Source organism: Pistacia vera, unplaced genomic scaffold, assembly GCF_008641045.1.
Source record: "Pistacia vera cultivar Batoury unplaced genomic scaffold, PisVer_v2 Contig271, whole genome shotgun sequence".
NCBI classification, from domain to species: domain Eukaryota; kingdom Viridiplantae; phylum Streptophyta; class Magnoliopsida; order Sapindales; family Anacardiaceae; genus Pistacia; species Pistacia vera.
Window position 1 is genome coordinate 179704 of NW_022196081.1, and position 55246 is coordinate 234949.

The window sequence follows — 55246 nt, forward strand, 5'->3', positions numbered from 1 at the left end:
AAATCTCCTTGTCGTAAGCCATGTGATTGGTACAACCACTATCAATAACCCAACACTCACTTGAACTATTGCTGGCATAATAAGTAGCTACGAACAACTGATCCTCCTCTTACGGCTCCTGCTGGTTTGCAACTTGAGCTTCATTTTCTTGCTGCTTCTCTTGTTGCACAGCTTTGCCTTTGCAAAACCTCTCTATCTGACCCTTCTGTTTGCATCTCCTGCAAATTAAATCAGGTATCCTCCAACATCTGATTTCTAGATGATTAGTTTTTCCACAATGGCAACATGGAGGCAATCTGCCAAAGCTAGTGTTACTGCTACTAGCACCAGCTTCTTTATTTTTCCTCCATTGTTTCTTCTTCTTCTTCTCTTTATTGCTATCACAAATCCGTAATGTAGCCTTTAATGCACCTTCAACAGACCCCTCATTTCTCATTTACAATCTTCGTTCATGTGCTTGCTGTAACGCCCCACTTGAGGTACGTACTTAAGATTTGTTGTTTTGCTTAAATATTTATTGATTCAGCTTTAATTGAGTTTGTATGTTGAGTTGGTTGAGTGTTTGCCTCGAAATTGGGTGAGATTTGAGGAATTTTAGAATTTCAGTCTTCGCCGGGGCGAAGGGTAGTCTTCGCCGCGTCGACGTTGGCTTTGAGTAAGGAGTGTAGGCTCTGTCTTTCTTCGTTGGGGCGACGGAAGTTTCTTCGCCGCGACGACGAGCCGAGTAAAATGTGTATTGAGATTTCTAGATATTTTTTCATAAGGGTTAAATGACCATTCTACCCCTAATTAGCAGGAAAAGTGGGGAGTAAAATGTAAGAAAATTTCATGGAGAATGGGTTAGTATGGGGGTGTGAGTGTAATGAATCAAAGGATATAGATGAAATTTTCAAATAAGATCAAGGGCAAAGTTGGGAAGTGTTGATTTTCTCATGAGCTAAAAAGGGCTAAGTGTAATAAACACTCNCTTAAACAAATCAAGGATCAATGCAGAATAAATTTATACACACAACACAGAAAACAACAGTTAAAATATACGTAAAATCTCTTAGTTCCAGACCAGATCATAGATATGTCCCACCTTCTCCTTAAAAATATTGGAGAAGTGAATAAATTAAGAAGCTGACAGCTTAACTTCTCCTTAAAAAAAAAAATATGGAGAAGACAAACAATAGTCTTGAGCTTATTAATCTAAACACATCTTATGCCACATGAGATTAATAATAAAAAGAAAAATTAAAGTTTTTGCTTTATGCATCATATTGTTATACAACCAGTCAATAACAAAGTAGATGTCTTCTACTCGAATTGATGTTGTATACTCTTATTGACTGATTGAATTATAACATGATACCGAAACTTTCACATAATGCTGCACCATTGGGCAACACCAACATTGAAATCCTCCTTTTGAGGTGGTGCCTGGGGAAAATACATAGCTGTCAATGGCTCATAGAAGGAGATCATTTGAGATGGATATGGCTGATCATAGTGCGAATGAGGCCAGTGATTCAAGTACTCCCTTCTTCCATCTGGACGATAATATTTTCCATAGCCAGTGTTGTAATAAGTATTGTATCCATCGAAGGGCATTCTAGAGTTGCTGGCATTGTGATTTAATGAATTAATCCAGCAAACTTTTGCATATGTCTGTGACTTTGCTAGCATCTTCAAAAGCTTTCCAGCATCAATTTTACCTGATATGTATGCTATCCCTTGTTCTGCGTCTATACTGTAAGACACTCCTATTAACACAGAAAAATATATACAAATACTCAAATTCTTCGAGGAAGATCGATAAAAGACAATTTTTTATAAGAATACAAATGTCTGCATCAGAGACACCCAGACAAAAAAAAAAAAAAAAAGAAACATAAAGCTTTCTTCGAATGTAAAATTTGAATTACGAACCATCAACACTCTTCAATACATTGATAAGGGTCTTATGCCATCCTGATGTTTGAGTATCAAGTTTCAGAGCACAGGTCTGCAAAAACACCACCCCACAAAATGAATTACGAAAAGATTAATCAGAGCAGAAACTCAAGTTTGTAATAGCAACAGACCAAAACGTTAGACTTGAATACAACCATATATGCAGGGGAATTCATTGAACTGAAATTTCTGAGAACTCTTTCTTCCTTGGGAGAAAAGATAGAAACGATCCCTTGATATGCAAAAGATATAGGATTAGTATTAAAGAGCTCGGTAATTATAGAGTAACTCAATTTAGATTGAAATAGATACGCAATTGGCATTAAAAAAAAAATGTCAAATTAATTAGAGCAGAAAGTCTATCACAATCAGGATTGTATTAGCTATATAAGGTGAATTTTTTTAGACATATTCTTCGAGAAATCAGCAAAGATTATGGNAAAGATAGAAACGATCTCTTGATATGCAAAAGATATTGGATTAGTATTAGAAAGCTCGGTAATTATAGAGTAACTCAATTTAGATTGAAATAGATACGCAATTGGCATTTAAAAAAAATGTCAAATTAATTAGAGCAGAAAGTCTATCACAATCAGGATTGTACTAGCTATATAAGGTGAATTTTTTTAGACATATTCTTCGAGAAATCAGCAAAGATTATGGATATTTCTGCATGGAAAGACATTAAAGAGTTCTATAAAAAAAAAAAAAAAAAAAAATCAGCAAAGATTTCCACAAGATGATATTTCAATTCATAATTTTTTTTTTTTGTAATTCAAGTTCATACAGACTTTCTTGTAAAGAATTATATAAAGGTGATTTGTAGGCAATATAATAGTGAAGAGGACAGTATTATAATAAGATTTGAGATAAACAGAGATATGATTGATTTATGAAAATTATAGGTGGGCGTTGGATAGGATAGGAGAGATGTTAATTAATAGAGGTGAATGACAAAAATAGTAGACGTTCAAAAATGAGAATTTTGTTTAGTACACCCATTTTTTTTTATTTTTTTTTTAAACTAAGTATCATTTATTAATAAATTTTTATGATTGTTTTTTTACTAACTGGGATGTTCAAACCCGCTTATGCGCAGTTCAACTAATTTTCAAGATCTTGAAGTTAACGACCAGGTAAACCATTTTATGGTCATGCTTATTAATAACCACCAATAGTCACCCTATTAACAACTAAGGAGAATCAAAATCAATTTCTTAAATAATACATTCAAGAGTCTTTATCATCCGACCCAACCACCCAGAATAGTTATTTTATTACAATTCTGTTGTTTGAGTGGAAACAACACAACTAATGAAATATGTAGGGTTCAAAAATCACTTCCCTTGATCCAAAATATGGTCATTTTGGTCTAGGACTCTAAATCCCAAGTAAAATTAAGATCCATGAACCCGAACCGTAAATAATAGGAAAATGGGTAAGCGGGTTTCTCAACGACGACCCGAAATCAAGATATCATCTCCTACTGTGTCTTCAAGAAGAGTTAACTGAAACAACATGCAGCTTCAGCTTCCAACTCGACTTATAAAGTGTTTCTCTCTTTCTTCATTGCCAGCCACCTCTACCCTCCAAGAACTTGCTTCTTCTCAACCCAAAGGTCTTATCTTTTTCTCTTTGTTTTTCCAAAAGTGCTTGTGTGGGTTTCTGGTTTTTTATTGCATATGGGCTCAATATACTTTCTTTGTTACTTGAAAACACTCCTCATAATGTAGTGGTTCGGAAGTTACATAAATTTCCTAACTTCAATTTTCAATGGGGTGCTGTTGAATTTCCATTCTCAGTGGGATTTATTATTTTTTTCTTTTATATATATAATTTTGCTTGTTCTTAAGAATTATTGACATGTTTCTGAGACTTAGAAGAATAGCTGAGCTGCAGTATTGTTCTTGCTACACATCCAGTTTTTTTAACTGCAGTTTTGAGTTTTCGTAATATGATTAATTGAATGTAGGATCAACTGGTGACGCTGTTCAGATGAATCTGAATTTTCTTCATTTTTTATTTTATTATTTGGTTATACTTTGCAATATTTCCGTAGGGTTTAGTGGGGCCATTTTGGGTGATGCAAAGAGTGTTCTTGGATTGTCTTTATCATCTTTAGCTTTGGCAAAGTGTTATTGCAAAATTTATTACTGGTTTTATGTGAATTGTAGCTTAAATTTTAAAGCCCCTTTCATTGGTTTGGTCTCTAGGTGTTCCTAAGGTTGTACTTAAAAAAGGGAAGACACAACTGTTCAAGGATGGAAGCCCAATGGTGTATAGTGGAGCAGTTGATAGAATAATAGGTAGGCCTCCGCCCAGGACTGGAGATGTTGTACTAGTAGCTGATGGAACAGAGAAACCAATTGCATGGGGCTTGTATAATTCAGTTTCTATGTTCTGTGTTCGGCTTATGCAGCTAGAAGAGGAAGCAGCCAGGTGCAAATTCGATTAAAGGCTTTCTAGTTATGATTTTACCTGTTTTATGTGGCTATTAAATTCTTAATGAGTGTTGTACAGAGATCCTTCTTGCGCACTGAACATGGAGAAACTGATTGAAACAAGAATCGATGCGGCTATAAAGCTACGTAAGAGGTTGGGGCTTCCATCAGCTAATACAAATGCATACCGTCTAGTCAATAGTGAAGGAGACAGGTCTGTGAAATTGAATATGATTAATGTTATTGTTTGTTTCATTCATTGAGTATGATTAATGCTATTGTTTGTTTCATTCTTTTTCCTGAATATAAAATTTTCCATGTCCATATACTATATAACTAGATAATAATTTGAGGTTCCACTTCCCTTTAGGCTTCAGTTGGGACGGATTTTGGGTCTATTTTATATGATTTACAGGGTTTTTGTTCAGGGGAGAGAAAAGTACTCATTGCATTTTGTATAAAATTGTTTCTTGTTCCTTGGTTTTTTTTTTTTTTTTATGGACACTTGGTCCACGACTGTACAAATTTTATAGTTTCTTGTTCAAGAAACTTAATAATTTGAGGTATGTTGTCTAGCTATTCTATCATATGTTATCTTTTTGTATGTTCATAATGATTCGCATGTGTCTATAGACAAGCATACCAAGTTATCTGCAATTTTCGTTCATCCCTCCAGGAATTGGATATTCTAGGTGTTTCATTTGAAATATAAAAGTTTGTTTTGTGAATTTATAGCTGTTGATGTAGTAATGCTATAGGAGTTATTCATGATTTTCATTATCTTTTCTATTTTGCATCAAATTGTCCATGTCAAGATAACTGACTTCTTTCCCTGCAGGTTATCAGGATTAATAGTTGATGTCTTCGGAGAGTCAGCGGTCATAGCATCATCTGCAGCTTGGGTTGAGAAGTACAAACCAGAAATTGAAGCTTTCATCAGTAGAATTGATGACATCAATCATATAAAATGGAGGCCATCTTTTGAAATTTTAAAAGAAGAAGGGCTGGATGTGTCTGATTTGAAAGAAATGTGTCCATCTACATGCCCTGAAAGAACAAAGGTTAGAAGTCATTCCAAAAATTAGATTAAGTTAGTTTACTGACGCAAATGTTTTATCTGTAGTGATTGAAAATCTTAATGGCTTGGATTGAAGTACAGTGAACACTGCAAGTATACTTATAATTGACACTCTGCCACTGAATAAAGGATGGCTGCATTTTTAATGATAAAGGTTAACTGATTTAGACCTTTGTTGCATTGGATCATTCTTGAGAAAATTTATGAGAGGATACTAGTGATCTTACCCAACATAGAAGATTGTTTAAACCATTTCTATGAAGTACACAAATTAGCAAGTGTGTGATTAATCTATCCTCAATTATCATTGTGAGTTTGAAAATTTGAATCCTATTACCACGGCTTCAATCTAAAAACAAAAACTGAGTTTAGGCTTTATATTTGAATACACTCAACTCTGAGAAAATTCAATTGAACAATTTTTCTTCAAGGATAGGCATCAACAATTGGTAAGTTAACTAATATGAAAAATTCCCAATAAATCAAAACAGCAAGTGTTTCTTGGATAATAACAGGCTGAGGTCATGTACTTGCTGCAATCTTAGTTGTTTGCCTGCATTCCCCCTAAGTTTTAAGGGAGGAAAAGGTCTGGAATTGTGTTCTTGCAATTTTAGTTGTACACTGTTTATAAGAACGAGTCTTTTATGACACTGTAATATTCACTCCAGGTTTTAGAAAACGGGATATCTTATGCAATTTCAATGGAGGGCCAGAAGACTGGATTTTATGCTGATCAGCGTGAAAACCGTCATTTGATATCAACAATTTCAAATGGAAAGAGAGTTCTAGATATTTGCTGCTACAGTGGTGGTTTTTCTCTAAATGCTGTAAGAGGAGGTGCTATTTATGTAACCGGTATAGTTATCCCTCTGCGTTCTTTCATTAATCAAGTTTGATATTTGCCAAAATCCCTTTTATCTATGACTGTCCCATGTTATATTGAAAGGGAATTTGTTTATTTTTCTAAATCCTGTTAGAGAAGGTGGTTTTTTTACTGTAGTGTTTCTTTCATGTTCTGTCAGGTGTCGATACCTCACTGCCCGCTCTGGAGCTTGCTAGAGAAAATATTGTTCTGAACAACCTGGATCCTGAAAGAATAACATTTCTGAGAGAAGATGCAACTGAATTTATGAAGGGTGCTCTATCTAGAAAAGAATTGTGGGATATAGTTATTTTGGATCCTCCGAAACTGGCACCTAGAAGAAAGGTATAATTTTAGTTGATTTGAGCTGTATTCTTTTCACATTGCCTATTTTGTTTGCTTGAACATATAAAACTGACTGAAAACCACCAGCAACAATTCGAAACTCATGTTGATCAATTCAATAGATGAAGGCTGTAACCGTGCCTATATGCTTGTATTTTAGTGTTTGTCCCTATAATTTGTTTTTTGTTCTTCCTAATTTTTGTGGATATTTATGTTGCTTGATGATCAATGCCAGGATCTACAAAGTGCATCAGGCATGTACAGAAATTTGAATGCATTAGCAATGCAATTAACAAAGAGAGGTGGTCTTCTCATGACCTGTTCATGTTCGGGAGCAATGACTCAAAGTGGAATCTTCCTGCGCATTCTCCAGGCAAGAAGTTTTCCATAATTCCCATGATCTAAATCAAATGCTTGGTATCATTGATGTAACATGCAAATTGACTTTCTCTCTCTCTCTCTTTTTTTTTTTTTTTTCTTTTTTTTTTTTCTATTTATGAACATGATAACATGTCAACTAAAGTATGTATCTTCACTGATTAAATTATTAAACAAAGTCCAATAGCTGGTTATGGGACGTATATCCTCACTTTCTAGGCAAGATCCAGCGTAAAAAAATAGCCTCTCATAACATCTAAAACTTCAACATGCAATGCTCATTAAACCCCATTTTCTCTTTGAACAGGGTGCTGCATCAGTGGCAGGAAGGAAGATCACAGTTGTCCGACAGGCTGGAGCAGCCTGTGATCATCCTGTTGACCCATCCTACCCAGAAGGGGCATACCTGTCAAACATATTACTTAGAGTACTGTAAATGCCTATCAATGTATTCACATAAGAAGCCAATTTTGTATTTCCGCTCATTCCGAAGAGAAAGCAATTAGTTGAGGGAAACTAATAATTGTATTGAGCTATTTCACATATTATACATAAAAAGGGTGAAACGTGCTATTGTTCAAAATTTAATTAAAAAAAAGACGCTTTTCAAACAGAAAATATAATCATTTGAACATTCACACACAAAATTACACCAACAACTGAGATGATAGTCCATCTGATGAGGTTCCATAAATTTGCTTAGTGGCCTCCGGGATTTCTGTTCCAAGACAAATAAGAAGGATCTCCAAGTCGCCTGAAACAATAATTCAATACATTAGTTACAATATGAAACCAGATGTGTTAGCTATAGTTTTGCAATATCGAAAATACATGGGCTCGATAAGTTTCAGATATCATGAGGAAAATGGAAAACAGGCGGCTGTAACACATTTGTGTCCAACAACCATGCTTATCCAACAATGAACTACTATTTCAAGCAGATTTAAGCTAAAAACCTGAGTTCAACAAATAAAGTTGTAATGGCACATCCTAGATTCAACCAACTATGTTAAACACAAGTTTGATAGCATCACTCTTAAAGAACCATGTGCATTAAGAATCGGTGATCAAGATATTTACCTTGGCTTGATCAGATATACTACAGTGAATGACAGAGCCAAAAAGAAGCACAACCCTCCAACACTTAGATAAGCAATGCCAAGAAAGTCATTCTTTCCACCAAGCCAGCTAGTAGTTGAGAGAACAAGCTTCTTCTTGCCATTAAAACTGTAAGTGTTGTAGTTGTTTCTCAGTGTTACAACTATTTCATCATCTTGTTGGAGATCCTCCTCTATCTTTCCATACAACTTCCTGAAAGTTGGCAAGGCTGCAGTTCGCATCCAAACAATAAGGTCCTCCTGCTCACTCAACTGTTGCAACAAAACATATTCAACCATGTTAGCCAGTTGTCAGAATGCTAGATGCAAAGCAACATCTAAAACTGCCGCCAAATAATTGGTATTGGCTTAAATGAATCTTCTGAAAAGAAGAAAACTAGAAAGTTAAAGATAGAATTGGGGACAAAGATAAAAGGCAGATTACATAAATTGGTTGCAAAACATAAATGATGTAATCCCAAGAAAGAGGCACCACGTGCTTAGAAAAACGTAGGGGGAAAAAACAATTTTGTAAGAGGTTGAACAAAGAAAAAAAAAGTAACAGTAGCACAACACTGCTTGTCCAGGTAAATTTTCTCTTTTCATTTTGGATAGGAAACATTAAGGTGTGTATTACTGTGGAAAAAAAAGGCAGATAAAATGAACTTATGAATGCTAGACATCATTATGTCTTGAGGTGTTCAAAACAGGCCCTAATGAGATGCTGATTGATTTGATCAAATCAACTTATTATACATGAAAAGGATTTGAATCTACAATGGGATAAAGTCATGTCCTTGCTTTTTTGTTTGCTTGAGTCACAAAACTATTTCAGGGGATCTCTATTTTTCTTCATTCAAAAGGATGGACTGTTACAGTATCCTAATTTCTGTTTTACTATTCTGTTAAGCGGCAATCTCCCAGGTTTACTTGAACGATGATGTGTATATTTTTTAGGATTGAAATTAATGCTCAGTTTAGTTGGGTTACCAACATTTACAATCAAGCAGGGGAGAGGACAGATTAATTTTATGCCTAAATTCTATGAGATAATAATCTTATAATAAAGGTAAGAGGCTTACTGGTATGGATTCATTGAGATGTGCACCACCTATAAGAGTTCCGTTCTGAAAATTTTTAGGAAAAACATTTTTGCCGAACTTGCTATCCGTATCACTCTTCCATGCAATACCCTTCCTGTTTATGCCCAATGATTGATTGTTACGGGAAAAACTGTAAGTATCATTGAACAAACTCCAGGCAATAAGTCCACAAGGCACAATAGGCATCCCATTTGCAGTGTTTTCGGGCTTGCAGTCACTTGTTTCACTTGCACTATTTGGATTTTTCAACTGCTCATCACTTCGGCTCTTAACATATCTGAATACAATGCCATAAATATGCAAAAAATCACCAAGATGAAATATTTTTCTATGCTTTGACTAGGTTGCCCAATTATTCCGGCAGAAAATGAAATGAATTAAAAGTAGTAAAAGAATGTTATTAGAAAGCTGTGAAGGATTATAATTATGATCAGAAACAGATAATTGTCCTTTCCATTGAACAATAGATGTTAATGGTAATATCCGAAGAATCACCCGTTGTGTGAATTTTAAGATGTAGTTTTACAAGTTACTTGAAAATATGACAGAGAGAAATGATAAGTACCTGCGATGATTCTGGTAGAAATTGTCAAGCTGATAGTACACATGTACTGGCTTCTTCATTCGCTTTGTCACCTAAAAGAAGAAAGCAGAAAGAACATATTGTCATCCATTTCATAACCTCAGAAATTAAGTTCAATCTCTTCTTCTAGAAACCTAGCCACAAATACAATCATATTGGAAGAGCCATGATAATGATAACAAAGATTATAATAAAATGAGAAAAAGAGCAAACAAAGCCTTACTCTTATTTTTCTCTCACAAGTTTTATCTACAGAGCTTTGTATATATCCGACCTTATTAGTTCTATTGGCCACTGGTATGCAATCAGTCTCATATCGATCAATGATTTCAACAACCTGGTAGAGAGGAAGAGAACCCATAATCAAGCACTTAAAAATAAAAACAGAATAGAAAAAGTTTGGCTTGCGTTAAACATACATCTTGGGAAGCAAAGAGGGAAGCAACTCCGATGGGAATGAAGACAATGCTAACAAGCAAAAATGCTGAAATCACCTGCACAAAGAAAGGTATTTAACACAATCATACAGTTTCCTATGTTAACACTGTCAATACGTATACATATGAATTGGGATCTTTCAACCTAAAACTGGACTTAAAACAAGACGCAAATTCCCATTCATTCATTTCATTAAACCCAGCATTTAAGTTTTAAAATAAAGCATCAACTCAGCAACACTCTTCACCCTTGAATTAAAATAGATTTAGAAATTCATGTCTCATTTGAAGTTACAATATTAAGTTCAAAGATTCTGATTATAAACATTTGCAGGATAATGAAAAGCTTACCCATCGTGGTGTGAGAATCGGCTTGCAAGCTGGCAGTTCCTGTTGAGTAAATCTTGAATCTGAAGAGAAGACATCATAAAGGGATCGTTCTAAGTTGACCATTATCGTGGAAAGATTTAGATAACTTGTAGAAGCCAAGTGTTATAAAGACAGTTGTTCAAGATACATGATGCGAAGCATGAAACAAGAAATCTAATTCTTGTTAATTGCAGAGTCCATACCCACATGAACTACATCACACAAAAGATTAAAAAACAGAAATGGGAAAGCTTCTAACAGATGAGATTATCCCACCATCCCCCCTCACATGTAGTAAGGCTTACACATCAAGAACAAACGTGTATTGGGTCGTATCCAATAATTCTCCAAATCTTAGAACACCATGACACGCATTAAATATTCAATTTTCCTTGATCCTGCTTATATGTCTAAGATTAAAGTTGATGCATCTAAAAACATTAAATTAACCACCAACCAATACCCTATAGAATTATATAGAAGAAGCCTCAAGTACAAGTGAAGGTGGAAGCATGAAGGGATGAGAAGAAAATTGTAAACTATTGCATTGTTCATAGTAGGGGTGCCAATTTTTTACACGACCCACCAACACGATGCGGATGGATTAAGCAAGTTAAGGTTCGACCTTAATCATATTCTATGTTTTTCACCTTCCCTATTCTGTATCTTACTTTTCTACCCTGCTAAACATAGAGCCTTAGAAGCTAAGGCGAATTTTGCCTTCAGCATATGCGGAGCTAACCTTGAGCCTTATACTTTAAAAGGCCTCTGATAAAAAAATTCGAAGTAGAGTTGTTGACTTCATAATTAAGAGCTAATTTACAGTTTTAAGACCACATAATAATTTGTTCATCAATAAAAACTCTGGTCAGTTAAATAACAACATTCTCCTGTAAATCCAACAAACCCATGATTCAAAACAAGAGATCAAGCAAAAAAACTCAAAAATCACAACCCTCAAGAGAAGATCAGCCATCTATTGAACTCATAACTAGTAAAACAATAAAGAGAACCACAAAATCTCCAAGTGCGTAGTCACAAAAAATCACAAGCAAGAAGAGAAAATTACACTTGGGTCGCTTGGAATTCCTTCTGGGAGCAGAAGCATCAGCGGATCCAGACGTGGCAGAGCTGGAGGACGCCGTATTGGAGTTCATGACAGAAACAAAGAAGGGAAGGGACACGTTTCCCCTTGGTTTGGTTTCCCAAAAATAAATAAAAATTTGTATGAACAAGGGAGTTGGGGGTGAGGGGTTTTATGCTGAGCGTTGTTTGGTTTGACTTTGAAAATTATAAAACCGAAGCTTCTCCCTTTTTCTTCTCTCTCTCTCTCTCTCTCTCTCTCTCTCTCCAGGACGGCTTTCACTTTGAATTGATGAGTTAAGTTACGTCTGCTTGTTAGTAATCCATCTAGAACAAGGATAAGTCGTCTTTGTGAAGGAAGGAAGACTGATGAATAATAATATTAAACCAGTCAAAGAGAAATACACGGTTAGACTCGGTTTGTTTTATTTTATTTTTAATTATTTATTAATTACTTTAAAGCTTTTTATTATTTATAGGTGCCTAAAACGATCTACATTTTCTAAACATTTTTATTCTTTTTATATCGTTCCATGATTTCTTTATTCATATTTGTTATGCCCAAAAATATAAGGGCTGACGTCAGGACCCTTTAGCCTGCAGAAGTCAGATTATTGGAACAGCTACCGTCTACGTCTGTCAGGATAGTGAGCGCGCGTCGGGCTAGTTAGGAGGCTGTGGCACTCCCACGTGTCCAATCCCTACTCTAGATCGCGCAAATTACTCTAGAAGGTGGGCAATGTGACATAAAGAAGGATTTGCACGGATAATCCCACCAACTTGCAAATTTAGTGATCATTGCCTCAGAGCATCTGACTATAAATTAGGAATTCATCTCTCATTAAAGGGGATTCGCACATTTTTTTACTGGATTAATTACCCTCTCTCTTTTCTTAGCAATTGATACCTTGTAATATCATTATAAAGTCAGTCAGCTAATAGCGACCTGACCCCTATCATCAATACAAGCATCAGTGGACGTAGGACTTGCTACCTTAGCATCCGAACCACTTTAAAAACTGTCTCCATTGCATTTACTATCTTCTACCCATTACTTTCACGTGTGAATTTGCGGGGCCCCCCACAATATTTCACACGTACGTTTCGTTGGTGTAAAATCTCGGATCAACAATATTCATGCCTCATACTATCTAATTACAATTGTAGATATTGTATAACATGATCAACATCCGCAATAAAGTTTGTCGATTTCCTCTATTAGAAATTATATTTGTATAAGTTGTATTTTTCTCACAACGTCAATTTGGTAGGCCCTGAAACTAGTTTGTGGAGATGAATTCTACTCAAGTCTGCCATATCATAGTATCATAACCATGTTTGTTTGGGGCGAGAATAAAATTGGACCCCGATCGTCAATTTTGGTTGGACTCTCTTCTCCCTAACCTAAACCCACTTTGTCATCCTCGGTTTTCATAATTAGATGACTTTTCACACAAGGAGAGTCAGAATTAGGCTAAAAATTTACCTATAAAACTTGCAGCTAGTAAATAGCTCCGACAAATAAAATTATACTGAAAAGATAAAAATACTCCATTTTCTTTTAGTTGAATTGGATTATGGAGAATTAATGCATGTAATTTTATGAAAAAAATAATGTAGGTTTTCTTATGGTTTTTGTCATGAGAATATGCCAATATGGGTATGCTTTATTCCATTGTGTTGAAAATTCAATTTGACTCGACAAGTGTATAAATTGGGTCTTCCATTAATAATGGAGACTTAAATAACCCATGAATACTATTATCTCTTTATATTTCTTTTCTAGAAAGGTGATTTAATTTCAAATTCTAGAATCTTTGAATATCTTGTTTTTTTTCTAGTAAGTAATCTCAAGTTATATAATATTGTAAAATCTAACAATATATATACTTATAAAATGTTTAATATGTTTTGGATATCTTTAGAGGGAGGGAATATTACCAGGCTTTGTTTCATAAAGTTTGCAAGAATCATCACTTTATAAAAGCTCCTACCTTAATCTTTACGTTAATATGCTTCATTTTGTGTCACTTAGAGTAGCAAGTCATGGGATATATATACATATGTATATAGCTCAGCTCACCAACTTAACGATGTCGGATAAATATAACTTTTAACAAAATTGATTTACATCGTAATGGAAAATAATCTTATAATTATTACCGAATTAAAAATATCATTGAACCCAAAACTATGCATATTATGTCCTTCAAATGAAATATGGTAGATATAAATCTTCAACAACCATTGATAATAAATTAATCAAAGTGGGTTATGAATATCATTATCAATACAATATTATAAGGTTTTATTAGAAACCCATATTCACCACATGGCCCATATCAAAGCCCATAATATAGGATATATATTTGCTGAAATCATTTCGTTTGAAGTTGGCCCACTCATATAATTAATTAGTATTAATATTCATAACGTTCATATTGAAGTTTCATATTTATATTATACTTAATTTTAATATAAATATTAATCATCTACAAGACCAAAAACGTATATTTTTGTATTACTCATTATACATTATAAAGAAAAGTTGATATCACAAAACTCAAATTTATATTTTAATTGATGTGATTATTGATATGATAATCATTGATGCGTGATTTTAACATCAACTAATCGACATGTGCACAACGATGATTGGCCATGAGACACACGTGAGTATGGATAAAGTGTAGTAAATGTACTAATGAGAGCTTTTTAAAGTGGTTCGGATGCTAAGGTAACAAGTCCTACGTCCACTGATAGTTGTATTAATATTGTGGGTCATGTCGCAACAGCGAACTGACTTACAAATGATTAATGAAAAGTAAATGCAAAGATACAAAAGAGACTGGGATGGCTAATTCAGAGTGTAAAATGGTTGAATCCCCTCAATAAAGGGGTTTTCTCTTTTTTATAGTGAGATAAGTGCAAGTAATCATCATTAAATTCGTGGGTTGGTGTAAATGTCAGGACAAAATCCGGCTTTATATCACATTGCCCACCTTCTAAACTGATTTCACGCGATTTGGAGCAGGGAATGGACACGTGGAATCTCTACAGCGTCTGACAGGTCTGACGCACGCTTACCGTTCTGACAGGAACAGGTCACACTCCATCACATGATTTCCCACGTCAGCCCTTGATTTCCCAGGCATAACAATAATGATCCATAATGTAAGAATTAAGATCAAATTTGTGGTAATAACCAAATTGAAAATGTTATAATGGTACTTGTCTTTATGAAGCAAATGCAATGTTCCCATTATTAAAATACTCTGAAAAATAGCAAATATAAACCTTAAACAAATCCCTCCAAAGTTTACGCACACAAAGTCACAAACTTCAATTTGATTTCTTCCAAGTCCTAACACTGCTACTGACTTGCAGTCACCTGAAATAGCAGAGTCGCACTCTTTATATATAAAACACACAGAAAGACAGAGAAACGGAGCGCCAGAAAATGAGTTTGGGAGGTGTTGGACGCATAGCTATTTGTGGGTATCGCAGGATTTTGGCTTCACATTTGCCTCACGTGCAAAGGATCACTCTTCAATTCTCTCGCCAGGCAACTTCTTTTTTTATCACCTTCTATATGTTTATTCATAATAAATAATTTTACTGATAGTGGAAGAGTCATAGGAGTTGGTAAGAGTCAACATCTCAGTTTCTGTGTTCTTGTTTGTTTCAATCATTTTGGTCAAGTTATTAGCTCTCATTGATTGTTATGCTTTCTGGGTTGTTTTGTATTTTTATAATTGTAGTGACTGAAATTAGTGGGAGAATCAAAGAAGTTGGTGACATCTCAATTTCTTTATTGTTGTTTGTTTGAATGATTTTGGTGAAGTTATTTGATGTTTCTGATTGTTATGCGTTGTGGATATTGTTTGTTTTGTGAAATTGTGATGTGGGTAGTTGTCAGTTCTTGGTTATTTTGAAGTTGAGATAGTGTTAAATCTGCTGCTTAGTTGTTTGGTTTACTTGTTCTCTCATGCTTCTTTTTCTTATTTCAATAATCGTTTGTGTTTTGTTTTTGATTGAGAAATTTTGTGTGATGAATTGATTGAATTCAAGTATTACCTAGAGATTACCGGATCTGTGATTGGACACAAATGAATGAGTAATGAAAACTACTAAATGTTCGTTTTCTTAATTTGGCAGGATATATTCCCATTCTCGCTCTCTCTGTAGACACACAGTAGCTTGATTATCAGTCTTTCTGGGGCTTGCGTGCCTATCTAATTAGACAAATCTGAATGTCAGACCATATGATATGATAAGAAAAGAGGCGATGATTTAGATTGTATATTAAATGATATGTTGTGCATGTTTGTTCGTTAGCCTATCAAGCAAAACACTTGGACATTTGGGCATGCAGTGTATGATCTAATGTAATAATTTAACCATTGATAGTTAAAATGAAACTGGGGATGTAATATTCATCAGATGCAGATTGTGCTACACTTTAAATTCTTTCATATTAACAGAAAAATGTATAAATTGAAAACCTGTAAATCCTAGACGTGAAAAGAAAATATGCAAAATTTTCCATGAAAGAAAAAGAAAAGGGTATTAAAAAAAAGAAAAAGAATATGCTCAACTATGCATCGAGGGGTGGATCTCATAGTGGTGTTGTGGTACCTATGGAATTTTTAATATCCCTTCATATTTAAGGCCTCTTCTTTCATACACTTTAGGACTTGATGCATGTTCATTACGCCTGCATGTAGTAATTGTTTTAAATTCAGCGTATATTTATTTTTTTTCTTTCTATCATTGTGTTACTCTTTGTCTTCTAGAATGTATTCTACATGTTTGGAAAATTTTTCTTCAAAGAGCACTCTGGGGACATGCAGAATTTCTAACGAAGGGAATTAAATTTCAGATGAGTACAGAGATGCAGAGTGTTGCTTCCAGGCTTCAAAGTTCTGGCTTGTTACGGACACAGGGTCTTATTGGAGGCAAATGGACTAATGCATATGATGGGAAGACTTTGGAGGTTTGCTCTACCAAATTTATCATTGGGATTCTGTTGGCCTTTATTTTCCGTTTGGTGTCTCAGATCTATTAACTAAAAATGGCTATACTACTTTCTGTAAAACACCATGTGTAATTTAATATTTTGATAGGTTAACAATCCAGCAACAGGTGAAATTATTGCGGAGGTCGCATGCATGGGCAGAAAGGAGACAAATGATGCTATATCTTCAGCCTTTGATGCATATAAATGTATGAATTTGAACTGGACTGCCCTGCAGCTATGCTATATTTTAGAAAAAGGATATCTGCTACTACATTTGGCAATTTTTGCTGCAGTAAAGTAATGTACCGATAAATTGCTCTTGAAGCTTTTGAAACTTGCCAATTGACTGTATCTTATGTAATTTGAGTTCGTTGCATGCTTAAAATTGATGCTATCTTGAAAGGATTTATTTAAATTGTTTTAAATTGATAAGTCATCAATCTCAACATATTGCAAATCTTTTGCTGCTGAAAATTTAAAATTATGCTCCTTGTGTTCTTGATCAAACTTGATCGATTAGGTCTAATTCTTTGTGCCTACAAACATGCCCATGTTCAACATCACCTGAGGTTTTTAGTGGTTTGGAGTATACTAGACTCAAAGTACATTTAACAGTGAAAGCTAGCTATGCTTATTTATGACCTATTATCTGTGTAGCTTGGAGCAAACTTACTGCTGCAGAGAGGAGCAAGCGTTTGCGGAAATGGTATAGTCGATATCCTTGATTATTGCATTCAGAAGATTATGTAATGATCCTCAACTATTTGTGTCTTGTGTATGTGTTTGTGTGGGTAAAAACATTTCTTCAGTCATATACACTTTCTAGAACATTTATTTCTTTTAGCATTTTGTTTTCTCTTTCTGAAAGAGATTAAAAAAATCTATTTTAATAAAATTTACTTTATTGCTTTTAGCACTGTTTTATTGTTGGAGTGATGCTCTTTTTCCATTTTTCATGAAAGCTTATCTTTCTGTTCAAATGCATATTGTTCTCTTCTACTATTATTTTGCTTTTCTTTGTCTAATATCAAAATATTTCTGACTTGCTCTAATTGAAACTTACTTTGAAGTTTAATCACTTATTTATTGTAATGCCGTTAATTTTCTCTTAGAGTTCTTGTAGTTGATTTTTTTTGTATGCTGGGATATTTTGTTCTTAGTGATCTTGATTTAAGATTTCTACATGTATTTTAAGGTACGATCTACTTATGGCCCACCAAGAAGAGCTTGGACAATTAATAACGTTGGAGCAAGGAAAACCCCTAAAAGAAGCCATGGGTGAGGTAAACCATTAAAAAATTTGCTTTAAGAAATTAAAGCGATAGGCTTTCGCCCTTTATGTTCTTGTTTTTCCTTTTTTTTTTTTTTGTCTAAACCATTTATAATATTAAAATTTTGACTCAAAATCACAGGTTGGCTATGGGGCCAGTTTTATTGAGTTCTTTGCGGAGGAAGCAAAACGTGTATATGGCGATATAATTCCTCCGACTCTACCTGATCGTAGGCTATTTGTTTTAAAACAGGTCATATGTAATATTTTTTAGTTCTATATAATTACCGTACACTAGTGTACCATTTCTTCTGTGGTAAAGTTTTTGTTGCTTTATGCATACCTTAGATTATCGAAATTTGTCTGAGATGAACTTATTCTACTCAAACAATGCCAGGAGCCCTTAGGACTTTCAAAAGCCTGCAGGGCTACGCGCCTTTTTTCCTAACAACCTGCTTCCTCGTTCTTTGATTTTGAGAATCTAATAAACAAGCTGAGAATGGAAATGCTGTGTTCCAGGGCTACTGACCCTGTTGCTACTCAATTTGATTTTGTCAACTAATCTCCCTAACCAATCATGTCGGAATAGCATGGTCCTTAAATTTTCTAACTTATAACATATCATTAGAGGTGAGGGAAGTTGGTCAATTGTAATTGCTGACCTCCAATCACCAAATGTTTGGAATGTTTGTTAAGGCAATTATTTGCAATATGCTTGAAGCGAACAATAGCGGGCACCTGCCAGGATTAGTGTTTTATTCATGCTTTTGTTGTCGTCTTCTTCTCTAGTATTGATTGCAACCCATGTACTGTCTTATCCTGCTTGCTAGTGATCTGGAACACTTATCTTTGCTTTTTTTTTTTTTTTTATTCTTTCTTTGGGTGGACAGTTCCTGATAACAGGTTTTTAATTGAAAGTTTTGGGTGCCACTTTGGTGGATTTTGTTTGATCTTTTTATTTAATATACTGTTCATCATCTTTCTGGGCAGCCTGTAGGTGTTGTTGGTGCAATTACACCGTGGAACTTCCCCTTGGCTATGATTACCCGAAAGGTGATTTCAGTTTGTTCGATTTCAGATTTTTATGTTCCAAAAAGTTTCTGTTAGTTCACAATGTATAAAGTATTTTAGTTTTCAAGTTGACATGTTTTATTCCTGATTGTAACAGGTTGGTCCTGCCCTTGCTTGTGGCTGTACAGTGGTTATAAAACCCTCTGAACTTACACCTCTCACAGCTTTAGCAGCAGCTGAGCTTGCTCTTCAAGCTGGAATACCACCGGTAATTCTTATAGTGTTTCTTATACTTTCAAAGTCCCATATGCCTTCTAAGCTAAATCCTTGCAGTATCATGGAATGCAATGACATATTGAGGAAGTAGTCCTGGAAACTGGTTGCACATTTAAGAACTTGAGTGGGGGCATATAACATTGAGTCCTAATATTTATTTTTTAAGAAAATCTATAACTTATAGCTTCATCAGAGTGTATTGCTGTTATAATGATGTACTATTGTTTGTAAAGAGGATGATTGAGCTTAAAAAAAGGTTGAACTGAGGAGTTGAATATATTATGCTATGAGAAGTTTCCATAATTTTTTTAGGCCCATTAGTTTCTGAGTTTGAATTGCTAGAGCCTTATTGTAATTTGTTGAAACATCTTAATTTTGTTTTAGTATGCTTTCTTGTTGATGTCTCCATAAGTTTCTGAAAGAATATTGGTGTTCCAATTGTTTTCTCTTGATGATGATGATAATGATTTTTTGTTGTTTCATTTATTTCTGATTGTTTTATATTTATTATCTTTTAGGGTGCTGTGAATGTGGTTATGGGGAATGCTCCTGATATTGGGGATGCTTTGCTTGCAAGTCCACAGGTTTTTCAAGCTTAATATATGCCATATGCTTTTTGTGATAAGACATCATCAATTGACCTCAATGGGGCGATGATCCAGTATATGAATGATGGAATATTAAGTTGCATTTTACAACTTATTTAGGTGAGGAAGATAACCTTTACAGGATCAACAGCTGTTGGAAAGAAACTGATGGCAGGAGCTGCTGGGACTGTTAAAAGGGTATAGGCTATGAAATTAATGTGAAACAAAAGCAAGGAGGTTTAGTAATCATCATGCAGCTTATTGTCTTTGCTCTTGTCTTCTCTAGGTATCTTTAGAACTTGGTGGCAATGCACCCTGCATAGTCTTTGATGATGCAGACCTGGATGTGGCAATAAAAGGAACGGTATGTTGAGACATTCTCTATGTAAACTTACTGCAAAAATTGTTCTTGTGTTGATATTTCTGAGTTCCATTTGTTATTGGGTTGCTAATGTTGGAAATTTTTTAAAATTGACATCATTTTATATCCCTGTTTTACAAATCCTTTTAACTAATGGTATATAATTTGTTTTTCTAGAAAATTCTTGTTTTCTATGAAAAGAAATTTTCTATTTCTAATAAATCAGATGATCTATTGCAGTATCTTATGGTCGGTATCTATATTCTTTTCTGCAAACAAATTATATTCTATCTTGCAAGTGCTCAGTGGTGCTTATCATTTGTTTCCCATTTCCATTAAGATTTATAAGCCATTTTCTGTTTGATAATGGTTTTTGTTAGCATTCTTAATACCAGTGAACTAATAATAAAGCTTGGTTTCATTTGTCCAGCTGGCAGCAAAGTTTCGTAATAGTGGACAGACCTGTGTATGTGCAAATAGAGTACTTGTTCAAGAAGGTATATCTAGACATAAATAATACTGTGGAACATGGATTTACAAACTTGTATTTCTTTCTTCCCTGTAACAATTTCAGTTTCATTATATATTTTTCAGCTTTTTTTTTTATTTTTTCTTTTTAGTGTCATTATGAATTTTTAAAGTGAATTTTCTCTAATCCTTGCAGTTTTTTATTTTTTTTTTTTATTTTTTCTTTTTAGTGTCATTATGAATTTTTAAAGTGAATTTTCTCTAATCCTTGCAGACACATACTAATTCATATAGATGTATGTGTGCTTAATTTTTAGAAGAGTGGTACTGTATGATTGATATGAAAATATCCCTTTTTAGAATAGTAATAGCATTTTGTATTCCTTTTTCCTCTGCCTCTTGTGATCTTACAGGGCCTTTTTGTGCAGGTATCTATGATAAATTTGCAGATGCTTTTTCAAAAGCTGTCCAGAATCTAAAAGTTGGGGATGGCTTTAGAGAAGGGGTGGTACAGGTACTATTCATGGTTTTTATATCAACTGTTATCGTTGAATTACTGATTTTTCCTTCCATTCCTATATTTATTGATGTTGAAGTCAAAAGGGATGATGATATCTTATCAGCTGTCAAAATGTTATGTTGAATTCCTATTATCATCCATAATATATGAGTTGTGGCTTTGATGGTTTTCCATTTATACAGAAATTTTTTTCCTTCTGAATATATGATTTAGATTGGTTTTCCATAATTTATGCAGAAATTCTTTTCTTCTTTTTACTCCCTGCTTTTCATGTTTTTTGACAAGTTTGAACTTCATCTTAAGAATCATGACTGAAAGTTAACTTTTCGTTTTATCTCAGGGTCCTCTAATTAATGAAGCAGCCGTGAACAAGGTTAATTTTACTCTTGGAACTTTTGGTCTCTATCAACCACTATATCTGCATGTCTCCCAACTTTAAACATATTTCTCCATTATTTGATCACTTGGGATTTTGACAGGTTGAAACCTTTCTTCAAGATGCTGTATCAAAGGTGTGTTTTCTCACCTCTTCTGTTGATCATAATTGATGTTTACTCTGTTGATATGACTTCATATGGTGTTAATTAATTGTTATTTAATCTCAAGTTAGTACTGTCATGAATATGTGGCAGTAATTATATTTTGTAAATATGGCAGGATTCTGATTTGGGAATGTGTTAAGAAGTTGTAGTTTGGTTGCATATGCCTTTTCTTTCTTTATTTTCTCTCATTTATTATGCATGCAGAATAACATTCAGAATGGTCATAGCTGGCATTCGTCTATATTTTAATTAACAGTTGCTAAGTATTGTTTATGCTTTTAATTTTTTTGATATAGCACAGCTGTCATTTATGTGTGGAAATACTTACTGTATTACATCAAATCATTTCTCATTGATCATGATTTTATTGAAGGGAGCAAAAGTCCTTCTTGGGGGCAAAAGGCATAGCCTTGGAATGACCTTTTATGAGCCTACAATCATTAGTGATGTTAATAGTGAGATGCTTCTTTCCAGGTAAGTACTTGACTGAGATAATTTTGAAAGTCTACAAATCGAATTGATGTTGACAGATTTAGATTTGCTTACCAACTATATCCTTGCCAGTTATTGTTATAGATTAAAGATTGTGATTGTTCTTGGCATATGCTGCTTTTTAGGTTAGATTTTTAAGTGGCTGGGTTGTTATCTAGTGTGTTAAACTAATAAACAAGACGAGACAATGCTGTCTCTTTCTAGAATTTTCTTCATTTTTCTTCTTTCCAACAATTTCTTTCATCACCATTCTTGAGTGTTCCAACAGGAGAAATTTATTTGTGTTTGAGTTCCTTACTGTTGTAGATTAAAAAGACAGTCATTGGGCATTAATCCTTTTTCTCTGTTCTTTTGAATCAGTAGCATTGCTAGTTCTTTGAAAAATTTATAGTGAAACTGTATCTCTTAATTGATTGGTGGACATATTTTAATGTCTTGATATATACCACATTTGCTGCTGGAATTATGATTTCCCTGTTTCATGCCATATGTTTAACTTTACTGACTTTAGTGGTAATAGATTTCATGTCAAATGGACTTCAAGGACACCAATGTCATGATGGAAATATCTAGACCTGCAAATATTTGATTAGCTTTTCATATGCTTATACATATTATTCTTACCTCAGGGAGGAAGTGTTTGGACCTGTTGCACCACTTTTGCGTTTCAAAACTGAGGAGGAGGCTATACACATGGCTAATGACACAAATGCAGGTTCTTGTCATATCTGATCAGTGATTTGATGCTTTGATGTTATGTTTTGTCTTAAGGAAAGTGTTATGTGTGGTCTACGTAATTTTTGTGGTCTCCATTGATAACATATCAAAAATATGGATTCTAAGTTTATTGGTGGCCTACATCCTGCGGTGTCATGGTATGTATCCTAACAGTTTTTTTAAAAGAGGAAATTTATCACCATTCTTTTGCCTGTAAAAATATGCAGGGTTAGCTGCTTATATATTTACAAACAATGTTCAACGTACATGGCGCGTTTCTGAGGCTCTTGAATATGGACTTGTTGGCGTCAATGAAGGAATAATTTCAACAGAGGTGAGATTTACCTTGACTACATGTAAATAACATAAGTAACTGCTGATTGGCTTATTACTTGTTTGTTTCACTGCAGGTGGCTCCTTTTGGCGGTATTAAACAGTCTGGTCTTGGACGGGAAGGTTCCAAGTATGGGATGGATGAATATCTGGAAGTAAGTAAAAGAAAAATAGTCTTTCTAGCACATTTTAGAGGAGATTTGAACTACATCATCATTTTCTTCTTGTATATCTCTGGGCATGTTAGTAAATTTTAGGCTGGGCATCATTTTTCTGTGTTTTCAATCATATTAATCCATTCTTTCATACTATGCAGATCAAATATGTATGCTTGGGGGACATGAACCGAAATTGATGGGCGAGGTCAATACTCAGACAAATTACCAAGCTCATGATGTAAGTTCTAATCTAGTATCTCCTTTTATTTGACTTGTATTTCACAAATCCTAAAATGTGTTGTTTTATGCAAGAATAGGTGAAATAAAATGTCTCTGCTGCAGTTGAGTTGTAATTTGAAGATAAGCTAGGGGGGAGAAAGTGCGATCTCAAGCGTTTGATGTAAATGCGGAATTGAGCTATATAAATGGGTACTTCCTCTGAGATTGTATCTAAATAAGTGCAATAGCCGATGAGAAACTTTTGGTTATACTATGCATGTTTTGTGTCCTTAAACTTCTTTCTGTGGTAATAAAAAAGAAAAGACTTTTGTTCAGTTCCTTCATGTATGAACTGGGTTGTGAATTTGGATGACACTTTATATTACTCCCCAATTCTAGATTTCAACATTCAGCAACATAAATTGCAGGATCCATCAGTGTTTGATAGATCCGATAATATTATTAGATTAATATCACAGCTTGAACCCAAAGCAACATTCTGAGCCCTTGTCTGGGGTTAGATAACATTACATTATTGATATCTATAATATTTATTATAGACGGTATGTTGTTTAATAGGTTATAAGAGATTTTGGGATCAAAATTCATTCTGAATTTCTGAACCTTTTTCGACTATATAATAGTGTAGCAAGTAATTGAATGGAGACACCTAGCTAGCAAAAGTGATGTGAATTATAATGTCCCAATACTTATCACTAAAACTTCATTGTATATTAATAATTAATATATCATGTTATACCCTCTCTTGGGTAGCTCAAGCGTTAGAACGAGTGTTTAGATATGTGGTTAAGGCGTACAATCTTAGATTTGAATTTCCATGGCTTTCAAGATTTAAGTAGGGGGTTGTGATAGTAGATTGTTATGTTAGTCTCTTTCGAAAACTAGTTGAGGTGCGCCAAATTGGTTTCGGATACCTTAGTTATATATATCATGTTACTCACTAGTAATAAGCATAATATCATAATTAACAGTTACTAAAATCATATCATGTAGTAATAAATTATTTGTAAAGCTCTATGGTAGATAAGACAAGTCGGCAATAAATTATGTATTATCATAAATTCGAAATTGATGGTATATATTCTCTTGGAAGATCCACCATGTTTTTCTAAATTGAACAGTATATATAGTCTACTTACCGTTTGACATATTTTTCATCTCTATTATTCTCCCTATATCTTATCTAGGCCTAACCAGTCAAACCCACACAAATATCTGTACTTGTCATCATGTAATTTTCCAATCACTTTACGAATCAACTTAAAATATTACAAATTTATCGTTATGATTTTGGAACTTTAATTAGGGATTGTAGAGGAAATATAATCCATGAGAGGTTTGGTCAAAGTTTGTGATTTGTTCCCATTGAGGCTTGAATTCATGAACACTTATGGAGGTTGAATCCTCTCATAACCAAAAGGTTATTGTTTTCAATTTCTCAAAGATTATAGAGTTCAACGGAGACTTCAATCTCCAAACAATCGATACCTCTAAAGTATTCGAGAAGGATTCTTTTATAATGACTTGTACCAAAGTTTTCTGGCATGAGTCATTTTCTACCATTCTTTTAAACAACTTTCAGTAGGACTCTTAAATTTCTATATCTAGTAATTAATCCAAGATCGTGAAAAAAATATTCTGTAGCAAGGCAGTGATGATTTGGGTAACCATGAAAATTGGAAATGGATAAAAGCAACACACAGTCAAATCCCCAGAAGTAATAAAGCGAGAAACTAGATAGAAAAGAGAGAAGCTTTGTAAAGTAATTTTTTTTTTTTTTTTTTTTTTTAAAAGAAATGATATAAATTAACATGCGTATGGGTCCCCAAATTCACCTTCAAAGGAATATATTCATTTTAAAGAATAATTCTCTGAAGCACATAAAGATGCTTGAAATTCAAGCAAACAATGGCCTTAACACTAAGCCAACCTAGCTGCTTTTTCCACTGTATTTACGAGCAATTAAAATTACATATTATATATATATTTAACTAAAAGTTAAACCCTAACTTTGATTAATATTATAAAGGAGAGACAGCTAGCTATATGTTGTGACAATTGTATTCTAAAGAAGAATCTCCATATCAAAATCAAATTAATGCCCATCTCCAAGTGCCCAAATATAATTTAAAGCAGCGGTTGGCCATGGCGATATTAGAGTTCATTAGGTACATACCCACATGGCAAGTTCACATTTGATTGATATGGTAAGTTATTTTGTATGATTAAATGATAAAATGGGCATTGGAGAGAGGGGTTAATTATGTAATTAGTTAGAAATTTAATCAAAATTAATGGTAATAGAGAGAACAAAGAATAATATTGATGAAGTTCTAGATTGTTGCATGCAAGAAGAGAATCTTCGCTTTGTTTGTCAAAGAAGAAAGCATTTATTCCCATTTGGATTTGGGTAAACAGCACACAAGATTTGACAAAATCGTGGCATGTACAAGCTAGCTTTTTATATTGTTCTTACTCATCTGTTCTGATCTTCAGCAGGACCAGCGATAGTGTCAATTTATTTAGCGGTTAATTTGATCCTCATCCTATTCAAGTTCCTAATGCATATATGCATGCATATGGGACAATCTTCAATTCCACAAAAGTTAGAAGAAGCTGAGCCCCAACAAGCTTAGAACAAGGTAGCTTTAGAAGAGAGAAGAGGTACCCCTTAAAGTTATTTGGTCCATCTCTCATATATCTTGTTCTCCAGTGCTTTCTCACTTACAATAAAATTAAAAAAAAAAAAAAAAATTAATATCATTAATCTATATTTTTCTAATTAAACTCAATCTTCAACTTTGCTTTATTAATTTTCTTCTTTAGTTAGATTACCACAATAATCGTACATATATGTGATATCTCCAGGAGGTTAAGCATTGACTTGACTTGACTAGGTGGTAATCTGATTTATAAAAAGATTATTATTGATGTCATATTAAATTTGTGGCATGAAGTAAGATATATGACGTTTCTTCGAATTCATTCTAATGGAATAATATATATACATATACATTCATTTCTCTGTTGATAGGTACTATAATGTGTATATATGCAGATAATATTAAAGAACTTAATCAGTAATTAAGAACAAGAATTAATAATAAATTTGACTATGAAATAGTTGATGATAATTTGAATGTCCATGAATAATGTAATTATATATGTATATAGAATCTGAAAATCATATATGATAGATTTTTTGTTTTTGTTTTTTTGTTTTTTGTTTTTTTTTTTTTTGTGTGTCGAAGTATGATGGAAACCTTTTTCCTTGGTAATGACATAAAGCAAAGCAAAGTCTTTATTGTGTTCTAAGTATCATAGGTCTCAGTGTTATTAGTTCATGATAAGCTAAAAAGGGGATTGTACTATATATATAAAATTGGTTCAAAGATTTTGATGTGTTTATATTGATCAAGAGAAATGTTTCAATTAAAGAAGGGTAAGTGTATATAACACATTGGATATTATGATTGCGCTGAAACCATCAAGTGTCTTATTCACACATAGAACGAAAAAGCTACTTCACATGCAAGTCGACGAAGAATAAAACTGTAAAGATATACTCTTCTTTTGGTGATGGCAAAAGCTCGATACTCTCTACACATCTATATGTACAATTAACATACATATAAGGATCCTCTCTCTCTCTCTCTCTCAGATGTGATTATTGAGACTTTGATTTTCGTAATTTGTCAGGGGTATGTCAGTATATTAATGTACGTACTTCATGTTACTATTAAGAGCACATTTAAAATCATATCATGTAGTAATAAATTATTTGTAAAGCTCTATGGTAGATAAGACAAGTCGGCAATAAATTATATATTATCATAAATTCGAAATTGATGGTATATATTCTCTTGGAAGATCCACCATGTTTTTCTAAATTGAACAGTATATATAGTCTACTTACCGTTTGACATATTTTTCATCTCTATTATTCTCCCTATATCTTATCTAGGCCTAACCAGTCAAACCCACACAAATATCTGTACTTGTCATCATGGAATTTTCCAATCACTTTACGAATCAACTTAAAATATTATTATTCACACATTACAAATTTATCGTTATGATTTTGGAACTTTAATTAGGGATTGTAGAGGAAATATAATCCATGAGAGGTTTGGTCAAAGTTTGTGATTTGTTCCCGTTGAGGCTTGAATTCATGAACACTTATGGAGGTTGAATCCTCTCATAACCAAAAGGTTATTGTTTTCAATTTCTCAAAGATTATAGAGTTCAACGGAGACTTTAATCTCCAAACAATCGATACCTCTAAAGTATTCGAGAAGGATTCTTTTATAATGACTTGTACCAAAGTTTTCTGGCATGAGTCATTTTCTACCATTCTTTTAAACAACTTTCAGTAGGACTCTTAAATTTCTATATCTAGTAATTAATCCAAGATCGTGAAAAAAATATTCTGTAGCAAGGCAGTGATGATTTGGGTAACCATGAAAATTGGAAATGGATAAAAGCAACACACAGTCAAATTCCCAGAAGTAATAAAGTGAGAAACTAGATAGAAAAGAGAGAAGCTTTGTAAATTAATTTTTTTTTTTTTTTTAAAAGAAATGATATAAATTAACATGCATATGGGTCCCCAAATTCACCTTCAAAGGAATATATTCATTTTAAAGAATAATTCTCTGAAGCACATAAAGATGCTTGAAATTCAAGCAAACAATGGCCTTAACACTAAGCCAACCTAGCTGCTTTTTCCACTGTATTTACGAGCAATTAAAATTACATATTATATATATATTTAACTAAAAGTTAAACCCTAACTTTGATTAATATTATAAAGGAGAGACAGCTAGCTATATGTTGTGACAATTGTATTCTAAAGAAGAATCTCCATATCAAAATCAAATTAATGCCCATCTCCAAGTGCCCAAATATAATTTAAAGCAGCGGTTGGCCATGGCGATATTAGAGTTCATTAGGTACATACCCACATGGCAAGTTCACATTTGATTGATATGGTAAGTTATTTTGTATGATTAAATGATAAAATGGGCATTGGAGAGAGGGGTTAATTATGTAATTAGTTAGAAATTTAATCAAAATTAATGGTAATAGAGAGAACAAAGAATAATATTGATGAAGTTCTAGATTGTTGCATGCAAGAAGAGAATCTTCGCTTTGTTTGTCAAAGAAGAAAGCATTTATTCCCATTTGGATTTGGGTAAACAGCACACAAGATTTGACAAATCGGGCATGTAGAAAGCTTTTTATATTGTTCTTACTCACTGTTCTGATCTTCAGCAGGACCGTGATAGTCAATTTATTTAGCGGTTAATTTGATCCTCTCCTATTCAAGTTCCTAATGCATATGCATGCATATGGGACATCTTCAATTCCACAAAAGTTAGAAGAAGCTGAGCCCCAACAAGCTTAGAACAAGGTAGCTTTAGAAGAGAGAGAGGTCCCCCATTCATCTTCATCAACTTCACATACATCTAGCACTACCCCTAAAGTATTTGGTCCATCTCTCATATATCTGGTTCTCCATTGCTTTCTCACTTACAATAAAATTAAAAAAAAAAAAAAAATTAATATCATTAATCCATATTTTTCTAATTAAACTCATCTTCAACTTTGCTTATATTAATTTTCTTCTTTAGTTAGATTACCACAATAATCGTACATATTTTGATTCTCTCCAGGAGTTAAGCATTGACTTGACTTGACTAGGTGGTAATCTGATTTATAAAAAGATTATTATGATGTCATATTAAATTGTGTGCATGAGATATATGACGTTTCTTGGAATTCATTCTAATGGAATAATATTATATATATACATATACATTCATTTCTCTGTTGATAGTTACTATAATGTTATATATGCAGATAATATTAAAGAACTTAATCAGTAATTAAGACAAGAATTAATAATAAATTTGACTATGAAATAGTTGATGATAATTGAATGTCATGTAAATTATATATGTATATAGAATCTGAAAATCATAATAGAATTTTTTGTTTGTTTTTTTGTTTTTTGTTTTTTTTTTGGTGTCGAAGTATGATGGAAACCTTTTTCCTTGGTAATGACATAAACAAAGCAAAGTCTTTATTGTGTTCTAATTACATAGGTCTCAGTGTTATTAGTTCAGGATAAGCTAAAGGGGATTGTACATAAATATAAAATTGGTTCAAAGATTTTGATGTGTTTATATTGATCAAGAAATGTTTCAATTAAAGAGGGTAATGTGTATAATACTTTGGACATTATGATTGCGCTGAACCATCAAGTGTCTTATTCACACTAGAACAAAAAGCTACTTCATCAGCAAGCCGACAGAATAAAACTGTAAAGATATCTCTTCTTCTTTTGGTGATGGCAAAAGCTCGATACTCCTACACATCTATATGTACAATTAACATACATATAAGTCCTCTCTCTCTCTCTCTCTCAGATGTGATTATTGAGACTTGATTTTCGTAATTTGTCAGGGGTATGTCAGTATATTAATGTACGTACTCATGTTACTATTAAGAGAGAGAGAAGAGAGAGTATACTTTTGGCAAAAAGAGGTCTGCTTATACTAGAATAGGTACACTTTATTATTTGATTTTTGATTATTTTTATATTATGGAATGGAAGGTTAGCTTGTAATCTATGCTTTCTAGTAAAGCCATACCAACCATAACTGGCCATTCCCTCTTCTTCAAAAACGCACCCTATCTTCCCTATTTGCATCGCATTTGTTCTTGAATCTCTTGGTCTTCTCTCAGAGAGAGAGAAAGAGAAGAGAGAATGTTCCAACACAAAGCCCTCTACTATGAATTCTCATGATAGACCCATTTGTTCAAGGTGCTCTGGCCTTGTCCTCACCACTGACCCCAAGCCTCGTCTCCGTTGGACTGTTGACGTCATGAACGATTTGTTGATGCTGTTACTCAGCTTGGAGGCCCTGACAGTAATTACTTTACACTTAATCATTCTCTTCTTCTTATATATATTCTTTTTTTTTTTTTTTTTTTTTCTAAATTCTTATATTGTTTCATTGCTTAATTTGTTAAATTAAATTTTGCAGAGGCCACTCCAAAAACTATCATGAGAGTTATGGGTGTGAAGGGGCTTACGCTTTACCACCTAAAGAGCCACCTTCAGGTTTGAATTGAACACACAAGATTAGCTTCTTTCGGTCTTTTTCTTTTGTAAAACCATGCACTTTTGTGGTGTTTTCGATAACGAGTACTTGGCTTGATTTGATTTTTCTTTTCTTTTCTTCTTTTGATTAATATTATTGTTTTTCTTCTCTATTGCTTTAGAAATTCAGGCTCGGAAAGCAACCTCACAAGGAATTCAATGATCACTCCATAAAGGATGGTAAGAGTCTAAGAGAGACAGACAGGCCACTTTGCTTTCTAGGGTTTTCTAAGAGCTCTCATGCATCTTCCCATTTATTCTTTTAATACTTCTTCTTCGCCTTCTTCTTTTTTCCCCCTTTAAATAATTCGTTAATTTCTTTTTATGTTGTTCGTTTTAATGGCAGCTTCAGCATTAGATCTTCAAAGAAACACTGCATCTTCATCTGCCATGATAAGCCGCAGTATGAATGAGTATGTGCTAATTAATTAACCTCAAATTCTCTGTCTCTCTTTATATATATAAACACCAGCTACTAACTATATAGAAAATTTAAAATTATTTTCCAAAATAAAAATAACATGAATCAGCTAAGTTTTTCTTTTCATTCTTGCTCTTGTCTTGTGGGGTTGGGGGTTCGGGTATTTCTTGTGGCATATGTGTGTGTTACAGTAACTCACACATGGTTGATGCGATTAGGATGCACATGGAGGTTCACAGAAGACTTCAAGAACAAATAGAGGTAATTATAATATATAAATATATACACACACTCTCTCTCGTCTTCATCTTGAATCCTTAATGAAGGAACTGATTAAATTTTATATGGTAGGTGCAGAGACACCTTCAATTACGAATTGAGGCTCAGGGAAAATACATGCAATCGATTTTGGAGAAAGCTTGTCAAACCCTAGCAGGTGAAAACGTTAATGCTTCAGGAGGTTTTAAAGGAATGCCAAATCAGGGAGTTCCCGACGTGGGAACAATGAAAGAGTTTTGTCCTCCTCTCAACTTTCCACCATTTCAAGACCTTAACATTTACGGCGGTGAACAACTTGATCTCCAACACAACATGGACAGGGCATCGCTTGATGGGTTATTGCCAAATAATGATAATCTTTGTCTTGGAAAGAAGAGGCCTAGTCCTTATTGTGGAAGCGGCAAGAGTCCTTTGATTTGGCCTGATGATCTCAGGTTACAAGATTTGGGAACAGCACCAACTTGTCTTGGACCTCAAGATGATCCTTTCAAGGCCGGTGACCAGATTCAAATTGCACCTCCATCAACCGATCTCGATTCGATATCCGATATGTATGAAACAAAGCCAGTGCTCTCGGGAGATACCATTAGTACTGATCAGAAGAAATTTGAAGCACCAGCAACAGCCAAGCTTGAAAGGCCATCACCAAGAAGAACCCCAATTTCGACTGAAAGGATGAATCCTATGATGAATAATGGCGCCATGTCACAAGGAAGAAATTCGCCATATGGATGAGTCTTAACGTAGTTGTATGTAAGTCATGACCTAATTAAGTTCCCCAATTAAGTATGAGGTTTAGGGTTTAGTACTTCTTGAAGGTTTAGCAATTTATATTAGGGTTTCCTGCATCCCCTATGATATAAAAATGCCATGCATGGCATGGCAAACATCAATTATTCTGTTGAAGTGGTATTAATTAGTTAAACAGTAAATTTGTACTTTATTTATTTATGATCCTTGTCACTTGTTAAATCATACTCTTGATCTCTTGCTTCACATAATTTTATTGATCAAGAATAATGTCGACGTCATGTAGTATTGTTTGATCATCAAGCAGTCACTCGAGGATCTTTTTTTTCTTAAGTTTCTTACTTTCAACGTACGACTCTTCCTATATTAGCTTGCATGAAACAATATACCACATCTGCATTTAATATATATATAGATAAAAGAAATGCATTCTAAAATGGAAATTATAGATAAGAACTTAACCTCTACACATCAGTAAATTATGCATGATTTCAACTCTTGGCTTACACATGAATGATTGCGTAAGTACTAATATCCGCTGGAGATAATGTGAGATAACAGACTTACTAATTAATTTCGTTGGTAATGTATTCAAGCAGATTCTTCATTGGAATTTTTTTTTTTTTTTTTTTTTTTTGGCGGTGAGAGCCTTGGGATGTCTTCACATCCGAAGATATGAAACTAATTCCCAATCAGGGTTTTAGCCACGAGCTGCTTCCAATAAGATTTGAACCCATGACATTGTAGGTAAAGTTTGTCCACTGGAATCCAGTTACTAATTTGACCACAACTCGTGGTTAATTCTTCATTAGATCTATAAACACATGAAACACACACACACACATATATATATATATAAATGTAGATACATTCTTCTCTAAAAGGGACACTTGAAGACCATCAAAATGATTGCCTAGAGTTAATATGAACGTATGACAACAAAAACATACGAAGAGAAAAGAAATTAAAGAAAGAAAAACATGCTGAAAATCTGAGCGTTTTGTGCAGCTCAGCTGATGATGGTAGTGACTTCTCAATGAGAATATCGACGTGGGTCTCCATATTTTTCATATTGCTCTTGCTAATGCAATAACCTTTTTAAATGCTTTAACTTTTTGGTTTAGTTGCTTGGCTTCGAGTTAGTTATATTCCTATCATTGCAGAGACAAAACTATTGGGAAAATCAAACTACAAGATTAAAAATAAATAAATAAATCTCATAATTAATCCCCACCGAGGCAAAAGATTTAGGGTTTCGGGGAACACATGCATGGAAGTAGTATAATTAGAAAGCAAAAAGGGGTTAATTCTAAAACACTCAACCTTAAATAAACTGTGAAGGAAGATTGATATTGAAGCTCTTCTTTAACTTGAACAAAGAAGAATTATCTTATAAAAAACCGACCGAGAGTATCACTCTTTTATGCTCTCTTTTTTCTTCTTTAGGTTCTCAATATTCTTTGAGTATCAAATGAAGAAGACATATAGGGTATGCATCATCATTTTTGTACTTTTGCCTGGAAATCTCACACTTTTCATCAATAGTTTCATTGATATTAATACACACTGGTGAATTAAAGATTAATTTAAATTGATGTAAGCAAATTAAATCTGTCTCGCTCTCTCTTTATCATTAGATTGGTAATTAAATTATATTAGTCTAAGTCTAAGATTAGATCCATGCAGTCTGCAGAGGTTTAATTTTTCTTTCTGGTGGAGAAAAGATGATGGCGCCACTAACTTTATTGGTTGCAGAGAAAAATTTATGACTGCAAGTTGTCAAGAAAGCTCCCTCTCTCCACAAACCTGCATACACACACACTCACAAAGAGAGAGCGAGAAGCAAAGAAAGAAAGAAAGAAGAAAAAGCTAATAAAGCCTAAAGGGGAGGAAGAATACAACGCACTCCCACGAGTACACATATCGAGGAAGCTTCTATCTTTATGTCCATAAAGTTGTAAACCCTCTTACCTTTAAAAACCAGATGCATCCAATTTCATTTACATATAATTCTAAATTATATCTTCATNAGATACATTCTTCTCTAAAAGGGACACTTGAAGACCATCAAAATGATTGCCTAGAGTTAATATGAACGTATGACAACAAAAACATACGAAGAGAAAAGAAATTAAAGAAAGAAAAACATGCTGAAAATCTGAGCGTTTTGTGCAGCTCAGCTGATGATGGTAGTGACTTCTCAATGAGAATATCGACGTGGGTCTCCATATTTTTCATATTGCTCTTGCTAATGCAATAACCTTTTTAAATGCTTTAACTTTTTGGTTTAGTTGCTTGGCTTCGAGTTAGTTATATTCCTATCATTGCAGAGACAAAACTATTGGGAAAATCAAACTACAAGATTAAAAATAAATAAATAAATCTCATAATTAATCCCCACCGAGGCAAAAGATTTAGGGTTTCGGGGAACACATGCATGGAAGTAGTATAATTAGAAAGCAAAAAGGGGTTAATTCTAAAACACTCAACCTTAAATAAACTGTGAAGGAAGATTGATATTGAAGCTCTTCTTTAACTTGAACAAAGAAGAATTATCTTATAAAAAACCGACCGAGAGTATCACTCTTTTATGCTCTCTTTTTTCTTCTTTAGGTTCTCAATATTCTTTGAGTATCAAATGAAGAAGACATATAGGGTATGCATCATCATTTTTGTACTTTTGCCTGGAAATCTCACACTTTTTATCAATAGTTTCATTGATATTAATACACACTGGTGAATTAAAGATTAATTTAAATTGATGTAAGAAAATCAAATCCGTCTCGCTCTCTCTTTGTCATTAGATTGGTAATTAAATTATATTAGTCTAAGTCTAAGATTAGATCCATGCAGTCTGCACAGGTTTATTTTTTCTTTCTGGTGGAGAAAAGATGATGGCGCCACTAACTTTATTGGTTGCAGAGAAAAATTTATGACTGCAAGTTGTCAAGAAAGCTCCCTCTCTCCAGAAACATGCATACACACACACTCACAAAGAGAGAGCGAGAATCAAAGAAAGAAAGAAAGAAGAAAAAGCTAATAAAGCCTAAAGGGGAGGAAGAATACAACGCACTCCCACGAGTGCACATATCGAGGAAGCTTCTATCTTTATGTCCATAAAGTTGTAAACCCTCTTACCTTTAAAAACCAGATGCATCCAATTTCATTTACATATAATTCTAAATTATATCTTCATGATATCACATTGAATTCATTAAGTAATTTATAATGAGCTCTTAATAGATTGTGTTAGCTAGTGATTCTAGGCACATCGATCTATGCAAAATGTAAAATCATTTGCATTCCTCGGATACTGAAATTCTGCTGCATGTATTGTTCTGGGTTTGGGTTTTCTAGTTTATGATAAAAAATTTCTAAACAAAGTACACTCAAGAAGCTTCTTTTGTCCACATCTCATCCCCACTTCTTTCTCTCTCGCTTTTTCTTTCTCTGGATAGACTATAGAAAATCAGATTGTTACTGTAACATGCATGCCGTTTTATTGTATTTTTTTTAAAACTTGTTTCCTAGCTCTCTCTCTTTTTAAAGAAAAAAGGAAAAGAAAAAAGAAAAAGATAGCATGAAAGAATTGATAGGCATACAAAACTCTATCCACCTAGATTGTCTTTCATATGATTTCTCCATTAATCATCCCTTGTATATATATGCATGCTTAACTAATAACTAGTGCTTAATTAATTTCCTTTGAATAATGGCGCCACACTCGATGATGTATCAAGTCATTGCTTACACATCCCTCTATATATAACCATGACCATGTATATATTCACTTGATTTCTTAGCGTTGGTGATTATATTTTATTCTTCTTGGAAGAAGTTTTCGATGGAATAGGTGCTTCAGTCATTTGTACACTCATCTTTAATACAATTTCATATTTATGCATGTATTTATTTATCTTTTTTCACCTATCCGTGAATAGCCGGTTCTAAAGTAAACTAGAAATTTTGATGAGTTGAGTTCTTGTAAACTGGAATTTGGTGTTGTCATCTAGTAGCCCGAGAGAAACTTATATGGAACAGTCTTATCAGGTCTTTTGGTTAACGTGGTGAGACCGTCCAATAACAAAATAAAATATAGAGTTAGTTTTTATTACCATTCATCATGGTAGTGGTTATTGATGAATAATAAAGGGTAGTGATTGAACAATCGTGGTAATAAGTAAATGAAAGAGAAAATTTGATATGAGTAATGCTACGGTCACCGAAGATTTCGCACCGAATCTGTGCACCGAATGACGTGACAAAATCCTGATCGTTTATTCATTATCAGTTAATATTAATCAACGGTCAGAATTTTGTCATATCATTCGGTGCATAGATTTCATGCACAACCTTCGATGGCTCTATTATTTTCGATTTGATATGTGTGTAATAACACATACCACTATATTATTACAAGGTCTCATCACACGTCAACTAAGTGACATGGTAAGACGGTCCACATAAATATATGAAACTCCAACTCCATACATGAGTGTCCAACAGAGGATCAAAACTAATGGGCTTCAGTCAGTTATATAAGCGGGCTGAGAACTTCCACATTTAGCCCATTCCTCATGGGCCTTATTATTAGGGATCTCCATTGATTACTGGCCCAAAAACTCGAATGCAGTATTCAGGGACTCGCCTTAAAACATGGGATATCGCTACAATAATGGGATAAAAAAAAAATCAGAGCCCTTTCATTTAGAATCCAAAGACTTTGTAGGGCTAGTCACAAAGTAGTCATGGTGATGGACATGTAGAATATTCAGGTAAAATTGATCCACCATATAATATTAATTAATGAAATTAAATGATTTTAAAAAATAACCCATAAATGATAAAGTTTTTAAATGAATATAGGAATAATTTAATACTGTCTATTTTATCATGTAGGTTTTGGGCTTCGAACACCCTCATGGGTATCTACATGACTAAAGATTATTGTTTATCGTTTTTTAAATATTGTAAAGTTTGATTAGAGACTCCAGTTTCGAATTCAGGTTTGTAAAGCAAGTTTAAGGAATTTCTGAATTACAAAAAAAGGGAAAAACATCTAGCAAGTTAAACATTAAAGAACACATCAAAAAATAAATGTACATTTTTGTTTCATTAGAAATTTGGTAAGACAAATAATGATCATGTAAATAGATGGAAAAATCCATTATTCAGAACCAAGCCCAAAGGTCATTCTCTTATAATGACTGTAAACCAACTACATATTACACTAGCAAAATATGAATACACCATAAACCCTCCAATATTTTTGAAATTAGAACCCCAAAAACCCAAAAGATTACAAGTTAATTAATGTTACAATGTAGTTAATCAATGATCATGGGGAATTTTCATTATCTAGGAGATCAGCTGGTGGTATGAAATGGTCTATAGAAAGCCCTGGCACATTGAACACAACATCATCAATTCTCCAGATTTCTTCCATTCTTGTTCTATTATGTTGCATGGACAACTCCCCGAACCGGAACACCGTCGCAATTGACCGTCCCTGGTGAGCGATCAGTACACCATCTACATCTCGATAGTCGCCAATACTACTTCCGATGGTAGTCTCCCAATAAATAGTATCGTCATTGTTATCAGGAGTCTGAACCCTAGTGAGATGCGAATCCTCTAGGTATATTAATAGGCCACTCTTTTGGCAAAAATAGCCATATAATACGTGCCTAATCACCTCGGCTGGACCCTCGCTTCTTTCTACCACGGCTTCACGATCTGCTGCTACTTTCAATACGAAACATTCATCATCTCCTATCCGTTTCTCCCCCAAGCATTGTGCTTTGTCAAACAAGCTGGCTGTTGTCTTTGGATCTAGCCCCTGAACCAATTGATTAATTAAGTAATGACTTTGTTTAATTATATGAACTTAATTAATTGAAAAAAAAAAAAAAAATGGGAAACTTCAAATTAACTAAAGTTGAAAGATAGGGATCAAATCCGCTGAGATTGTTTACTTTAAAGATGTGAAACATGAATTCATATAGAAAAAACAACAAAGGGAGAAAAGCCAAGAAAAGTGAGGGCAATAATGCAATAAATCCAATACTAAAGTGAAAAAGCAATCAAAGTATATGCGGCAATCCCAAGAAGTATATGTAAGATTGTATGAATGTGATCTAAGATGACATCAGAAAGAAAACCACGTGGAAATGGAATGAAACCCTAACTCAGTGAGTCATGAGTTGCAGTACTGTTCAATAAAGAAATATATTTATGTCCGGTAAAGCATGGGACAGTTTCTCTATCATTGTCAGCAATTTCTTGGGATTGTGATTGTGAGTTTGTTCATCTGTCTCTATCTATGTATTGTTTCGCACTAAAGTTATTTGAATATTTGGGTCGCTCTTTGCTTCTTTATTGAGATAACACAAATTATAACTTTACTTGCTTAAAGTTTTCGATTCATATCTAACTTTAATTAAATTTGGCACCAGCCCCATAATCATAATCATGTACTTGAATCATTTGAAATCTTTATATGTACTATAACTCGAGATAGATTAAAGCTTTAGTTATTTAATGGTACCTGGATTATGCGACGTAGGGGGCGTTGGGGGCCTTTGGCTGCATGAGTGCCAAGCCAAGAGGTATGTCGCCAGACAGTTTTTGAGTCGCTACCGGCGATGACTTTGTTGTCTCCGACGACTAACTCAAGAGACCACATGCCTGGTAACATTTGCCAAAGAACGAAGCATCCACTTTCTCCAGTTCTTGTTCCCAAGCTTTTCACATTCTTTCCTGAAGAAATCTCTGTTTCACAACAAATCATCTTCACCGTTCCTGTTGCATACATGTTTTTTGCACATTTTTGTTGCTTTAAGCAGCCCGTTGATGCCAAATATTGCTGTATGATGTAATGTGCACTCGAAGTTTCCTGCAAAAGAGGCACCAAACAAAGTCAGAAAAACAAAAAACGGGAGCAAACTAACATTAAGTATAACTTAATTGTAAACTTACGATGGGGATGTCTTTGATATGAATGTGATGAGTTGGGTGATTCACAAGAGGAATAGGAGCTAAAGGACAACCCAAGACGCCGAGCAAAAGCCTTAAATCTTGGCGTTTAGGAGGAATATTAGTATTATATAATGACATAGAAAGATTATTATTGTTGTTGGCTGATGAAATGCCTTTCTGCATGCGAAACCATTCTCGAATAACTTCCCAAGAGCTCTCTTTCTTGTTTGCTTCTTCTTGCATTTCAGGATCAGGACCTTCCAACAATGGCGTTAGAGTTTGTGTGCACCATCTTTGCTGCTGCTTCCTTCGAGCTCTAGAACCCATGATTTATGAGTAAGGTGAAGAAGAAAAGAAAGAAAAGTGAAAACAATAATTGAAGATAGATGTTGATTATGGATAAAGAAGAGAAGGTGCGGGATATATATGAGTATGAAGAAGAAGAAGGGGAAAAGAGAGAGTAAGACTTTCGCTAACTTATTATGAGCAAGTTGTAGAAGAGATAGATAGAGAGAGAGAGAGAGAGAGAAGACAAAAGAGACAGCTTATCTGTCCAACGGCAGAGAATGGTATAATATAATAGAGACTCGCATGTTGGGCTGTCTATTGCTTTATTCTTTTTTTTCTTTTTAGACTTCTCTCTCTTGTCGTTTTATTTTCATTTCTATTCTCTTCTCCATTTGCCTTCTCTTAATTTACCCTTAATCTCTCTTTCTTGGAATATGCAATCCCATCCCACATATTATCTTATTCATTATTATGATAATTAGGTGATAAATAATCAATCTATGTGATAAAGACATAATGTTACACACCTCACTACCTAACCCTTATATCATAGTATGAGACTTTATTATTATACCATAAATGAAATGCATTAATCATAAAGTTTTACAATATGTGATAAAGGGTCGATCTAAGTATATCATTGTAGTATTATTAGTATATCGATTCAAAGTTTAGATTATATGATATAATAATTAAAATATGATAACATTCCTAGTAATATAGTAATCTACATTATTAAATCATTTATGAACATGGGAATCCTAAGTAGGTAATTAATATTAGTATCTTAGATTGGTCTTGATTCTTGTCGTGCTCCAAGTAAAACATTTCCCAATGTGGACCTAGTCGATCACATATAATATAACCTTGTCTCTTTCTTGAATGTAACAAAAGATTAAAAACAAATTTACTATGGTTAATTTATTAGACAAATGATCAAACTAATGAGCTAGTAATTAATTAATCAAATATTACTCTCCATGTGGACTTCATTTTAATGAAGTAATTCAGGTAGCTATAGAAAAATGAAGAGAGAGATGGAGTGGGAGTTGGAGGGCCGGCAGTTGGGTCCAACAGCAAAGTGGTAAAGATATTGGAGGGCCGGCAGGCAGAATGGTGGAGGGTCGGGTGGGTATCAGAGAAGTGATGGCATTGTATTGTACAAGTGATCTTTCAAGCTAAGCTGCTGCTTTTCTGGTAGAGGTTGAGGAGTGTTTTTCATTACTTTTGTTTGGAAAAGAAATACGCTACAGTACTACATCGTTTTGAAGGCTCCACCACCATCACTATATTAGTGTTACCACTCCATATTTGTATCATGATCTAATGATCGATCTAGATAAACATGTTATTCTGTGTACAGTAACATATTCATTTCTTGTTGGGTCCTCAGTAATCATATATGAAACTAATTTAGCACATGTTAGAGACTAGTGCTTTAGCTACTCCATCTCTGTCGTCTGATTGATAAAACTAATAAGATTGACCCACTACCTTAATATTCTGTGTAAATGAGGACAGATTATGGTGATGAATTTAGCTGATGTGGTTTAAAAGTATTCCATCTTCTCTTTTTCTTGGAAAGGAGATTAATTAATAGTTAATTATGGTACAAGAAGTGGTCAAAGGCATAGAAATCCATGAAATTAATATGGTAAAACAAGGAAAAGAAAGTAACAAAGTTAAACTCGATCGATCAAGGCTTTTGGTTACTCTTTATCTTCTTTTTCAAGTTACCATGTGTTTATCCTTTTGATGCATTAAGGGCGCAGATTATTATACAATCATTGCATAATTTCGGAGAAAAGGGTTCATTTGGTAAACCTCTCCGCACACTAAACAATGAAATTTTGTCTCTTCTCAATATAAATGATCCAAACTTTGAATCTTGCTCCATCACTCCAAAATGCTGCTTAGTGGGAAGATAAAGTTTTCTTGATTTATTAAATAATTTTGTGCATTGGCATAGATAAAGTTTTGTTAATGGAGAAGATGAGAAAAAGATGGCGGGGTCAATTAGAAATCACTGAGATTTCTAGTTTTCTCTTGGAATATTTTCGTAACCAGCTGTAGCTTATATAAATAGAGATTCTTCTTGGAAAACCCTTTACATTTGGACTTCAATTCCAGGAAGCTTGTAATGTATAAAAGTCTTTCCATTTGTCAGTGAATCTCCTCGATGGCTTTTCATTAATGGAGATGAAGCTGGCGCCTTGGCAGTACTAAGAAAACTTGCATTATTTGTTGGTAATTTGTGAAGAAAGACAACGTGATTTAGGAAATTGTATAAATCTTATTCTTCATTTCTCTATAATAAATGCTTTCTTGTCAGTAGAAGTAAACGTTTTCATTAATTTTGTCAGTAGATATGAACTTTAAAATGGTATATATCCGAGACAATTTGTTTTTTGTTAACTTGGTACTAGGGTTGTTTTTTCTAGCTACATTTGAACTGCCTCATTCTAAAATTTCGGAATTAGTAACCCAGAATTACTGCAAGTTCTCATTTAATTACATATGGAGGATTCATCAACTCCTCTGTTCTCCGTATCCAACTCAGGGGATGATCAAGTAACAGAGTTTGACTCCCTGGACAAAATGATTGAACAAAGTTTGCGAGGTTTTGGGTGTATCCANGGTCCTCAGTAATCATATATGAAACTAATTTAGCACATGTTAGAGACTAGTGCTTTAGCTACTCCATCTCTGTCGTCTGATTGATAAAACTAATAAGATTGACCCACTACCTTAATATTCTGTGTAAATGAGGACAGATTATGGTGGTGAATTTAGCTGATGTGGTTTAAAAGTATTCCATCTTCTCTTTTTCTTGGAAAGGAGATTAATTAATAGTTAATTATGGTACAAGAAGTGGTCAAAGGCATAGAAATCCATGAAATTAATATGGTAAAACAAGGAAAAGAAAGTAACAAAGTTAAACTCGATCGATCAAGGCTTTTGGTTACTCTTTATCTTCTTTTTCAAGTTACCATATGTTTATCCTTTTGATGCATTAAGGACGCAGATTCTTATACAATCATTACATAATTTCGGAGAAAAGGGTTCACTTGGTAAACCTCGCCGCACACTAAACAATGAAATTTTGTCTCTTCTCAAATAAATGATCCAATCTTTGAATCTTGCTCCATCACTCCAAAATGCTGCTTAGTGGGAAGATAAAGTTTTCTTGATTTATTAAATAATTTTGTGCATTGGGATAGATAAAGTTTTGTTAATGGAGAAGATGGGAAAAAAGATGGCGGGGTCAATTAGAAATCACTGGGATTTCTAGTTTTCTCTTGGAATATTTTCGTAACCAGCTATAGCTTATATAAATAGAGATTCTTCTTGGAAAGCCCTTTCCATTTGGACTTCAATTCCAGGAAGCTTGTAATGTATAAAAGTCTTTCCATTTGTCAGTGAATCTCCTCGATGGCTTTTCATTAATGGAGATGAAGCTGGCGCCTTGGCAGTACTAAGAAAACTTGCATCATTTGTTGGTAATTTGTGAAGAAAGACAACGTGATTTAGGAAATTGTATAAATCTTACTCTTCATTTCTCTATAATAAATGCTTTCTTGCCAGTAGAAGTAAACGTTTTCATTAATTTTGTCAGTAGATATGAACTTTAAAATGGTATATATCCGAGACAATTTGTTTTTTGTTAACTTGGTACTAGGGTTGTTTTTTCTAGCTACATTTGAACTGCCTCATTCTAAAATTTCGGAATTAGTAACCCAGAATTACTGCAAGTTCTCATTTAATTACATATGGAGGATTCATCAACTCCTCTGTTCTCCGTATCCAACTCAGGGGATGATCAAGTAACAGAGTTTGACTCTCTGGACAAAATGATTGAACAAAGTTTGCGAGGTTTTGGGTGTATCCAGTTAAATATTACAATTCCTCGTTTAGATATTTGGAGGATTTATCAACTCCTCTGTTCTCCAAAGATCAGAAACCAACTCAGGCGTTGACCAAGTAACCATGTTTAACTCCCTCGACTCCTTTTACAAAATTGTGGGTTTATGAAATCAAGATAACGTGATGTTACTGTAATCTCTATGGATTCTAGAGGATTTAGGAAATCGTAATTGACGTAGAACTTCTTTCGGATGAATTTATGGAACGGACTGAACGTCAGAAATCCATAAATAAAACTCAAAGGTTCTAAATGAGTATATCTCATTCAAACGGTTATAACTTTTGATTCGGGAAGAGTTACGGGGCCTGTAAAATATTGTTGGAAATCTTATTTCAAACCCGTTGATGTGGCAACCACTTTCGTCGGTTGGAAGTCGTTTTCAGGGTCAAAATCCACCGTTTTGATGTGTTTTAGAGCTGTTTTAGTTATTTTTATTTTTTTCCCATTTTATTTTAGGTTTTTTTGTTTTAATTAATTTAGTTTTTGCTTCCTTTTATTATTAAGAGCCTTATTAAGATTTGTTGTCACCTTATATAAACTTATTTTTCGTTTTGGATGTTATTCAACGAATTATTCAAACTTATTTAAGATTTTAAGACATAGGTTTATGTGATTAAGACTTATTATCATTATAAAGGTATAACCTTATTTTATCATGCTGTCGCTGCGTCAAAAATGTTGTTTAGCTTGCAGTCGTCTCTATAATTAAGAGTAACTTGCTCTTTAACTCTCCCTAATTAATGCTTTCATAAATTTAGTCTGTAGAAGTGAACATTAGAATTTAGAATGATGCGATCGCATGAAATCCTCTAAAATTTCCTGTAAGTTCTGATTTGCAAATGGAGGATTCATATACTCCTCTGTTCTCCGACTCCAACTCGGCCGATAATCAAATAACACCGTTTGACTCCCTGGACAAGATAATTGAACAAAGTTTGGGAGGATTTGGTTGTAGCCAGTTAATACATGTCCTTCTTTTGTCAATATCATTGATTTTTATTCACAACAAACATTTCTTAGCGTCTATACGAATGCAGAGCCCACATGGCATTGCACAAACACTTTACATGCAACTCAAGCTCCAACATCTGTACTCTTCCCAAGAGTGAATGGGCTTAGGATGGTTCTTCGTACGCCACAATTGTATCAGCATGGAGCCTGGAATGTGCTAGCTCAATCATCAATAGCTTGCCTTCATCATGCTTCTTAAGGGATTGCCTATTGTGTATGGATTTGTTCTCGCAACTCATGGCGATTCATCTCTTGGTCGTAAGAAATTTCTTTTCCTTTCATGTATTGCAATGCTATCTTCTCCACTGATACATGGATATACTCAAGCTTAAGATCTGTGTGCGGATTTTTCCGAGCGTCAGTACTCACAACTGCTCTTGTTTTGTTAATGGAGAAGGTAGGAAGAAAATGGCGACGTCCAATGGGTACTGGGTATCACTGGATTTTCTTTATTTTCTTATCAATTCTTCCTGGAAAATCCTTTATGTTTGGACTTCAGCTCCAGCATCTTGTACTGTATGATAATCTGTCCTTTTGTCAGTGAATCTCCTAGATGGCTTTTCTTGCATGGATATGAAGCTGCGACCCTGGCAGTAGTAAGAAAACTTTAACATCATGTTAATTTTGATTGCTTGAACTTGAATTTGTCCAACACGGCGTGGACCGGTCCTCCACCGTACCAGGCCCAAGGGCCGGTCCTTCCTCTAGGGCCTGGCCCTGGGACAGGTCTTAGGCTCGACAGGCCGGGCCTGTTAATTTTTAAAACCCTCTACCCAATTACATAAACCTTTAACAAATATTCTAAATTTAGGGTTCAAAGATTATTTTACAAAATATTAAAAAAAAAAAATTCCCCAAAAAAACTCATGGGCCCAGAACTGGTCCTTGAGGATTTGGGCCTGATCCCTCAAGGATCTGTCCCAAGGGTCCAGGCGGTCCAGGCCTTACCGACCTCTACGGAAGAAATGCAGAAGTTAAATTTTTACTCGTTTATGAAGGAAATGTCCAAGAGGAAATGGCTTTACGAAGGTTATTATTGTTGGTTATGGGTGTTGCTTGTTGCATAGGCTTAATTTACTGTGGCATGCTGTTGAACGTTGGAAATTTAGATTTAAACATATGTTTGTCTCTTATGTTTAATGCTTTATTAGACATATTTGCAAATGTTCTATCATATTTCATAATAGAAAGATGGAATAGGACAACTTCAATGCTTGCATTTTGTATACTAAGTGGGATTTGCAATATATTTTATGGCATAATCAATGATGGATGCTTACAATTTGGTGTGAGCTTGCATCATTTTTCAGTGCATGTGTATCACTTAGCATGGTGCTGATTTATGCGACTGAGTTATTTTCCTATAAAAAGGAGTTAAATCCTAGAAATAGATACAAAATAAGGTAATACCATAATTACAGAGTGAGAGCCACCAAATAGAGGTTTAATAAGAGAGCCAATTTGTCGAGGCTCGTGAGAAACTCCTATAATTTTTTTTTCTTTTTCATAGTGAAATTCTGCAACAGCAAAGTGAATGTAACTCTTATACGGAGAGTGAACCATTATAAATCTTGTGTTTGTGTGTGGTTAATTATTTGACATTTGTTCGTTTTATTTTCACTTTCATAGGGATTTAAGTTTTGCTAGCATTCAATTAAATCCCACAACAACTAGTATTAGAGCTCGAATTTGAGGAAGAAAGCTATAGCTAGAGAAAAAAGATGATTTGCACCAGAGATCAACAAGTTTGATTAAACAGATTACGTATTCTAGAAGATGCGGATTGAAGATCATTTGCGTGGTTCACCCGAAAAGATGTCAGATGAAGATTGAGTACTCTTTGACATATAAGTATAATGAGTCATTGGATTGACATTACCCAAGAACGTACAAGTAACGTGGCAAATGAGACAACCACAACAGAGTTGATGCATATATTGTCTAATATGTATGAGAAACCTTCTACAAATAACAAGGTATATCTTCTGAAAAGATTATTTAATCTAAAGATGAGAGAAGACGCTTCCGTGACAAAGCATATGAATGATTTTAATACGATCATTAATCAACTATCGTTTGTTAAAATTAATTTTGAAAAAAAGCTCATGTAATACCCTGTATTTATTTGAATTTTATTAGAGTTAATTTTGTTGATTTTTGGGGGTAAAATGTAAGTTTTTAAAATTTTATTGGTGGTGAAAACGAAAGAAATGAGAGATGTTGGGTTGGGATTTCTAAGTCTAATTTGTTTATGTTGGCTCAATAGGAGGAGAAGAAGAAGATCCTTAGGAAAATTTAGCAAAATGGGAGGTGAGTGGAATAGTATTGCATGAATTGCATGTTTTTCAAAGACTTCATATTCTATTTGAACGAATTCGGATGTTGATACATATTGCCTTCTTTTAATAATACAATGTGTTTGATTTATGAGGATTTTAAGTTATGTATAGATATGCAAGTGTTCTTGGCGTTAAGGTATGTTAGGAGTATTTTCTTTACCTTTTCCTTGGTTGTTTTGTGAATTACAAGTTGTAGGTTTAATTGCAGTTTGGGTTGTATGTTCGGCTTACTTATGGTACTTTTTAAAACCTGGACCGGACTAGTCAATCAGACCAGTTCGACCGGGACCTGACAACTTCTCCGGTCTAGTTTAGGCTTTAGGGGGTTTTGTAATATTTCAAATTTATTGGGACTAATTTGTTATTTTTAGGGGTGTTTTGGAGATATGTTAAAAGTTTAGGGATTAATTGATTTTTTGGGGCATTTTTTAAATAAATAAAAATTTTAAGGACTAATATAAAATTTTTGAGGGGTATTTTTATAATATATTAAAATTTAGGGGATCAATTTACTATTTTTTAAAAATAAAATCACTGTTGACGTCACCAATCCAACTGATCGGTCCAATCGGTTGAACCAGTCGACTCGTGACTCAGTCACCTTACTAAGTCTCACAATGGATCGGGTTTTAAAACAATGAAATATAGCAGTGCATCATAGAAGTTTTTGAAAACCGAGTGGCATGATTTGTGTTATTAATATGTTTAAATGATGATTTCTTTTTTTTATACATGTGGTTTTGGTGAATAAAGATATTAACGGATTTGTGTAATGAGTTTGATTGATATTATGGATTGGTCTATTGGGCTGGTTTACTTGTTTACAATTGGGACTGTTTGATTTTGTTTGAACTAAATGGTCTAGATTAAATTGGAAGGTTGTGGTTTAGTTAATAAGTCAACTTGATTAGAAGCATAAAAATGGGTTACATCTGGCTAAATGCTGAATGAAATTTGAATGATTTGTTAAGCCTTGTGAGGTGTTGCCAGCTGAAAAATGTAGGCAATAATGGGCATGAGTTTGCTGGCCGATCATTATGTAAATAGTGAGTGTTTACTGGGCTGAAAATGTTAGAGGTTGGCTGGGATTTTGGGAGAAAATTTGGTATGAAAATGTGAACTGGATGTAAGAATTTTATCTGTAATCTAAACAGAAAAACAAAGAATATAATATTCTTAAACTATAAACCAGGAATCAAGAATTACCTCCAGCCATTGAAACAAACTCACGAGCATTATTTTGGATCTTCTAAGCTCTCAAGACACTCTGTTGATGGTGTATAATTTAGTATAATCAAGTTCTTGAACTTAGGGACCAAAATAATATACATAGCCAAGCTTCCATCAAGCTCTTAATGGCATGCTTAATGGTTGCCATAAATCCCAAACGTTTGAAAACTTAAGCATTTGAAAACTGAACAACAAATGTGGACCATCAAGGTTTAAAACTGATGAAAATCAAAAGGTTATTTACGTTACATGAGTAACATAATGTAACATAAGTTTTACATTCTCCCACTTAGTCCACATTTTTAACCATTATTTCATTAAGAAACAAATACACGAATCATGGCGACAAGTCCTCAAAATAAAACGAGTATTATCTTCCATGTATTACAATGCATTTGATTTCTCAAGTTTACTTTATATATGACAACCTTACTTAATGAATAAACCCTATGCTTATTCTTGGTCCTACAGATGAATTTTCTCAAATGAAATTTAGGTGCACATGAATATGAGAAAGCATCACAATAAATAAGAGTTTTATTCAAACATTATATATACGACTACATAGTGGAATGAAATCCCATTTCTTCTATATGATCCTTGAATTTCATTGGCGGCATGCCTTTGGTCAAAGGATTAGCGATCATTAATTCAGTACTTATGTGCTCAATGACCACTTTCTTTTCCTTAATACACTCTCTTATGGCTAAGTACTTAATGTCAATGTGTTTACTTTGACTTCGACTTTTATTGTTCTTAGCCATAAAGATAGCAGCTGAATTATCGCAGTATATTCTCAATGGTTTAGAAATGGAATCCATAATTTTAAGTCCAGCTATGAAACTCTTTAACTATACACCATGTGAAGTAGCCTCAAAACAAGAAACGAACTCAGCTTCCATAGTGGAAGTAGCAGTCAAGGACTGCTTTACACTTCTCCAAGATACAGCTCCACCAGCCATTATGAAAACATATCCTGATGTTGATTTGCTTGAATCAACACAACCAGCAAAGTCTGAATCTGAATAACCCATTACTTCCAGATTGTCCATCCGTCTATACATAAGCATGTAGTTTTTGGTTCCTTAAAGGTACCTCATCACTTTCTTTGCAGCTCTCCAGTGGTCTAAACCTGGATTACTTTGATATCGTCCCAACATTCCAACAATAAATGCAATGTCAGGCCTTGTACAGACCTGAGCATACATCAGGCTTCCGACAGTAGAAGCATATGGAATGTTCTTCATTTGTTCCCTTTCAAAATCGTTCTTTGGGCATTGGTTCAAATTGAACTTATCGCCCTTCACAATGGGAGCCACACTTGGTGAACAATCTTTCATTCGAAATCTCTCTAAAACCTTATTGATATAGGTTTCTTGAGACAGACCCAAAATACCTCGAAATCTGTCTCTATGGATCTTAATGCCAATGACATAAGATGCGTTACCCATATCCTTCATATCAAAATTCTTAGAGAGGAATTGTTTCACCTCATGCATCAAACCCTTATCATTGGTTGCAAGCAAAATATCATCTACATATAAAATAAGAAAGCATATCTTACTCCCACTAACCTTCTGGTATATACATTGATCCATGGGGTTTTCAACAAAACCGAATGAAGTAATTACCCCATGGAATTTAAAATACCATTGGCGGGATGCTTGTTTTAGACCGTATATAGATTTCTTAAGCTTACAAACCAAGTGCTCACCATCATTAGAGGAAAATCCTTCAGGTTGTTTCATATAAACCTCCTCCTCTAGGTCTCCATTGAGAAATGCAATTTTCACATCCATTTGTTGTAACTCTAAGTTAAAATGGGCTACTAATGCCAAAATCACACGCAAAGAATCTTTCTTAGATACAGGAGAGAAAGTCTCCGTGTAATCGATTCCTTCTTTCTGAGTGAATCCCTTAGCAATGAGTCTTGCCTTGTATCTCTCAATGTTGCCCAATGAGTCATTCTTTGTCTTAAAGACCCATTTACATCCAATGGCTTTTACATAATTAGGCAACTCAATAAGATCCCAGACTTCGTTACTCTTCATAGAATTCATCTCTTCCTTCATGGCATTGTACCATAATTCTGATTCTTTGCAACTCATGGCTTGTGAAAAAAACTCGGGATCATTCTCGGCTCCAATGTTATAGTCAGATTCTTGCAGATATACAACATAATCATTAGGAATTGCTGATCTCCTTGGTCTAGTAGATCTTCTTAATGTTGTACCATCATATTCCGGAGAAGTATGTGGTTCAACTCATTGTTCAAAAGTTCTTGGCAACTCTTGAACTACCTGATCTACTGGAATGTTGTCAGCAGCTTGTGGAACTTCAATGATTGGTTGTTCAACACCAGTTTGTACTTGAGGGGTGCTGTAAACAATAACCAATTTATCACTTGAGGTGGACGGTTGAGATTCTGAATGATCATTCTTAGAAACTATGTTCCTGGTTTGATCACTCCCACTGATCAAGTCATTTTCAAGAAACTTTGCATTTCTTGATTCTTTATTCTTTTGCTGTGAGATGGACAATAAAATCTGTAACCTTTAGACCTTTCAGCATATCCAATGAAATACCCAGTAATGGTCCTTGGGTCTAGCTTCTTCTCTTGTGGATTATAAATTCTCACCTCAGACGGGCATCCCCAAACGCGCATATGTCACAAACTTGGTTTCCAACATTTCCATAATTCAAATGGCGTTTTAGGAACAGCCTTGGTTGGAACTCGGTTCAATATATACACTGTCGTCTTAAGTGCTTCAGCCCACAAGGATTTAGGAAGATTGGAGCTGCTAAGCATACTCCGCACCATATCCAACAATGTTCGATTTCTTCTTTCTGCTACACCATTCTGGTCCGGTGAACCAGACATGGTGTATTAGGCAACAATCTCATGATCTTGAAGAAACTTTGCAAATGGTCTCCTCTGTGTATCTACCATAATATTCTCTACCTCTATCTGATCTTACGATCTTAATTTGCTTACCACATTGTTTCTCTACTTCAGCCTTAAAGATTTTAAAGGCATCTAATGCTTCGTACTTGTTATGAAGCAGGTAGAGATACTTATATCGTGAGTAATCATCTATAAAAGAGATGAAGTATTTCTGACCATGTGACTCTATGTCTGGACTACATATATTAGTATGTATGATCTCCAATATGTCTGAACTTCTATTGGCACCTTTCTTTGACTTGTTGATCTGCTTTCCTTTTATGCAGTCCACACAAGTCTCAAAATCAGTAAAATCCAGAGTATTAAGTACTCCTTCATTTACTAATCTTTTAATTCTATCTATGGAGATATGTCCTAATCTTTGGTGCCATAATTTAGAGGAGTCCTCATTAATAACACATCTTTTAGCGCCAGTGTGAACACGCATTGAATAATAAGTGGCATTGTTTTGTAAATTAATGCAGTAAAGACCATCAGACAAAGTACCATTCCCAACACAATCAGATTTATAAAATAAGTTGAAAGATGAATCTGAAAAATTAAAGGAATATCCAAAGGGTACAAGCCTTGAAACTGAAATCAAGTTTCTAGAAAAACTTGGAACATAAAAGGTCTTTTCTAACATTAAAACAAAGCCACTACTTAAAATTAAATAGCAAGTTCCTACAGCTTCCACATGCGAGCCCATCTTGTTTCCTGATAAGATGCTTTGCTCACTTCCCACTGGCTTCCTTAGGTTTTGCAAACCCTGCAAGGAATTTGAAATGTGGATTGTTGATCCAGAATCAATCCACCATGTGTTAATATTGACATTAACCATATTAGATTCATAACAAACAAATGAGGTTGGATTACCTTTGTCCGCAAGCCATTTCTGAAATTTGGCGCATTCCTTCTTCATGTGTCCCTTCTTTTTACAGAAGAAACACTTGGAATCTTTCTTGATACCACTTTGGGGAGGCATTTTACCTTTCCCTTTCTTATTGGCTTGATATTTTCCCTTTCCATGTGTTGCAAGCATTGCACTTTCTCCATGTTCCATCACCAGTCTCCCTTCCTCTTGAACACACATGGTCATAAGTTCATTAATTGACCATTTATCCTTATGTGTGTTGTATGAGATTTTGAAGGGTCCATATTGATGCGGAAGGGTGTTCAAGATGTAGTGCACCAGGAAGGAATCCGACATTTCAACCTCGAGGTTCTTTAATTGAGCCACAATATCCCTCATTTGCATGATGTGCTCGCGCACACCTCTCACACATGTGAGCCTTAGGAATGAGAGCTTCATGATCAGGGTGCTTGCTAGTGCCTTTTCTGAAGTGACAAATTGATCATCAATGGCTTTTAGCAAGTCTTTGACATTTTCATGCTGATCAACAGAACCACTGATACTAGCAGAGATTTTTGTCTTAATGAACATCACACTGAGACGATTAGATCGCTTCCATCGTTCATAAAGTGTGATGTCTGCTGCAGTACTAGTATCAGTGAGTGCTGGTGGTTCGTCTTTCCTAATAGCCTAGTCTATGTCCATCCACACCAAATTAAGAAGAACTCTCTCCTTCCAGACCTTATAGTTATCTCCCTTAAGTTCAGGGATATCAAAACGAATATCAAAGAAATTTGCAGGTTGTACGACTGCATAAAATTATAGATTACGTGCTTATGTTAAAAATGAGGCCTAAACAAAATATCATACTTTACCAATGTAAATCATGCTTAAAAATTGAATCTAATGACATAAAAATTGCCTGTGGGCTAAATTTCTAATTCAAGTAGATTCATTTATTCTTTATGATTAAACTTGATGATAAAGCTATCAAATTATTTACTAAATTCATAATTCCTATGGGTAAATTATGAATAACTTGATATTTTATCCTAATTAATATTATAAATATAATAAAAATTCCTGTGGGAAAAAATTTATTATATTAAGTATAATTAATTACAATTAATGTCTAGTATTCTTTATGTGATCCTAATTAATCATAATATATAATTTTATTTAATTAAAGATGTTGTGGCTATTCTCTAATTAATTAAAATTATATGGATCATTAGACATTAAATCCCATAAAGACTAGCTTAATATTACGAATTACATAATCAAATACTAATATGTTATATCATGCACAAAATATGCTCATAAGCATAAAAATATTGCATAATGAAAACTATAATATTTTGCATAACATTTAATATTATGCATTTATTCATATATACTCATTCAAAAATTGCATGTAGAAAGATATAATCAATTCATGAAAGATAAATATGAGCATAATTAATTTAGGATTTTGCACAATTTAACTTATCCAAAAAAATGCATATAATTAAACCAAAATTAATATAATAGGCATAATTAAAATGAGCAGAATTAGAAATAGTATAAATTTTATTTTACCAATTACATTGCAAAAACGTTAAGAAGCCTGTTTGGCTCTGTAGCAAACCTCTTTACACGAGATCACGGGTTCAATCTCCCAGAATGCCTGATCAAAATTTTTTTTCTTTTTTTATTTGACAAGAAAACAACATGTCGTTTTCAAAACTGAAGGAAAAATGACATGTCACCTACAGTCGTCTTCAACCTTTAGTCGGATCTATAACCGGATACCCGACCTGAAAACGACCCAATATCCAAACCCCGGTGGAAATTCACTATTTAAACTCCGAAATAATTGTTTCAAACCCAGAAATGATAGAAATCCAATTTCCTAATGATTTATAACATTTATTTTCATTAAAAAACAACTAAAAGACAAACTTTGATTTTTAAAAAAAAATTCAAACGGCCATGAGCAGAGAGCTTCAAAAAATTCTTTTGCAAAATATCAAGGCAGAGATATTATACGGCTCTGATACCAACTGTAAGAATTTTATCTGTAATCTAAACAGAAATACAAAGAATATAATATTCTTAAACTATAAACCAGGAATCAAGAATTACCTCCAACCATTGAAACAAACTCACGAGCAATATTTTTGATCTTTTAAGCTCTCAAGACACTCTATTGATGGTGTATAATTTAGTATAATCAAGTTCTTGAGCTTAGGGACTAAAATAATATACATAGCTAAGCTTCCATCAAGCTCTTAATGGCATGTTTAATGGTTGCCATAAATCTCAAACGTTTGAAAACTGAAGCATTTGAAAACTGAACAACAAATGTAGACCATCAAGGTTTAAAACTGATGAAAGTCAAAAGGTTATTTACGTTATATGAGTAGCGTAATGTAACGTAAGTTTTACACTGGAAGCTTACTTTTAGTATGTATATATTTGCTGTTTTGATGATATCTTGTGTAATTGATGCATATAGTATCTGGTTAAGTGCTGGAAGTTTAATTGAAGGGCATTGAATGATTAGATGATATCTTGTATAATTTATGATTTATGGTATTTGGGCTTTGAAGTTTTATTGGGTTTTATTTAAGGGATTGAGTAGAGGTATAGTATGTTGTGTGGGTATAGGTTTAAAGGCTGTTATTATTAGTTTTGTTAGTGTAATGAAATTGAAGTGTGGATGATTTATAAAAAAAAGATGGGCTCGGCCCAAACACAAGAAATTGTGAGTAATTGATATATTGGGTTGACCCTTTATTTTCAGAAAATGATATATTATATTGGTTGGGTTTTAATTGTTGGGTTGGGCCGGTCTATTTTCACTAGTAAGGCCTAATAAATTGCTTGGGGCTAATTTAAGTTGGTGGATTTAATTGTTTAAATGGGTTAGCCCATAGATAATAAGGCCAAATTATAATGTTTGGGTAGTTAAATTATTAAAGGAGTATTGGGCTAAATGGTGTTAATGAGTTTAATTGAATTAATGAGTTAAATTGGTTAAGTGGGCCGGTCTATTGTTAATGAGTCCCAAATTGTGTCAATTAAATTAGTGGGTTAATTGTGTTGGAGGGCTTACTTAGCTTGGTGGGCCGGTCTAATGTTACTCACGACCTTGTTAATTCTTGAGCTATTGGGTTATTTAAATAGGTGGATTTAATGGAACTAAAAAGGGCCACAGTTTGTTAGTTCTGCAAATATTGAGGCTGAGGCACAAGCAAGAGATTAACTGTAAGGATTTAGATTGTACAAGGGTTTTATAAGTATTTAAAAGTATAGGCGTTTTACTGGGACAGTCCAAAGTTTCAAAGGGTTGACTGTAATAATTTAAAAGTT

General features: G+C 34.0%; 6 protein-coding genes across 11 annotated transcripts; 3 read left to right on the plus strand and 3 right to left on the minus strand.

Moving 5' to 3' along the window:
- Positions 1-1362: 1362 nt before the first annotated feature.
- LOC116133611 lies at positions 1363-2093 on the minus strand. Its single transcript, XM_031419285.1, has 3 exons — positions 2067-2093; positions 1912-1987; positions 1363-1745 (listed from the first exon to the last, which is right to left on the minus strand). The coding sequence occupies exons 1-3, from the start codon at positions 2091-2093 to the stop codon at positions 1363-1365; spliced, it is 486 nt and encodes a 161-aa protein (XP_031275145.1).
- Positions 2094-3453: 1360 nt separating this feature from the next.
- Positions 3454-7604, plus strand: LOC116133634 (ribosomal RNA large subunit methyltransferase I). Its single transcript, XM_031419317.1, has 8 exons — positions 3454-3553; positions 4149-4374; positions 4456-4590; positions 5215-5437; positions 6123-6309; positions 6477-6661; positions 6897-7034; positions 7347-7604. Exons 1-8 carry the CDS (start codon positions 3454-3456, stop codon positions 7473-7475), a joined length of 1323 nt encoding a protein of 440 aa, XP_031275177.1. The 3' UTR covers positions 7476-7604.
- LOC116133633 (ALA-interacting subunit 3-like) lies at positions 7508-12043 on the minus strand. Its single transcript, XM_031419316.1, has 8 exons — positions 11698-12043; positions 10611-10669; positions 10242-10316; positions 10046-10159; positions 9805-9875; positions 9219-9516; positions 8120-8409; positions 7508-7793 (listed from the first exon to the last, which is right to left on the minus strand). The coding sequence occupies exons 1-8, from the start codon at positions 11783-11785 to the stop codon at positions 7739-7741; spliced, it is 1050 nt and encodes a 349-aa protein (XP_031275176.1). The 5' UTR covers positions 11786-12043; the 3' UTR covers positions 7508-7738.
- A 2918-nt stretch (positions 12044-14961) lies between these two features.
- On the plus strand, positions 14962-24020 carry LOC116133632 (succinate-semialdehyde dehydrogenase, mitochondrial). Of its 3 annotated transcripts, none has more exons than XM_031419314.1 (21): positions 14962-15276; positions 16594-16707; positions 16838-16937; positions 17389-17437; positions 17927-18014; positions 18144-18254; positions 18992-19054; positions 19170-19280; positions 19807-19872; positions 19996-20073; positions 20162-20239; positions 20667-20733; positions 21133-21218; positions 21565-21597; positions 21704-21736; positions 22140-22240; positions 22888-22973; positions 23203-23309; positions 23386-23463; positions 23625-23704; positions 23779-24020. In XM_031419314.1, the coding sequence occupies exons 1-20, from the start codon at positions 15172-15174 to the stop codon at positions 23661-23663; spliced, it is 1593 nt and encodes a 530-aa protein (XP_031275174.1). In that variant the 5' UTR covers positions 14962-15171; the 3' UTR covers positions 23664-23704; positions 23779-24020. The 3 variants fall into 3 exon arrangements, with proteins under 3 accessions (XP_031275174.1, XP_031275173.1, XP_031275175.1); XM_031419313.1 differs by having other exon boundaries at positions 14963-15276; positions 23784-24020; XM_031419315.1 differs by lacking the exon at positions 14962-15276 and adding an exon at positions 15337-15356 and having other exon boundaries at positions 23784-24020.
- Positions 24021-30476: 6456 nt separating this feature from the next.
- LOC116133627 (myb family transcription factor APL) lies at positions 30477-32609 on the plus strand. 4 transcript variants are annotated; one of them, XM_031419308.1, is made up of 6 exons: positions 30477-30641; positions 30759-30835; positions 30997-31054; positions 31221-31287; positions 31487-31556; positions 31647-32609. In XM_031419308.1, the coding sequence occupies exons 2-6, from the start codon at positions 30779-30781 to the stop codon at positions 32307-32309; spliced, it is 915 nt and encodes a 304-aa protein (XP_031275168.1). In that variant the 5' UTR covers positions 30477-30641; positions 30759-30778; the 3' UTR covers positions 32310-32609. The 4 variants fall into 4 exon arrangements, with proteins under 4 accessions (XP_031275168.1, XP_031275165.1, XP_031275166.1 ...); XM_031419305.1 differs by lacking the exon at positions 30477-30641 and having other exon boundaries at positions 31653-32609; XM_031419306.1 differs by lacking the exon at positions 30477-30641 and having other exon boundaries at positions 31514-31556.
- Positions 32610-37439: 4830 nt separating this feature from the next.
- Positions 37440-39794, minus strand: LOC116133640. The gene is made up of 3 exons (XM_031419325.1): positions 39303-39794; positions 38872-39219; positions 37440-38163 (listed from the first exon to the last, which is right to left on the minus strand). Exons 1-3 carry the CDS (start codon positions 39627-39629, stop codon positions 37663-37665), a joined length of 1176 nt encoding a protein of 391 aa, XP_031275185.1. The 5' UTR covers positions 39630-39794; the 3' UTR covers positions 37440-37662.
- Positions 39795-55246: the final 15452 nt, after the last annotated feature.

Bases quoted from the DNA above. Each gene is read 5' to 3' on its own strand.
- LOC116133611 (XM_031419285.1), bottom strand. From the start codon at position 2,093: ATGGTTGTATTCAAGTCTAACGTTTTG. The intron at 1,988-2,066 runs GTCTGTTGCTAT...GTGTTTTTGCAG, and splicing joins TATTCAAGTCTAACGTTTTG to ACCTGTGCTCTGAAACTTGA. The intron at 1,746-1,911 runs GTTCGTAATTCA...CTGTGTTAATAG, and splicing joins TGTATTGAAGAGTGTTGATG to GAGTGTCTTACAGTATAGAC.
- LOC116133634 (XM_031419317.1), top strand. From the start codon at position 3,454: ATGCAGCTTCAGCTTCCAACTCGACTTATAAAGTGTTTCTCTCTTTCT. The intron at 4,375-4,455 runs GTGCAAATTCGA...AGTGTTGTACAG, and splicing joins CTAGAAGAGGAAGCAGCCAG to AGATCCTTCTTGCGCACTGA. The intron at 6,310-6,476 runs GTATAGTTATCC...ATGTTCTGTCAG, and splicing joins AGGTGCTATTTATGTAACCG to GTGTCGATACCTCACTGCCC.
- LOC116133633 (XM_031419316.1), bottom strand. From the start codon at position 11,785: ATGAACTCCAATACGGCGTCCTCCAGCTCTGCCACGTCTGGATCCGCT. The intron at 10,317-10,610 runs GTAAGCTTTTCA...TTCTTTGTGCAG, and splicing joins CGATTCTCACACCACGATGG to GTGATTTCAGCATTTTTGCT. The intron at 7,794-8,119 runs GTAAATATCTTG...TTATTGTTTCAG, and splicing joins GTATATCTGATCAAGCCAAG to GCGACTTGGAGATCCTTCTT.
- LOC116133632 (XM_031419314.1), top strand. From the start codon at position 15,172: ATGAGTTTGGGAGGTGTTGGACGCATAGCTATTTGTGGGTATCGCAGG. The intron at 21,737-22,139 runs GTGTGTTTTCTC...ATTTTATTGAAG, and splicing joins TTCAAGATGCTGTATCAAAG to GGAGCAAAAGTCCTTCTTGG. The intron at 22,241-22,887 runs GTAAGTACTTGA...TTCTTACCTCAG, and splicing joins AGTGAGATGCTTCTTTCCAG to GGAGGAAGTGTTTGGACCTG.
- LOC116133627 (XM_031419308.1), top strand. From the start codon at position 30,779: ATGAGAGTTATGGGTGTGAAGGGGCTTACGCTTTACCACCTAAAGAGC. The intron at 31,288-31,486 runs GTATGTGCTAAT...TGTGTGTTACAG, and splicing joins ATAAGCCGCAGTATGAATGA to TAACTCACACATGGTTGATG. The intron at 31,557-31,646 runs GTAATTATAATA...TTTATATGGTAG, and splicing joins GACTTCAAGAACAAATAGAG to GTGCAGAGACACCTTCAATT.
- LOC116133640 (XM_031419325.1), bottom strand. From the start codon at position 39,629: ATGGGTTCTAGAGCTCGAAGGAAGCAGCAGCAAAGATGGTGCACACAA. The intron at 39,220-39,302 runs GTAAGTTTACAA...CCTCTTTTGCAG, and splicing joins ATATCAAAGACATCCCCATC to GAAACTTCGAGTGCACATTA. The intron at 38,164-38,871 runs GTACCATTAAAT...CAATTGGTTCAG, and splicing joins CCCTACGTCGCATAATCCAG to GGGCTAGATCCAAAGACAAC.